Source organism: Podarcis melisellensis, assembly GCF_964234715.1.
Source record: "Podarcis melisellensis genome assembly, chromosome: 17".
Taxonomy (NCBI): Eukaryota; Metazoa; Chordata; class Lepidosauria; order Squamata; family Lacertidae; genus Podarcis; species Podarcis melisellensis.
The window spans coordinates 1,069,699-1,137,555 of NC_138534.1; the positions used below are offsets into that span (position 1 = coordinate 1,069,699).

At 47.7% G+C, this 67,857-nt stretch overlaps 3 protein-coding genes across 7 annotated transcripts; 2 read left to right on the plus strand and 1 right to left on the minus strand.

Annotated features, from left to right (window-relative positions):
* Nucleotides 1–530: 530 nt before the first annotated feature.
* LOC309360621 (ER membrane protein complex subunit 3-like) lies at nucleotides 531–24,155 on the minus strand. 5 transcript variants are annotated; one of them, XM_081895290.1, is made up of 8 exons: nucleotides 23,536–24,155; nucleotides 7,011–7,064; nucleotides 5,599–5,692; nucleotides 4,294–4,398; nucleotides 2,534–2,615; nucleotides 2,317–2,396; nucleotides 1,771–1,856; nucleotides 531–887 (listed from the first exon to the last, which is right to left on the minus strand). In XM_081895290.1, the coding sequence occupies exons 1-8, from the start codon at nucleotides 23,884–23,886 to the stop codon at nucleotides 777–779; spliced, it is 963 nt and encodes a 320-aa protein (XP_081751416.1). In that variant the 5' UTR covers nucleotides 23,887–24,155; the 3' UTR covers nucleotides 531–776. The 5 variants fall into 5 exon arrangements, with proteins under 5 accessions (XP_081751416.1, XP_081751418.1, XP_081751420.1 ...); XM_081895292.1 differs by having other exon boundaries at nucleotides 7,011–7,068; nucleotides 23,536–23,803; XM_081895294.1 differs by lacking the exon at nucleotides 23,536–24,155 and adding an exon at nucleotides 23,202–23,337 and having other exon boundaries at nucleotides 7,011–7,068.
* Nucleotides 24,156–24,300: 145 nt separating this feature from the next.
* UXT (ubiquitously expressed prefoldin like chaperone) lies at nucleotides 24,301–29,746 on the plus strand. Its single transcript, XM_081895316.1, has 6 exons — nucleotides 24,301–24,450; nucleotides 24,571–24,652; nucleotides 24,829–24,896; nucleotides 28,083–28,190; nucleotides 28,747–28,810; nucleotides 29,373–29,746. The coding sequence occupies exons 1-6, from the start codon at nucleotides 24,371–24,373 to the stop codon at nucleotides 29,436–29,438; spliced, it is 468 nt and encodes a 155-aa protein (XP_081751442.1). The 5' UTR covers nucleotides 24,301–24,370; the 3' UTR covers nucleotides 29,439–29,746.
* Nucleotides 29,747–32,512: 2,766 nt separating this feature from the next.
* ELK1 (ETS transcription factor ELK1) lies at nucleotides 32,513–48,095 on the plus strand. Its single transcript, XM_081895094.1, has 6 exons — nucleotides 32,513–32,644; nucleotides 38,223–38,431; nucleotides 40,086–40,511; nucleotides 42,915–43,325; nucleotides 44,496–44,597; nucleotides 47,751–48,095. Exons 1-6 carry the CDS (start codon nucleotides 32,599–32,601, stop codon nucleotides 47,847–47,849), a joined length of 1,293 nt encoding a protein of 430 aa, XP_081751220.1. The 5' UTR covers nucleotides 32,513–32,598; the 3' UTR covers nucleotides 47,850–48,095.
* The last annotated feature ends 19,762 nt before the right edge of the window (nucleotides 48,096–67,857 follow it).

Sequence of the window (67,857 nt, forward strand, 5' to 3'; positions counted from 1 at the left end):
ATGATTCTCTCTCGGAAGGAGGAAAGAACTTGACTGGATGGGCAGAGTACACCCCGCATTGCAGGATGGGATTCAACTTGGGTGCTTGGAGAGGCTGGAGGTGGAGGCCTTTGACCGTGCTACGTAGCCTGTTCAACTTGGCAGAAGCATTACTGGAGTTCTCAGTTAATACATTGTGTGCCCCCCTGCTCAAAACTGGTGCCTTATATTTCAAGTTACACTGGCCCTGAGCTTCCACTCAGTCCTCCCTTTCCCTGCAAAGGTTAAGGAGGTGCTGCTTTTCTCGAAAACTCTTTCAAGGTGCAGCATGGAAGAACCTAGGCAGTGTTTATGCACCAGCCACCAGGGGCAGGCCAGACATGGAGACTGCAACTAAGGAGAGTAAAGCAGGGTTTGTTGCAGCTACCTTGCTTTTAATAGCCAAACTTGTTGTACACACACTTGGGACTGGCATCCCATAAAGCTGTCTGCCACACTGGGCTTCTCTCTCTGCAAGCAGAACAAGGAGCTTTTTGACATTAACTTGCTGGCTTCAGGCACCCAGAGCCAGTTCCACAGAGGCTATTTGCCCACTCCTCTGACTAATGGGGGTGGGTCATGCTACAGACTTCAAGCTCTCTTCTGCAACCTTCCTGCCTCTAAGATGAAAAGCCGTTCCACACTGATTATGCAGGGAGGGTCAGCATCTTCCACCTCCCAAGGAGGTGAAAGGGTCTCTTGCGCACACACATTTGTCCCATAGGACAGAAGTAGCCTGCAGTAGTCACAGGATGGGATCAATCGGGCCCAGGCAGCCCTGCCAGCTTGAGGTCCTGTGACATCAACTGCTCTTCCACATCCTGCAGAGCCCAGTGGTGAGAAACCAACTCCAAAGCTTCCCACTCGGCCTGGATGGAGAAAAAAAGTCTGTCAGCCTTGAGCAGCGTATCGCTGCAGAAACTCACACATACAAGCTCTGCATCAAGCTGCTATCGAAGGGTGGGATCCAGCAGCACCAATACCATCGTTCCGTCAGTGTAAGGACTTCTGGTTGTGCAACAGAATGTTCTCCCACGTGCCCCTTAAATCTGGTCCATATGGTTCCCCCAGCCCTCTGGGATACTTTTGGGGAGCGGGGAGAGAAGGAAGTCCCATTGCACAAACAGAAATTCTTGTGCTGAACAGGATGTGTGGCTGTGTGTGCAAACACCAGTGCCATCAGAGATGCTTGCCAGGTGACAGCGCTGGCAAGCACAAAGCTCCACGCTTCAAAATGAGCAGCGCTGACTGTTCCCGAGGTGTTTGTATGGCCCTTAACTTCCGAAGGGTTCCCATGCTCACTCACAATACAGTTGTACAATGATCCCATAGGAAAGGTCAGCACTGTCTCCTTGTTGGGGGTGGGGGGAAGATAGCTGAGCGGGTTCTCCTAAGACCACCCAAGGAGGCCATGGCAATGATTTAAGGTAGGATGGGAAACTGGCTCGCATCATCTCTGATCAACTGCCATGCTGTCTGGGGCCCGATGGGAGTTGCAAGTTCAACCATATGTTGAGCCCCCTCCTGTCATTTCTTTAAAAAGATATTGTCTAGCGCACATATTGGGCCACAGCACCAGCTCTTGGGATATGTGGGGCTGCCTACGCCCACAAGTCTCACTGTGGCACAGCTGTCGCCCTGCAGATAAGATGCCATCCAGCCAATTAGTCTTGCATCAAATGGACTGCATCTAATCTTATCAGCTCCGTGGTCTCACCTAAGTGAAGCCATTGAAACAAACTAGGGCAGTACCTTGAAAGCCTTGTTGGGATCAGGTGGGGTGGGGACAGCTGGGCTGAGGAAGTGGTCCTGCAGGAGCAGCTGGTTCTGCTCTGCAGCTGTGGAGAGAACGTCAGGGAAGCTTGTGAGGGAGGCATGTAAACATTACAAGTTGACAACAAGGCAAGAGATAACTGTCAGCTACTAATAGTCTGGCTGCCTTTGATTAGGTGTAAACTCTCAGCAGAAATGGGGTTTTTTTACACTTGTTCCTCTGCATTGACCTATAGAGCAATAGTGGAGTTGCAAAGAGTAGTCCAAGTGCAGGAGTGAGGGGCTGTACAGAGCAAGTGCCAACATGTGACCGCTACAACCCTGAGAGGTTGGGCGCTGCCCCCCATGGTTTCAAACTGGTTCTCCAAGGTATCAGACCACTTCATGCAGCCGTCAAAGTAGTCTCTAGTTCATGAAAGCGCGTGCCGCAATAAGCACTCAAATGTCCACCCTCCACGTTGCAATCTGAAGAGGTACATCCCACATAAGACACCAACCCCACCTTATGCCCAAGCTGCCTCTCACCAGTCTCCTCTCCCAGGATGAGGCTGTATACTCGGCGGAGGCCAAAAACGTTGAGGAAGTACCAGGAGGCCGAACTCACCCTGGGAAGTGAAAACATCTCTTGGTGACTATCTCAGGGAGCCTTCCTGGCCCCCAGTGTGGGAACCCAGGCCGGAAGCCATCCCCACCCCAAACCCATGGAAGGGCTGGCTGGGCCTGGGGACAGGCAGGTGCTTACCAAGAGGGGTCCAAGGAAGGCAGGCTAATTCCACGCTGCAGCATGGGCTTGAACCGCAGGGTCAGGGGGAAGGGAACCTTGGCTGGCAGGGAGGGAGGTTGGGAGGGAGAGGTGTTAGAGCTGGACCCGCCTACCCCAAGCTCTAGGGCTGCTGCCCCGCCACCCTCCTCAGTGATGTACAACTCCCAGCTGTCTTGTGCATAGTGCCACCCTCCGGATCAGCTCAGATCCCAAGCTAAAGCCCCCGCTTGCAAGCAAAGAAGCAACTTAATGGGCCTACAATCCCTTCTTACCAAATCTTCTCATGCAGGTCACAGAATCCCAGTAAATTACTGGGCTGGGTGGGTGGCAGGGAGGGAAAGAGGTTGAGAGGGGTGATCACTTTCCTAAGAGTTCGGGGCAGAGGGCAGATTTGGATGGGGGCCTTCCTGATTCATAACTATACCTAATTTAGCTAGAGGCAACCTGCCCTCAGCCCAAGCTCTCTGGTCTGGAATAAAAGGACGACTAGGGGTGGTGGTCTGCTTTACAGGCAAGCTGAGCCAAAGGCTATGAAACACACCAGATGCTGGAAGAGTGCATCTTCGTGGCACAGGCAAACTCCAGCCCTCCAGATGTTTGGGACTACAGTTCCCATCATCCCTGACCACTGGTCCTGTTAGCTAGAGATGGTGGGAATTGTAGTTCCAAACATCTGGAGGGCTGGAGGTTGCCAATGCCTGCCTTAAATGATCTGTTTAAATATTGTTATTTTAAAATATTTCTATACTGCTCTTCCTAGCAAAACAAAAACAAAACAGCAGCAGATTTAGAAACAAAATACAGTGGTACCTAGGTTTACAAACTTAATCCATTCCGGAAGTCCGTTCTTAAACTGAAACTGTTCTTAAAACAAGGTGCACTTTCCCTAATGAGGCCTCCCTCCGCCGGTGCCCTTCCACCGTTCAGATTCCATTCTTACACCAAGGTAAAGTTCTCAAACCAAGACACTATTTCCGGTTTTGCGGAGTTTGTAAACCAAATCATTGTTAAACCGGACTGTTCTTAAACTGAGGTACCACTGTAATCAAATAGCACATACAGCAATACTAAATTTGTCCACCAGGGGGAGGGGGCCCCTGTTGCCCTGCAGGAGCTATTGGGCTCCCTGTTAGAATTCCTGCTCCAAGATTGCAGTCATGGGATTTTTGTCTATCACATGACGGTGTATGTTTTGACTGCACAGAGTGGGAAGTGACGGAGACAGGATGTTTGTGTTACTGTGTTCCGTGAAGTGGGACTATTGTCCTTTGTTCTTTTTCTCTTTGCTGTCTGATGCTAGAGAGAGAGGGAGCCATGTTGTAGTGCTCTGTGTGTGTTTATATGTAAATAAAGTAGATTAGCCAAAGTGCTGAGTTGCAAGCTGTGAAGACTCTGCAGATCCCTAAGTGTGCCAGTGTCTGTTGGCATCAGTCGCTGTGATGTTCGGGCTGAAGAAAGCTTTTGAAGCTCCCAAATGATTGACCAGGAGGGAGGGAACATGCTAGTTGGGCATGTGTCTCTGCCAGGGTCATACTCAAGTGTAGGATGAGCTCCTGACACTCCCAACTCCCATCAATCCTAGCCAGCGTGGCCAGCTGTGAGGGATGATGGGAATTGTAGTCCAGCAACCAGCTAGAGGGCCACCGTTTCCCTTCATCCTCTGCTGCACAAGGAATGGGTCTCCACGAGGGCACCGCCCTGCAGCTTCCAGGCCAGTGTTAAATCCCCGCATCACTCACTGGCCACAAAGCCAGAGAAGGCCCAATTGATCCAGCCTCCAACTAGGATCATGGGCAGGACATGGACCAAGTTGCCCTTCATCATCTCCATAACCAGGCTGGGATCTGCAAGAGAGAGAGAGGGAGAGAGAGAGGTGTGTGTCAAACAGGGTACTGTGCAGCCTGGGATTCCACAAGGACACATGGAAACCACAGAAGAAAGTGCCAGGAACAAAATTTGGTTTTATGTGAATATCAGCATCTTACAAAAACAAAAGCAAGTTCTAGCTCCTTGGGGTTTGTGGGCGTGTGGGGACGTATGATAGCTGCAGAAATCTCAAACACAAGCAGGGGTCTACTCAAACAAAATGTCCAAAATAAGGGAAGGGTGCTTAAATAGCATAATTTATATACAGACCACAGAATCCAACTGCTTGTTTTCTTGCAGATTTTGCACCACGTTGGTCCAGAATAAACTTGAGCACAGAGCGCTCACAGCCCTGCCTTAAAAAACTGGTTTGTTGGTTGGTTTGATATCCTGAGGCAGCCAATGTCTGTTAAATTGAGCTGGTGACTCTGGAGGGCAAATCAGGTTCTGTCCACAGGCACTAGTCCCAGGACACACAGAACCAGGCCCCCTCATGGTTGGCAGCTCATCTCCCCCCCTTATTCCACTGCTGCCGCCAAAGCCTCACCTGCCAATTGTAGGGTCCAAGGTGGTTTATACTGGAGAACAAAGTGCTTGGTTCCTGAGCCATTTAGGGTTTTTTACGCTAGTACTAACACCTTGAATTGGGTCCAATGCAGGAGCATCTTCAGAACCAGTGCCACATGGTGCCCCCACTTACCAGCCTAGCAGCCGCATTCCGCACTAGCTGCAGCCTCTGGGCCGCCTTCGAGGGCTGTCTCACACATAGGCTGTGATGGTAGTCCAGATGGGCAGTCAGCTGAGGTGAGGCTATCAAGGCCCAGGAGAGGCTGTAGCTGGCAGGTTGCCCAAAGCTGGGCTGAAGGCACATAGTCACAGAAGCCACCCGAGACTCCTGTGGCAAGTTGGAATCCCAGAGTATTCCCACAGTACAAAGCTGCTCCTTCAAGGGGAGTCCCGCCACTCCAAGAAGAAGGCGGGACACAGAAGGAACCCACTCACAGGACCTCCACCTTATCAGCTTCATCTTATTGGGCCCCATCAAGTCTATCACTGCTTCCAGGCAGCAGTCCCATGGTTGGACTGCAGCACTGATTGAGCAAGCGGGACGGGGGGGGGGGGGAGACAGCAGAACCCTTCCACTGCCCCTTGTACTCCATGCCCGTTCCCATCCTTACCTGTCAGCAGGTTTCTGGGCTGCACTTTACGCTTCGTTTGGCGGAAGAAGCCACTTTCAGGGTTATTGAAGTGATGCTTACGCATGAGGAAGCCCTGGGGAAAGAGGAAGGGCCTCAGAAATCCAGATGAGCTGAAGGTGTTTTCAAGAAGGAAGATTATCATGGCATTTGAGATGGTTTAAAGGCTTCATATGCATTATTTTTGACCGCCTTACGTCTTCAACCAGGGAAAAGGAACCTGTGGCCTCCAATGCTGGACTAACTCCTCTCATCCCTGACTGCTGGGACCCAAGGGAGCTGGGAGGGCAGTGGCGGCAGCATCTACAAGTTCCCCGATAGGACCTTAGGATGGCCTCATGTCACATACTAAATTCATGGAAGAGGAAAGATTTGAACCAGGGCAGGGACGCGGACTTATAAAAAATATTGGGGGGGCCCGGGAAAGCTCATGAATAATAAATAAGCTCATGAATATGCAAATAAAGTGGCGCCGCCTCCTCGTGAGCGAATAGGGGAGAGCGTGCTGCGCCTATTAATCAGCTCCAAAGGAAATTGGGTGGAGCTTTTGCTCGGGAGGGAGGGCAGGAGGCATGCAGCCCGCCCCTCCCTGTGCATTTTGGGCTGGGGGAGGGGCGGCGATGGCGCTCTGCTGGAGGGGCGCCGGAGATTATTTTTGAGGGGGCTCGGGCCCCCTCAAGCCCCATGGAGTCGGCGCCTATGAACCAGGGCATCCAGTTTCTTATGTTAATGCTATGCATATGTGCTCAGAAGTTAAATAAATAGGTTAAATCTTCAGTGGGGCTTCCTTCCAGGTAAAAGCACACAGGTGTGAAGTCTTGGTCACCTGCCTTTTTGAGGGTGCCATTCCCGGCTTTGGAGCAGGATGGGTGAAGGCAGGAGACGTTCAAAGGCCTGCCCTTCAATATATTTACATTGCAAAGATGTATTTAAAAACCCCATTTGTTATAGTTATGGTCTCAAGCAGTGATACAGGCATTCCTGAGAAATAGCCACATGGCAGGGATGCTCCCAGCTCCTCCCCAAAGAAGCTCCCTTGTGCTCTTCCCCTCCTTGTCAAGAATGACAGGACAGAATTACAAAGGAAATTCAGAGAGGGGGATAAAGTTTCACTTCTGCTATTCAAACCCTCATATCAGTTCTTTTTAGGCCAGAAGCCTAAGTAAAACAAAAACCCCTCTGACTTGCATCAATCAAGTGGTTCCAGTATTAATCCAGAACCACTGTGGAGAATAGATCACATTTGGGCCACAAGCCAAAGGAGGTTGTGTGTGGACCATGAAATTTCCTAGCTTTATGTCTGTACCCTTGCTGAGGCCTGTCCCTTGAGGCCTCTCTCTGTGCAAGGAGGCAAGTGGCTTTTCAGAAGCAAGAGTGCACCCACACTCCCTTACCTGATGAGTTAGGAAGCGTCCATTTTCTCTCAGGAGGCGACTACGAGCCAGAATCTGCCTGACAGACAAAGAACACTCAATTTAGCTGTAGGCCCAACAGAATTTGCAAACAAAAGTAATGGGATCAGATCATCAAACCAAATGCGGCAGTAAAAGACTGGCCCGCTCACATCTACTCATGCAATCCACATGACTACATACAAACAGCTGCTTGCAGCAATATGTTCAGGGGTGTGAACAAAGCAGTTGTGCAATTCTGGAATTCCACACTTAAGAACACAGTATGATTTGGACACATTTCACAGGACCTGTCATCTATGCATCTGATTTCAATATTGTGAACCACGTTGAGAAATTGTACTCATTTATTGCATTCCTATCCCACCTGTTCTCCAAGGAGCTCCATGGTTCCGTTCCCCTCATTTAATCCCTACAACAACCCTGTGAGGTAGGTCAGGCTCAGAGGCAGGGACTGGTCCAAGGTCACCCCATGAGCTTCATGGCTGAGCGAGGTTTTGAGCCCTGGTCTCCCAGGTTCTAGTCCGACACTCGAACCACTGCATCACACCAGCTCTCCTTGTGGTTAAAGTTAAATACTGCAAGGAAGAAAGCTGTTTTCAATGGATGATTTTGGTTTTTAAAGCCTTAAATGTGCTGGTCCAGGGCTCCATGCTCCTGGCATCCATCCTCTGAGGCCTTACTGTTGTTATAAGAATTCTAAGGTCTCAAAAATAAAATGTTCATAAATGTACAAGGCAAACACATACATTAGAAACCACATGTCTGAAATAGTACAGGAGAACAATCCTGAAGCCATTTTGAGACGCCCAGTGACCTCAAATATTCCTCTGCAGTATGGGAGGAAAATGGGGAAAGCCTTTCCATTGTCTTTTTGCTTACAAATCCTGTCTTAAGGGCATATTTGTGTATGAATAGGGTGAGCCTGTGACCTGGATTCAGGAACTAAAGTATTTACCATCACAAAAGAATGGCCAGGCTGCCCAGGTAATGCAATCATCAGGTATCCTGGCAAACAGGATTTCTGCTGTAGACCACCTCCACTGCTGCAGACAGCCTCCTTGGGGGGGGCTACAGGGTGGGTAATTTCAAAAGTCTATATAAGGACTTGTGCACCATTGTTTTGGGTTCTCTCCTCCCTCCTGTGTGTGGGGAGTGAGGACCTGTTGCAACAGTACTTTTCTATTGCAATAAAGATCAGACTTACTAGTCGATTTGCTTCTCAATATACTCTGGTTGGCCGCCATTATTTTCTCCTATTGATAGGGAACCTACTTAAGGACTGTATATGGGCTCTTGGATACCGCATAAGGGGAAAAGAGCAGGGTTTTTTTCTTTCTTATAACACTGTATCATCTGTGATCAAGAAATATTAAAAACCTGCTTCTTTCCCTGTAGGAGGTACGCAAGAAGTCTGTATAGAGGTCGCTAGGCTCTCTATCAGTTGGAGAATGAACAGAGACCAGCCTGAGATATGCTGGAGCAAGGTGGCAAGTAAGCCTGATCTTTATTGTCAAGAAAACAGACTGTTGCAACAGGGTCCTCACTCACACATGCAGGATGGAGGAGAAACCCTGAACAAAAGGGCAAAACACACATATACAAAAATAATAATTTTTAAAAATTGTCCAAACTTAGACCAACTACCGTAAGTTTGTTCTGGTATAAGCAAAAGTCATCAGACCCTTATATATAGTGGGAGGGAGGGGTGGGGTTTTTCTCAGAAGGGTAGTAGAGATGGGTGATTGGCTCAATGTGTATGGTAAACCTGTTGACGACTGTTAACGACTGCAATTAGTCCTACAGGAAAAAGCAAGGAATAGTATGCAGATGACCAAAAATAGCTTTAGCATGTGCAATGAGACAAGAATCCAATATCTCTATTCAGACCAGGGCTCCCCATAGTTTTCAGTTTGGTTTCAAGTCTATTTCTGAAATTCTTTTGGAATAAGACAGCTGCTTTGAGATCTCATATTGAATGTCCTACTGGTTTCTCTGTCTTGTGATTCCTGATGTCAGATTTATGTCCATTTATCCTTTGGTGTAGGGATTGGCCTGTTTGTCCAATATAGAGAGCTGAAGGGCATTGCTGGCATTTGATGGCATACACAATGTTAGAAGATGAGCAATTAAATAGGCCTGAGATGGTATGTTTGATGTTCTTGGGGCCAGTAATGGTGTTGTCTGAGTGTATGTGGCAGCAAAGTTGGCATCTGGGTTTACTGCAGTCTCTGGTACCAGTGTCCATGTTAAGTCTGGTTGTTGTATTATTGTGGATGAGGAGTTGTTTAAGATTGGGTGGCTGTCTGTAGGCGATGAAAGGTCTTCCTCCCAGAGCTTGAGAAAGTGAACTGTCGTTGTTTAGGAGAGGTTGTAAATATCTGATGATGTGCTGAACTTGGGAGCTGTATGTGATTACTAGTGGTGTTCTGTTATTTTTTGGGTCTGTCTTGCAGCAAGTTCTCTCTGGATATCTGTCTGGCTTTGTTGATCTGTTGTTTAACTTCATCGGACAGATATTTTAGTTCCAAAAAGTTTTGCTATAGATCTCTTAAGTAAGAATCCCTGTCTGTAGAGTTGGAACAGATGCGGCTGTAATGTGTTGCTGTTGTTGTTCAGTCGTTTAGTTGTGTCCAACTCTTCGTGACCTGATGGACCAGAGCACGCCAGGCACTCCTGTCTTCCACTGCCTCCCGCCTCCTTCCTACGGCTGTAATGTAGAGCCTGGCTATATATACTTATATACAGTTTCATTTCAAGTGGAGTCGCTGGTTAACACGCCTCGGGATATGCGAGGAGGAAGGAAAAACACATATTGGTAAGTCATAGAATCATAGAGTTGGAAGAGACCACAAGGGCCATCGAGTCCAACCCCCTGCCAAGCAGGAAACACCATCAGAGCACTCCTGACATATAGTTGTCAAGCCTCTGCTTGAAGACCTCCAAAGAAGGAGACTCCACCACACTCCTTGGCAGCAAATTCCACTGTCAAACAGCTCTTACTGTCAGGAAGTTCTTCCTAATGTTTAGGTGGAATCTTCTTTCTTGTAGTTTGGATCCATTGCTCTGTGTCCGCTACTCTGGAGCAGCAGAAAACAACCTTTCTCCCTCCTCTATGTGACATCCTTTTATATATTTGAACATGGCTATCATATCACCCCTTAACCTCCTCTTCTCCAGGCTAAACATGCCCAGCTCCCTTAGCCGTTCCTCATAAGGCGTCGTTTCCAGGCCTTTGACCATTTTGGTTGCCCTCCTCTGGACACGTTCCAGTTTGTCAGTGTCCTTCTTGAACTGTGGTGCCCAGAACTGGACACAGTACTCCAGGTGAGGTCTGACCAGAGCAGAATAAAGTGGCACTATTACTTCCCTTGATCTAGATGCTATACTCCTATTGATGCAGCCCAGAATTGCATTGGCTTTTTTAGCTGCCGCGTCACACTGTTGGCTCATGTCAAGTTTGTGGTCAACCAAGACTCCTAGATCCTTTTCACATGTACTGCTCTCAAGCCAGGTGTCACCCATTTGTGCCTCTCATTTTTTTTGCCCAAGTGCAATACTTTACATTTCTCCCTGTTAAAATTCATCTTGTTTGTTTTGGCCCAGTTCTCTAATCTGTCAAGGTCGTTTTGAAGTGTGATCCTGTCCTCTGGGGTGTTAGCCACCCCTCCCAGTTTGGTGTCATCTGCAAATTTGATCAGGATGCCCTTGAGTCCATCATCCAAGTCGTTGATAAAGATGTTGAATAAGACCGGGCCCAAGACAGAACCCTGTGGCACCCCACTAGTCACTCTTCTCCAGGATGAAGAGGAACCATTGATGAGCACCCTTTGGGTTCGGTCAGTCAGCCAGTTACAAATCCACTGAGTGGTAGCATAGTCAAGTCTGCATTTTACCAGCTTCTTTACAATAATATCATGGGGCACCTTGTCAAATGCCTTGCTGAAATCAAGATAGGCTACATCCACTGCATTCCCTTCATCTACCAGGCTTGTAATTCTGTCAAAAAACGAGATCAGGTTAGTCTGACACGACTTATTTTTCAGAAATCCATGCTGACTATTGGTGATCGCAGCATTCCTTTTTAGGTGCTCACAGACTGTTTGCTTAATGATGCGTTCCAGAATCTTCCCTGGTATTGGTACTTTAAACAACTATATACACAGGAGAAGCAGAAATAGATGGACATTGATCGATTTCTGAAATAAATGGACTACAGAAAATATCTCAGGAAAGTAAGTTAATGTTGAATTATAAAATAACGGATCAGGAAGTGGAAGGGGCCATACAGAACATGCAATTGGGTAAATCTCCAAGACCGGATGGTTTGACTTCAAGATACTACAGATCTTTGAAAGAATGGTTAATACAACCATTGAAGGAAGTCTGTAATGAAATATTGGAAGGGAAAAGGGCACCAGAGTCGTGGAAGGAAGCTTATATTACACTTATACTGAAAACAGAGACTGAAAAGACACAGCTTAAGAATTACCGCCCCATATCGTTACTTAATGTGGATTATAAAATTTTTGCAGATATTTTGGCTAAGAGGTTAAAAAAGGTGCTTGTAGAAGAAATCCATAAAGATCAAGCAGGCTTTCTCCCGGGCAGACATTTGTCTGACAATACGAGGAACATAATTAATATCTTAGAAAAACTATAGGTGAATATTAATACTAAAGCAGTTCTGATATTTGTGGATGCGGAGAAAGCCTTTGATAATATTTCTTGGAGTTTTATGAAGAAGAATTTACAGAGGATGGGGGTAGCTCAAGGTTTTGAAAATGGTATAGGTGCAATTTACTCAGAACGAAAGGCAAAATTAATTGTGAACAATGTAGTGACAGAAGAATTTAAGATTGAGAAAGGAACACGGCAAGGTTGCCCAATCTCTCCATTGCTTTTTATATCGGTCCTGGAGGTTTTGCTAAATATGATTAGAAAGGACCAATTGGTTAAAGGTATACATGTGGGAGCTAAACAGTACAAACTGAAAGCTTTTGCTGATGATTTGGTATTGACTTTACAGGAGCCAGAATCTAGTACCAAAAGGGTATTGGAATTGTTCCAAGAATTTGGTCAGGTAGCAGGTTTTAAGTTGAACAAGACGAAAACTAAGGTTTTAGAGAAAAATTTAACTATGATTGAGAGAGATAAGTTTCAGAAGGAGACAGGATTAACATTGGTTAAGAAAGTGAAATACTTAGGGGTTAACATGACTGCTAAGAATGTGAATTTATTTAAGGACAACAATGAGAAATGCTGGATTGAAGTGAAAAAGGATTTAGAAATATGGTCAAATTTGAAGTTATCATTGTTAGGCCGAATTGCTGTGATAAAAATGAATATATTGCCAAGGATGCTGTTTTTGTTTCAAACATTGCAAATTCTGGACAAAATGGACTGTTTCAAGAAGTGGCAGAGAGATATCTCCAGATTTGTCTGGCAGGGCAAGAAGCCTTGAATAAAATTTCTTTTTTTTTCTTTTTTTTAAATAAAAATTTTATTAAAATTTTAACAAATTTTTTATCGTAACAAAACAAAAACATAGAAAACACAACACAAAACATAGAAAACAAAAAACACATATAAATTCAATTCTTAATTTCTTATACCTTACTTTCCCGACTTCCTCTTGCCTCCCCTTTCTGTATTCCAATTTCAAATTTATTTCCAGCAAATCCTTCCCTTACTTTTTTTTTTTTTTTTTTTGGAAAAGCTTTATTTATTTACAAAAAGAATACACAGCTTACATAGTACGGAATTTACATAGTGTATAGTACAAATAAGTACAGAATAAAAGGGCGAAAAAGAAGAAAAAGCGAAAAAGAAAGAAAAAAGACAAAAAAACAAAAGCCAAGACATAAAAAAGAGAATAGAAAAAAGAGATAAATAAATAAATACAATAATAAAACTTCCATCCAGCTCAGTCTTGGGATTTCCATTTCTTATGTTATTTCTACAGTATTCTTAAAGCGTTCTACATCGATGATATTAGTTATCGTCTACTGATAAATTATTTATTCCTTGAATCGTCTCGAAATAAAGTACAAATTTGTTCCACTCATCTTTGTGTTTGACTGTATTATTTGGTCTTATTTTCCTTGTCAGTCTCGCTAAGTCAATATATTGGTACAACTTTATTTGCCACTCTTCAATCGTGGGGAGATCAGGCGTTTTCCATTTTTGAGCGATTTGAATTCTTGCCGCAACCATGGCATATTGGACAAAGGTTTGATCTACTTTCTTTATTTCTTTACCCATCATACCTAAAAGACACAGCTCAGGAGTTTTTGGGAAATTATACTTCAAAATTTTTTTCAGTTCCTCATAAATTTGTATCCAAAACTTCTTCACTACCTCGCATGTCCACCAAGTATGAAAAAAAGTCCCCACCTTCTCCTTACATCTCCAGCATATATTATCAACAGTTTTATACATCTTTGATAACTTTGCCGGAGTTAAATACCAGCGGTATACCATTTTCTCTAAATTTTCACGAAGGGCTACACAGGCTGTAAATTTTACACCTTTTGTCCAAAGCGACTGCCAATTATTATAGTCTATAGTATGGCCTAGATCTTTTTCCCATTTTAACATCATTCCCTTCACCCGGTCTTCTTTAGTGTCCCATTCCAGTAGTTGCTTATACATTTTGGAGAGAATTTTATCATTACTTTCCAAAATTTCTACCTGGAACCTTGACTTTTTTTCGCTCATCCCCGTTCTCTTATGCTCCCCCCATAAAGCGGTGATCTGGTAGAAGCGCAGCCATTCTTTTATTTTATCTTTCAGTTCCTCATAGGGCTTCACCCTCCATCCTTCTTCTGTTTTTACCAGAAGGTCCTCATATGTGTATTTATCCTCATTCATATTAATTTTTTTTATTCCTATTATATCACTTGGGGAGAGCCACCATGGAATGCCCTTTTCAATCAGTTTCCTATATCTCTTCCACACCTCCAATAATGGCCCTCTAATTATATGATTGGAGAAGCCTCTATGGACCTCTCCTTTTTCCTGCCAAAGGTACGCGTGCCACCCGAATCTAATATTAAATCCCTCTAAATCCAAAAGGTCTGTGTTTCTAAGGGTGGCCCATTCCTTTAGCCAACATAGACAGGCTGCTTCGTAATATAGCTTGATGTTTGGGACAGCGAATCCGCACCTGTCTCTTGAATCTGTTAAGTATTTAAGCTTTATTCTGGCTTTCTTCCCCTGCCAGATAAACCTGGTCAGGGTTTTTTGCCAATTTTTGAAGAGAGCGGTGCCTTTAATAACCGGGATGTTTTGGAACAAAAATAATAATCTCGGAAGGATGCACATCTTAATTGCGGACATCCTCCCTGCCCATGAAAGCTTCAATCTATGCCAGGTGTCTATATCCTTTTTAATGTCCTGCCAGACCTTACTATAATTATCTTGAACCAGGTTTATATTTTTTGGTGAGAGCCATATTCCAAGGTATTTAACTTTATTCACGATTTTAATACCAGTCTTTTCTTCTAGCTCGGTTTTGTCCTGTTCAGTCATGTTTTTTACTAGACTTTTTGTTTTTTCCCTGTTTAATTTAAAGCCTGATAGTCTGCCAAAGTCCTCTAGAAGTTCTATCACCTTGCTTGCGCTTTCTACTGGGTTCTCCACAGACAGGACTAGGTCATCAGCATATGCCTTAAGCTTAAATTCTTTCTTCCCAATTCTTATCCCCTTCACATTAGCTGCCTCTCTTATTCTATTCGCGATTATTTCTAAAACCATTATAAATAGTAAGGGGGATAATGGACAGCCCTGCCTTGTGCCTTTCTCAATCTTAAAGGGTCTGGTCAAATTGTCGTTTATAATCAACCTTGCCTGTTGTTCTGTATATATTGCCCTGATCCCTTTCATATAAGGGCCTTCAATACCTGCCTTTTCCAAGCAATGTGATAAGAATTCCCATGAGACATTGTCAAATGCCTTTTCGGCATCTATAAAGATCAATGCTGCAGGGACATCTATTCTCATATCTAGGTACTCAATGATATTTATAATGTGGCGGACATTTTCTCTCAGGTGTCTGTTTGGTAAAAATCCCACTTGGTCTTTATGTATGTACTCCTTCAAGAGTTTCTTAAGTCTATCGGCCATGATATTAGCAAAGATCTTATAATCGTTGTTCAGTAGAGAAATAGGTCTATAATTTTTTATATCTGTTTTATTTCTCTCTGTCTTCGGAATCAAAGTTATATACGCCATTTTCCAGGAGGCTGGGATCTTCCCTACCTGGAAGATATTATTAAACACCTCTTTAAGCACTGGGGTTAGATGTTCCTCTAATGTTTTATAATATTTTGCGGACAGGCCATCCGGCCCAGGGGCTTTCCCGTTCTTCATCCTATTAATGGCTTCCTTAATTTCATCTACTGAGATCTCTTTGTTCAGTTGTGCTCTATCCTCCTCTGATATATATTTCCTTTCATTTCTATCCAAATAATTTTTAATTTCTATGCCTTTTTCACTACCTCTCTCATACAACTTTTCAAAGAACTGCGTGAATCTATTTTCTATTCCCTCAGGTTCTTCTATGATATTATCCTCCGTTATTATTTTATTTATCACGTTTTGTTTCTTACGTTTTCTTAGCTGCCAAGCAAGTAACTTCCCCATTTTGTTTGCTGACTCAAAGTATCTTTGTTTTGTAAATTTAATTTTCCACTCCATCTCCTGATTTACTATTGCTGAATATTGGGCTTGAAGCACCTTCAATACTCGGCTAGCGTCAGCGTCTGTAGGGTTCATGACCAGCTTTCTCTCATATTTTCTCAGATGTGCTAGAATGTCCTCTTTCTTACGTTCCCTTACCTTTCTTCTATAATTATTTTGTTGTATTAGGAGGCCCCTCATCACCGCCTTACTGGCGTCCCAGACTACATCTATGGGGGTTTCTTTATTCAAATTAATCTCTAGATATTCCTTTAAGGAGCCTTTAATTCTTTCCTTCACCTCTTCGTTGTCCAGTAAGTTCTCACACATCCTCCACCTGTATTGTCCCTTTCGTTCACTTATTATTGCTATATCTAGGGCGCAGTGATCAGATATTGTCCTAGGGAGAATTTCACATTTTTTAACCCTTAACGCGAGAATTCTTGTTAGCCAAACTTGATCAATTCTGCCCCAGCTCTGATGGGGTTCAGAATAGTGCGTAAACTGTTTGGAGGTGGGATTTTTCTGTCTCCATATGTCAATTAGATCTAAATTTCCTTCCATATCTCTGAATGATTTCGGCAGTTTCCCCCTGTCCAATTTCCCCTTCCTCTCACTCCTGTCCAGCTCCGGCACCGGGACGCCATTCATATCCCCTAGCAGAATTAACTTATAAGCTCCTAGCCCTAATAACATATTTTCCAGTTTCTCAAAAAACTCTGCTCTATTTGTGTTCGGAGCATAAACCGTCACGACGTTGATTTTTTCCCCCCGGAAATTTAATTGAATCCCTAAGATTCTTCCTTCCTCATCTTTGCATATCAGAGTTGGTTCCCACTTCTCTTTAACATATATTACTACTCCTCTTTTTTTTTTAGCATCCGAATTGATAAAATCTACTCCTAACTTTTTGTTCACCAGTATATGTTTGTGTTTCTTAGCAATGTGAGTTTCCTGGAAACAAATAACATCATACTTCTTATTTTTCACGACTTTCCCTTACTTTTTAGCTTACTTTTAATATTGCTTATTCTCCTTAAATTAACCATTACCGCTACTAACCACTTAATTTCTGATCCCACGTCATTTTAACACTCATTAATTTTGCTATATTTCTTTAGATAGTCCTTGAATTTTCTCCAATCTTCCTTCACCGTTTCTCTTCCCTGGTTTCGGATTCTGCTCGTCATCTCTGCCAAACCCATATAGTCGATCACCTTCATCTGCCATTCTTCCACGGTGGGTAGGTCTTGTGTCTTCCAGTACTTTGCAATGAGTATTCTTGCCGCTGTTGTAGCATACATAAATAAAGTTCTGTCCTTCTTTGGCACCAATTGGCCGACCATGCCCAGGAGAAAGGCCTCTGGTTTCTTCAGGAAGGTATATTTAAATACCTTTTTCATTTCATTATAAATCATCTCCCAGAAAGTCTTAATCCTTGGGCATGTCCACCAAAGGTGAAAGAATGTGCCTTCAGTTTCTTTACATTTCCAGCATTTGTTATCGGGCAAATGATAGATTTTTGCAAGCTTGACTGGTGTCATGTACCACCTGTATATCATTTTCATAATATTCTCTCTTAAGGCATTACATGCCGTAAATTTCATACCTGTGGCCCATAACTGTTCCCAGTCAGCCATCATAATGTTGTGTCCAACATCTTGTGCCCATTTAATCATAGCAGATTTCACCGTTTCATCCTGAGTTCCATTTCAACAGCAAGTTATACATTATTGACAAATTCTTAGTTTTGGCATCTAACAATTCTGTTTCCAGTTTTGATTTTTCCACCTGGAAGCCCAGTTTTTTGTCCAAATTATATGCCTCCATTATTTGGTAATAATGGAGCCAGTCTCGCACTCTATTTTTTAATTTTTCAAAGCTCTGCAGTTTTATTCTGTCTCCATCTTGTTCCAGAATTTCCCACTATTTCGGCCATTTGGCCTCCATATTGATTTTTTTCTGAGCCTTCGCTTCCATTGGTGACAACCATCTTGGGGTTTTATTTTCTAACAAATCCTTGTATCTCATCCAGACATTAAACAGTGCTTTTCTAACAATATGTTTTTTTAACGCTTTTGGCCCCCGCCGGCCTTCCTGGACCTCTTCTGAAGGCCGGAGGGGGGGGGGAAAGGCTTTGCTCCCCACCGCCAGCATTTAAAAGAGGTCCCCAGAGATTTCCCTATGGGCTTTCTTCTTGCGAAGCAAGCCCGTATGGAAATTCATCTTGCGAAGCAACTCGCAAACAGAAAACCCTTTCGTCTTGCGGGTTTTCCGTCTTGCAAGGCATTCGTCTTGCGGGGCACCACTGTATATGAAGTGTTTTTGTTTCTGTATTGTATTGTATTGTATTGTTATGTTTAATTCTTTTTCTTTTCTTTTTGTAATTCTTAAATTTTTAATAAATATTATTAAAAAACAACAACAGAATCTTCCCTGGTATTGATGTCAGACTGACTGGGCGGTAATTATTTGGGTCCTCTCTTTTCCCCTTTTTGAAAATAGGGATAACATTTGCCCTCCTCCAGTCTGCCGGGACTTCGCCTGTTCTCCAGGAATTCTCAAAGATGACTGCCAGTGGTTCTGAGATCACATCTGCCAGTTCTTTTAATACTCTTGGATGCAGTTCATCTGGCCCCGGAGACTTGAATACATCTAGACTAGCCAAGTATTCTTGTACTATCTCTAGTTATTCTGGGCTGCGTTTCCTCTGCTGAATCATTTGCTCCAAATTCTTCAGGTCGGGCATTGTTTTCTTTATCGGAAAAGACTGAGGCAAAGAAGGCATTGAAGAGTTCAGCCCTTTCTGTGTCCCCTGTTTGCATTTCACCATCTTCTCCTCTGAGTGACCCCACTGTTTCTTTGTTCTTCCTTTTGCTCCGAACATATCCATAAAAGCCTTTTTTGTTGCTTTTAACCTCTCTAGCAAGCCTGAGTTCATTCTGTGCTTTAGCTTTTCTGACTTTGTGTCTACATGTGCTGGCTATTTGTCTGAATTCCTCTTTGGTGGTTTTCCCCCTTTTCCATTTTTTGTACACATCCTTTTTTAATCTTAACTCAGTTAAAAGTTCCTTAGATAGCCACCCTGGCTTCTTTAGGCACCTTCCATGTTTCCATCTCATTGGTATTGCCTGAAGTTGTGCTTTTACTATCTCCCTCTTAACAAACTCCCAGCCATCATGAACTCCCTTTTCTTTTAGTATTACTGTCCATGGGATCTCACCCAGCACTTCCCTAAGTTTTATGAAGTCGGCTTTCTTAAAGTCAAGAAATTGGGTCCTACTATGCTTGGCTGCTGCTTTCCGCTGTATAGTAAACTTCAGAAGAGCATGATCACTCGCGCCTAATGGTCCTTCCACTTCAACCCCACTAACCAGGTCATCAACATTGGTTAGGACCAGATCTAAAATGGCTGTTCCTCTTGTTGCTTCTCCCACTTTCTGGACAATGAAGGTGCCTGCAAGGCCAGTGAGTATTCTGTTTGACCTTATGCTCTTGGCTGAGTTTGACATCCAACAAATATCCGGGTAATTGAAGTCCCCCATTACTACTATCTCCCTTCCTTTTGCATGCTTGGCCATCTGTTCCAGGAAGGCATCATCTATGTCCTCCGTTTGGCTTGGGGATCTATAGTAAACTCCTACAATGAGGTCCCTGTTATTCTTCTCTCCCTTAATTTTGACCCAAATGCTCTCACTTTGGCTTTGAGGTTCTAAATCTTGGATCTCTTCACAGGTATACACATCCCTGACATATAACGCCACTCCTCCTCCTTTCTTGTCTGGTCTGTTTCTCTGAAATAGATTGTATCCCTCCATTATTACATTCCAATCGTGGGACTTACCCCACCAGGTTTCAGTGATGTCATATTTAGTTTGCTGTACCCAGAGCTCAAGCTCATCTTGTTTATTTCCCATGCTTTGCGCATTAGTGTACAGACACTGAAGTCCATTAATCATTCCCCCGTGTCTCTTATTTAAGGATTTTTTCCTCCCACCACTAGGTCTGCGTGCTGTTTGCTCCATTTGGTCTATGACATTTGGATGATCATCTTCATCAATTGATAGACTCCTACCTTCAGGAGCACTGTCTCCCTCCCCCACATTAGTCAGTTTAAAACCCTCCTGATGAGGTTTCTGAGTTTTTTGGCAAAAACATTCCTCCCAACCGTTGTGAGGTGCAGCCCATCGCTTGCCAGAAGTCCATCTTCAAGAAACTGCAGTCCGTGATCTAAGAATCCAAACCGTTCCTGTTTACACCATTTGCGAAGCCAGCTGTTCACTTCCACTATTTTTCCCTCTGTCCCTGGGCCCCGTCGTTCAACTGGGAGGGCAGATGAGATGACAATTTGTGCATTTAATTGCTTCAATTTCCTGCCCAGAGCCTCGTAGTCTCTTTTGATCTTCTGGAGGCTATTGCTTGCAGTGTCATTGGTTCCCACATGAACCCAGAGGAAGGGGTATTTGTCAGTGGGTTTTATGATTCCTTGCAGTCGTTCAGTTACACCTTGGATCTTAGCCCCGGGGAGACAGCACACTTCCCGAGACATCTTGTCAGGCCCACAGATCACTGCTTCTGTTCCCCTCAGTAGGGAATCCCCTATCACCACTACATGCCTCCTCTTAGGTTTGGTCGGGGTTCTTCCGTGAGCTGTCCGTTCCAAGGTCGCCTGCACATTCCCTGAGGACTGACTTTGCTGCTCGTCTTCCTATACCTGATCGACTGTAATGAGGGAGAGATCCTCAAATGGAGTCTGCTCTTCGTCTTCCATGCTAGGGGAGAGGACCTCAAAGCGACTGTATATTTCTAAACAATCAGAGCGAACCCTGGGCTTCCTACTTCTTTGAGTCACGTTTCTCCATATATCTGGCTCCTGTGTTGGTGAACTAGCCTCCTTCTTAGGGGAGTCCCCTGTCTCCTCCTTGGTGGAGACGGTGTGCTCTGTTGCTTCCAAGAAGAGCTCCAGCTCTCTAATTCTTTGGAGCGTAGCTACATATTCCTCCAGTTGCTGGACTTTGTCTTCTAAGAGGGCAATCAACATGCGATTGCTGCAGGTAAAGCTGCCTGCAACCTTTGGCAAGATGGCAAACATTGCGCAGGAACCGCAGGCGACTGCGGCTGTTCCCTCACCCTCCATCTTGAGAACGTCTCGTTGGGGGGCTACAGCGGTTCTCCATCATAAAAAGCGTGAAGACAGGACAAATAACTCCCCCCCAAAAAACCCTAGGTCTCCCCCAACAAACGTTTGAGACTAGCTCCCCTAAATCTAAAAGATGGATCAAACTGCCGCTGCCCTGCAAGCTCTGATAAGCTCCTCCTGCAGCTAATCACGTGCGTCAACAGAAACCCTGCCCCCTCTGACCTTTGCACAGGGAGAGCAGCTAATCAGCCACAAAGAAACACACACACAAGAAAACCCTTTTTGCTCCTTCTTCAGCTGCTGCCCTGCAAGCTCAAACACTTGCCCTGCAAGTGTTTGTTAGACAAAAGCAGCTTGCTAGAATGTTGACGTTTTGGTGATAGTACAAAAGCATGAGAACATATGTAGATGGCTGAGTGTTTGAGAGTCCCATACTGCCCACCCTGGTGCTAAGGATCACTCTTTTGTTTATGATTGCAGGGCCGGTGACGCTGGGGGTAATGCTTGGTGGGCAAAAGGATTCTGAGGTTATCGATAAAGATCGGGGGTTCCCAGATCCTGCCGTTAACAATGGACAGCTATTGTACAAGGGGAAAGGAAGGATTTGTGAAGGGGCTATTGACATTTCTGAATGATGTATCTGCTTTTTATGAATGACCCATTCAATAAAGAGTGTTTTCGTTTATGGATTCATGTGGTTCTTTGTAGACCCAGGAGGTGGTGCTGAGGACCTGTCAAAGTCGTCGAGGCGGTTAGACAGAGCGTGTTCATTTGACAATCCTAGGTACCAACATTATTATTTTACCTAAGTTACGTTTTATCATTCAAGGAAATAGTAAAAGTAAAGGTACCCCTGACCATTAGGTCCAGTTGCAGACGACTCGGGGGTTGCGGCGCTCATCTCGCTTTACTAACCGAGGGAGCTGGCGTTTGTCTGCAGACAGTTTTTCCAGGTCACGTGGCCAGCATGACTAAGCCGCTTCTGGCAAACCAGAGCAGTGCATGGAAACGCAGTTTACCTTCCCGCTGGAGCGGTACCTATTTATCTACTTGCACTTTACGTGCTTTTGAACTGCTAGGTAGGCAGGAGCAGGGACCGAGCAACGGGAGCTCACCCCGTCATGGGGATTCGAACCGCAGACATTCTGATCAGCAAGTCCTAGGCTCTGTGGTTTAGACCACAGCGCCACCCGCATCCCTTAAGGATATAGTATTAGTAGCATATAGTTACATGGAGTGGAGACATGCACAAATGAGAGATATAGTATTAATTTCGCTTTCCCTGTTCCATTCTACATCATCTGCTTCTCCTTGGGGGTTAGTGGCCAGCAGGTATTTGCAGCAGTCCTGGAACACCTCCACAACAAACCTGTCTAGCGGCCTCTTCCCTCTTCATCTGAAAACCTAAGGCCCATGGGCCACAAGGGGGTCATTTAACTGGCCCACAAGCCGCCCCGAACCAAGCCACCCGCTTGGCGAGTCCCTGTGCCGTGCTAAATCGGCGCAGTGCAGGGACTTACGTCCACGGTGCCAGAAATCACTTCTGCACAAATGCAGATGCTGGAAATTGCGGGTGCACGCACTCACACGTGCGCGCAATTTGGCCCGCAGAGGTATCTCCGATGGAGTGAACCGGACCAGGCGAAGTAAACTTTGCCAACCCCTGGGTTAAAGCATCCCTGCTCCAGATTGCTTTTGGAGGGAGGCAGGGTTTCAATATTTTAAGCAGCTGTGCTTTTTCATTATTTGGCACCTTGTTCTCACAACCTTCTGGAAGCCTGTGAGCTGGACATGAACACACAGTACTCTGTCCACCTGTGATTGGGGTGGAGGAAGGGGGGCGCGGTGGGGGCGAACTGTCATGAGTGTCTTCGCTGAGGGAGGGGACATTTGGCAGTTGTCGGTGGGCAGTGTGCCCAATGTCTGCCATCGGCGGCTCACTCTGCCCCAGGCTGCAAGGCACGTGTGCAACTCCATGCACCTGAGTGGCTATCCCATGCCCAGGAGGGCACCCGCCACACCACGCCCCCCCCCCTTGGGAGTGTCCCTGCCCTTGTGGCTATGATACATAGACAGCCCAGCAGCACAATGGGCCAGGGTGTCTGGGTGTTAACTGGAAGGGGCGGTTGTGGGCAGGATTCCTGCACTGTAGGGGGCTGGACTAGATGACCCTTGATGTCCCTTCCAACTCTACAATTTTATGATTCTATTATTGGGGGAAGATGGCATATGGAAGGTTGTCATTTATTATGGTGGTTTGTGCTTTTTTATTCCAAGTGTGCATATTTTTCTGGATTGTCAGCAAGGTGCTGTTACAGTTGATTGTAGCAGAAATACTATTTTAAACTTACCAATACACAAAGAAAACAAACATGCAGGCTGCAAAGTGTCACAGGACTCTTGGTCATGTGTAGCTTAAGGTTACCAGACGTCCCGATCCCGGGCACAGGCCCCGGACTTACAAATCAGTCCATCTATTTAGTTGAAAAGTGTCCAGAAATCTGGTCACCTTAGTGCAGCTCGGACTTCTGTGAAACTTAAAAGCGAAGACGTGCGCGCGCGCCCAGCAACCCCCCACCCCGGGAAAGAGGAAGGGGTCCCTTTCGCGTCCTCTTCCCCGACTCCCCCTTCAGGGGCCGCCATTTGGGCGTGGCCTCACGCAGCCCCGCCCCCACCGCCGCTCACGTGTCCTGCCGTTGCTCGAGCCAGCCCAGCGCGCGCTCGCCGCGCAGCAGGCCCGCTATGCGCAGGCGCAGAACCCCTATGGCGAGCGCGATCCAAGCCACGGGCAGCAGAACCCAGAAGCGGATGGAGCCGTCCAGCCGCAGCTCCGGAGCCGCCATGGCGCCTGAGAGAAGAGGCTCCTGGGGCCGGAAACGCACAAATAGGGCGCCGGAAGTGGCGCCATTGACTCAACGCCGACTTCCGGCCGCCTTTCTCTCGCGCCCGCCACGGTTTCCAGCTTTGTGGCGAGATGCGAGATGTGACGCTCCGGAGAAAGGGGGTCGGAGGTTGGCCCTGCGGAAACGACGTCATTTCCTGCCCCGTATTTGCGGGCTCAGAACACAGTTTTGTTTACCAAAAGAAACGTCTCTTGAATTACGTAGACGGGCGAGCAGTTTCTAACGAGAGGAATCCTTTTTTGGGCCTAAAAGAGGCACGTTTTCTTCCAGTTACAAGATTCCCCCTCTGAAGGGAACCCGGATGTAGCAGCCGGAAGTCGCCTTCCGCACCTGCGCAGTCTGCGCCCCGCCTTCGCGCGCGCCATAGAGTCTGCCGAGCAGAGCGTCCCCGCGCCTGGCCTTCCCTCGGGTCCCGGCCATGAGCTGAGAGACGCGCCGGGCGAGGGGCGGGCGGGCGGGCGAGGCCTGGTGGCGGAGCGCCCCGCGTCTCCTGGTTTCCGCGGGAGGAAGGCGGGCGGGCGGGCGCCGAGTTGCCGCGCTTGGCGGTGGCGCCGATCTCCCCCCTCCCCCCCTGCAGGCTGTGGCGTCGAAGCTCCCGCGCTTGTCGGCTGGCCGGGATGCCGGGCGAGCGGCAGGTGCAGGAGAAGGTGCTTCAGTACGAGGCCTTCGTCAGCGAGGTTCTGCAGAGGGATCTCCGGTGAGTGTCTCCTTCCCGGGCGCCTCTCGCGCCACCTCCGGCTGTGAGATAGAGCGCCTCGGTTTCTTTTGCTCCGCTTTCTGCTCGTGCTTCCAGACCGTTGTTGGTGTTTCTCCCCAGGAAGGTTCTGGAGCAGCGGGATCAGGTCTATGAAAAGATGGCTCAGTACCTGCAGCTCAAGAATATTATTGAGCGGTTGCAGGTAACTAAAAACTTCTTTAAGTTGTTTGCAGCACTTTACACAGAAAGATCTGCAGCAGTGATCTGCGGGGGTTTAGATGTAGGAGACAGCAGGGTATTGCGTGTTACTTACTATAACAGCTGTTTTACTCCAGAGAGCAGAGATCGATCTGTAAACGTTTCTTCCTTTTCTCCCAGGAGACAGGAAACCAGGAGCTGACAACTCAAGTGGATCTAGGCTGCAATTTCTATGTCAATGCAGAAGTGTGAGTAGCACAAAGACAGCTCATCTGTATCCATTTTCACATGTATTCTGGCCCCTTGACTTCCTGTCTGCTCCAGTGACAGGAGAGACCTGTCTTTGATATAAAAAGTAAGGATTATGCCTAGGGCTGGGTGATATATAAATATATTGTCCAAAACTGGTTTGAAATCCATATTGTGATAACTGTTTCATAACTTTTTACCTGGCAATATATCGTGAATCATGGTGTGTCTGCTATGCAAAAATCACACGGGGGGGGGGGATGTGAAGCCAGCCAGTGCTTCTCTTGATTTCTGCAGGCGCCGGCAAAAATCACAATGTGGGAAAGACCCTGAAGTCAGGCAGTTCCTCTACATAACTCCATCCTTGTTTCAGATATCATGATATATTGCTGATATATCATGATGCTGAAAACCAGATACTGCCTGGCCCTATTTATGGCAGGGATGGGGAGCCACAGTGCCAAACGGATTTTCCAGGCGATTTTCCAGGCCTCTTTGTTTATTGCATTTGTATACCACCCTTCATCGTCGCTCTCAGAACAGTTCACAACATAAAAGCACAATATACATAATAAAAACAAGAACAAACCAAACCAATAACTCCCCTTCCCCCATCCCCTCCCACAACGTATTTAAATGGGTATTGGATGTTAAATCAGCCAAGGCCTGGTTGAAGAGGAATGTTTTCACCTGGCTCCTAAAGGTGCATAATGAAGATATCAGCTGAACCTCCCTGGGGAGAGCATTCCACAAATGGGGAGCCACTGCAGAAAAGGCCACTTCTCATGTTGTCACCCCCTGGACCTCACGTGGAGGCAGAAGATGATCTCAGGGTCTATCTGTCCTAAGGATTCTCCCCAGACCACACCCATCACCTCACCTTCTTCACACTGTCCTCAAGTGCTTTTGCCATGTGAAATATTTATTTCAGTTGTGCAACTACAGTATAAACTACTATACAAAAAGAAGAATTGCATCTAATATTTTGCCTATCGAATCACCCACGGTTGGCATGTGCCCCACAAGGGAATGGACCATATTTTTTGCTCTATAAGGCGCACCCGACCATAAGACGCACCTAGTTTTAGAGGAGGAGGACAAGGGAAAAAAATTCTCTCCTTCTCTGCTCAGCGCCCCTTCAGCGAAGCGGGGGGAGAAGTGGAAGGGGTTCCGTTTCTCCTGCCACTTCGCTGAACGGGCGCTGCGCAGCTTTCCCTCTCTGTGCAGCGCCCCTTCAGCGAAGCGTCAGGAGAAACGGAACCCCTTCCACTTCTCCCCCCACTTCGCTGAAGGGGCGCTGACCAGAGAGGAAAGCTGCGCAGCACCTCTCTAGCGATGCAAAGCCAGGAGAGCAAGAGGGATTGACCCATCTTGCTCTCCTGGCTTCAGCGCAAGCAATGCGAAGCCTCCTGAGCACAGCGGGAGGCTCCTGCTGCGCTCAGGAGGCTTCGGGCGGCTATCCCTGAAGCCAGGAGAGCAAGAGGGATCGGTGTGCACCGGTCCGACTTGCTTTCCTGGCTTCAGCAAAAGCTGTGCAGCCTGCATTTGCTCCATAAGACGCACACACATTTCCCCTTACTTTTTAGGAGGGGAAAAGGGTGTCTTATAGAGCGAAAAATACGGTAGTTCTCAATTGAAAAAGGTTCTGCACATCTCCTTCATGGCATCCTTGCGTGTAAGGAAAGTGTGACACTAGGATCCTAAAAGTTGAGAAAGGGCAGAAGGCCAGTTAATCCAACTCCCTCTAACAAAGCAGGCATCTCTGGATAATCCTACTCAATCCAAATTATGTGCCACAATCAGAAAGCAGATGTGTTGTGTATGTGTATTATGTTTTTCAGGCTTCAGATGCCTCAGGCAGGCAGACAAATTGTGCTTCTTGCTGAGGGAAGCTGAGGAATCTACTATGGAGGGGGAAGTAGATAGCTTTCCTCATTATTGGAACATCTGTCAGTCATTGAAGGCATATTTTACCTTTGCCACAAGCTAACCAGATAACCCAGCATCTCTCAGTCTCAGTCTCCCATCGGCAGCATGGGGATAGTAACACAGCCTGCTTTTCAGTGTTATTGTAAGATTTAGTGGAACAAGCTGTGTGAAATACTTTGGACACTTTCGCTGCTCTATAAATGTTATTCATGAGAATATGAGTAGCAGTTTAAGGAGGATTTCAGCTAACTGAATCAGGCTGGGATAACTGGATCGGGCAGTGATCCAGCAGTTGTGATGAACAGATTATGCTAGTAGGTTTGCAAGAAGTTTTGTGAGGGGAATTATTTGAAATATTGCAAGAAAGACAATGAGGAGAAATATTAGTTAAGGATAATTAAAGGTAATATGAAATTAAATGCATAATAAGTGATAAAAACGGGAAATAATCAGAGGTGTTGACGGAAGTCTAAAAATATTGTATATGATGAGAAGTTATGTTGTATGACTGTTGGAATTGATATGTTAAAAATTAATAAAAATGTGTGTGTGTGTATAAAATGGGTATTTGCTGCAAGAATGAGCTCATATGTACCTATCTGCTTGCTTAGAAGTTTTGAGCCTTAATTTTGATTTAGCTAGTCAGGAGACTAGCTGCCTGTCTGTCCGCTACTTCCTTTTCTGAGAGGTGGGTGAGAGTTGGGAAGGGGCCTCTAAATTAGGGGTGAGTTAATTGGGCTGTTGAGGCCAGCTAACATAGCTTGCATTTTGTATATTAGCCTCTTGCGGACAAATTATGAGGAGGGCTTGCCATTTTCACTTTTTTCTAATAAAGCACTAGAATTGATCACTCTAGCATTTTTGGTGGCCCTGCATCAAACCACTCACACAGAGACTCCTTTGGGCTTGTGGATCAGGACAAGTGGAAAAGGGAGATTGGGTCAATCTGTGCAGAAGAAACTAGGAAGTTAAAAGCCAGGTCTTTCAGGGAGGAATGGCAGGGTAGCTGCTGTAGCTCAGGCTCAACCTTTGCAAGGCCAAACACCTCTCTACCCAGCTGGTATAAGTATTTTGCCCTTGGGAAAACAGTTGTTTTCTCTTTCAAGAAAAAAATAACATTCATTAAACATTTTCGTTAATTTCACCATGCACCCAATATCCCATATTTTTAGTAATCCATTCTTCCAAAGTAAGTGTTCCCATTTATACTCAGTGGTATAAATTCATGCCATTTTAAATACCTTTTCTTCCTGCAGGCCTGATGCCTCCACCATATTTGTAGCACTGGGTTATGGGTTCTTTGTGGAGTTGACTCTTCCTGAGGCGCTTGCCTTCATTGAGAAGAAGAACAAGCTACTAACAGAGTGAGTAGAAGGAATTCAGTTGTCCCACTGTGCCCCCATGCTATCCAAGGCCTCACAAGAGCACTCTTCAATAGCTTAGGGTGACGATCTCTTGCAACCAATTATCTGGCTAGTGCAAGCAGACCATGCTTTGGGAATGCAGATGGCAGGAGCCCGCCAAAGCTATGAGAAGAGCCAGAAATGCACAGGTGAGATCACTTAGATGGAAACAAGCAAACTCTGCCCTCTCTCCTTGTGCCACTTAGTCTGGAGCATGTTTGTTTGAAAGTAAAGTTCCACTGTGTTCAGTGGGCTCAGGCAAATTCCTCCTGGTATAGCATGTTGCCCTAATTTGTGAATGGTCCAAGAGTCTTTAGATCAGGCTTCTTCAACCTCGGCCCTCCAGATGTTTTGAGACTACAATTCCCATCATCCTGACCACTGGTCCTGCTAGCTAAGGATCATGGGAGTTGTAGGCCAAAAACATATGGAGGACTGAGGTTGAGGAAGCCTGCTTTAGAGTTCCAGGCTGCATCCACCCTCCTTCCTTACTCACAATTTCTTCTGTCTCCAACAGACTCAGTGAAGCCCTTACCAAAGACTCTGCCAAGATCAAAGCCAATATTCGGATGGTTTTAGAGGTAATGATGGGTGTTCCTTGCTCCAAGCAGACAGATTCCTATTGGGCAGGAATCCAGCAGGGGAAGGAGGAAAGCAGCAGAAAGTTGTGGCCTGCTTTTCCTTGGAGTGCTGCCTATGGTGTGGGAAGCATGTTTACTTCTGGTGCATAGGACTGGCTGGTGGCGCTGGGATCTAAACCACTGATCGGAAGGTCGGCAGTTCGAATTTGTGCAACAGGGTGAGCTCCCTTTGCTCTCCCAACTCCTGCCAATCTAGCAGTTTGAAAGCATACCAGCATGAGTAGATAAATGGTTACCGCTGCTGTGGGTAGGTAAATGGCATTTCCATGTGCTCTGGCACTTGCTGTGGTGTTCTGCTGTGCCAGAAGCAGTTAGTCATGCTAGCTACATGACTTGGAAAGCTGTCTGTGGGCAATTGCCAGCTCCCTCAGCCTGAAAAGCAAGATGTGCTGCACCCCATAGCACTTAACTTACGGTGCAGTATGAAAGAGATGCTCTAGGAAATCAGTAGACCATCCTAGGCTCAGACTGTCTTTCTCCCACTCCCAACTCCTCTCTGCAGGGCTTGCATGAACTCCAAGGTCTCCAAGATTTGCCTGAGGAGACCAGAAGGGACATCTTCCTTTAGGCACCAGCCCTTCCTAGAGGGGACGTTTTCAATGTGATATGCTGGAAGAAGAGTTAGTCTCTTGGGCATTTTGGTGGTGGCAGCAGGAACTGCGTTTGTAACTGAGGAAACCCTTATGAGTTGGGTAGGGTGAATGTACTTACAGGGACAGCAGACTGGAGAGTTTGAGAGAAAATAGTTTCTCTTGGGGTGGTTGATTTCACTGCTCCAAATATTCAACCCTTCTCTGCCTCTGTTTCCCCAGGAACTGTGTCTTAGTATAAGTTCATCTCAATTTGCAAAAGTAATAAATAAAGATGATTATTCCAGTTGGTTGTCTTTTTGCCCCATTCTTCCACCCACCTTCCCACTGGTTTGCGTCTCCGCTCCTCCACATGCAGCTGCTGGGTGACCTTGGGTCAGTTACACTTCTCTGAAGTCTCTCAGCCCCACTCACTTCACAGAGTGTTTGTTGTGGAGGAGGAAGGGAAAGGAGAATGTTAGCTGCTTTGAGACTTCTTTGGGTAGCGATAAAGCGGGATATCAAATCCAAACCCTTCTTCTGTCATTTAGTCTTAGAGAACATTGGCCCATATTTGTTTTTACCTTGCTGAGTATTAAACCACCGAAAGGCAATTGTGAGGAGAAAGTAGGTATACTCAGGGAGATTGTCCACTGACAGGAGGCCCCACCTCAATAAATTAGTTTCCAAACAAGGATAGCTTTCACTTTTCTATTATCCTGTTCAAAAACTGATACCTTTTCATGTTGGCAGAAATTTTCAGCATTGCAGAAATTCTGCTTTGTAAGTGACATTTTCCTTAGAAGCCAAATCAAATGGATTGAAGCTCTGTGGAGTTTTTTCCTCACTAGTGGAGGAAATGTGTCCCCCTCCCTGCATGGATCCAGCTGGTTTACAATTTAATTGACAAGCTATTGTAAACAATTCTATCCCTTGTTTTGAGATTTCAGCAGCATTATAGCCATTACATTTCTGAGCTTTTCCATACTACAGTATAAGTAAATTCAAAAATCATTACTGTTATTTGCCTTGTTTTGAACATTGTAGATGGTACTGTTGTTTTGTGAAAGTTAAAAAAATAAAAAGCAGTGGACAATCTAGGGTACTGAGACTTGCAAATGTCTGACCCCTTGAATTAGCAGTACACTTGATGCCCCCAAGCCACTTGACAACCACAGTGCTGATGGAAAGTCCAAATGGCATTCCAACGCTAAGCATCTGATATGAGAAAATATATGTTAGGTAGATCTTCATTTGGACTGTGTCCCTGAGTTACCCCTAGAGGTTCAGATTTGTGGCTCTACGCTTAAAGAAAACCAAATAAAATATTATTATGTTTTATCCCGAACAGACAGGCAACCTTTTAGTGTGTGCTTATTTTATACTGGACATTTAACTAGCTGCCATCTTCCTTCCTTACTGCATTTTTATGGTTTTGTTTGGTAAGCCACTCTGAAAGCAATGGCTGAAGAGTAGCTAATAAAAGGTTTTGCATACACATTTAATGCCAGCATGGTGCATAATAAGACTGCTATAATTTAGAACCTAATCATTGGGGAGGGGTTGAAGTTGGGATGGATACCAAAACTTGCCACCATTGCCATAAACTAAAACATGGTAAGAAGCAAGTAAATAATATTTCTAAGCTTACTTCCCAGGTTGTTGTGTGATTATTAAGTGGGGTAAAAAAGGGATTCCCTCTAAATGAGGTTTTACAGCCTAATTCCTATGCTTTAAATTTGACTGCCTAGGATTGGATTTTGAAACTTTGTTCATCCCCGCGATGGGGTGAGTGTCCGTTGCTTGGTCCATGCTCTTCCCAACCTAGCAGTTTGAAAGCATGAAGTGCAAGTAGGTAAATAGGCACCGTTCTGGCGGGAAGGTAAACGGTGTTTCTGTGCTCTGCTCTGGTTGGCCACATGACCTGGAAAAACTCCGGCTTCCTCAGCCAGCAAAGCGAGATGAGTGCCGCAACCCCAGAGTCGTCTGCGACTGGAGCTAATGGGTCTTTTTACCTTCATATCCTGTCCTACCCATTAAAACCTGTCCTACACCAACAACATGCTGACAACCTCTGTCCTAAACCCTGATGTGTGTGGACTCTAGCTTTTCAGTGGTTAAAGAAATATCATTTGCAATTGCTGTGGGCCACTCATCTCTCTGTCTTTGATATATTTCATGGGAAACAGATCGATTGTGCATGTCTGTTCAGAAGTAAAGACTTCCACTCGGGTGTAGATACGATTGCAGCCTAAGCCCTAAATCTGAGCACTTGACACACATGAGCTTGGTTATCCTGACAACAATTCTGCCAGGTAGGCGGCTGATCCTTGGACGGAGCAGCTTGCCAGCACCACCGGAGACTGGCCAGGATGCACCTGCCATCTCAGCCTGGTTTCCATAGGGATCGAGGCCCTGGGCGGCCTTGGGCGGCGGAGCCCCCGGCGGAGGCGGAGAGGTTCCCATGGCAGCAACCTCCTTCACTTCCTCTCGACGCCCCGCTCCCCGCGCGCGCCCCCGCCTGCACCCCCTCCCTCCGTTGCCGCGGCAACCGCGGGGGCGCGCAAGGATGGCGAGGGGGCGAGCAGGTGGGGGGCTGGCACTTGTGCCAGGCAGCCCCCTCGCAACGTGGGGGCAGGAGGAGGCCAAGGGGCGGCCCCGCACTGGCAGGACGAGCCCCCGCCCGCCCCCGCGCCCTGCTCAGACCCGGCTGCTGGGCCCGCGCGCGCCTCTCTCTCCTCCCCGGTCCTGGCGCACAGACCCAGGAGCAGTTGGCCCGGATCCCAGGAGTCCCGGCGCCCTCGCTTAACTCCTCCCCCTCCCCAGTTAGTACCGAGCGGACCCGGGAGATCTGGCACCTCCGGGCTCCCGCCAGAGGAGGGCCCAGGAGTCCGGCCGGAACCTCTCTCCGCTCCCCCGCCCCGCGCCGCCGGGAAAGGACCCAGGCGTCCGGGCGCCAGCTCCGCCTCCGTGCTTTGCATGTGACGGCGCCGTCAACGCTGCCTCCCCGACGAGGGACCCGGCCTGCGCGGCTCGGTCGGAGGCAGGAAGAAGAAGAAGAAGAAGAGCGGGGCCGCCGCCTCCCCCAGCCCCCCGGGGCCAGAAGCAACTTGGAGCCCGCCCGGGACGCGGGTGGCGGGGAGAGGCGCCGCGCAGCCCATGGAGCCTCCCGGGTCGGGCGCGGCGGCTGCCGCCTTGCTGACGGGTGAGTAGCTGGGGATGGAGGGCCACCCCGCCCGGACGACGCTGCCTCCTTCCCGCCTTCGCCCCCTTGGCAGGTGGGTGTCCCGGGCAGCAGCCCCTTCGGGCGGGGAGCGCGCTCGGGCTCCGGGATCTGCTGCCCGCTTCGCTCTTCGGGTCTCCTGCGCTGCGAATGCCGAGAGACTCTTCCCAGCCTCTACCTGCCCTCGAGATCACCACCTGGCCGCCCCCGTCTCTCCGCCCCTGCCGCCTCCGCACTCGGCTTCACTGCCGGATTACGGAGTCTTTGATGGGGTTTTGCATTAAATCCAGCACCAGAAAATCCTTTCTTTAGGCCAAATCCAAAGATTGGGGCGGCGGGGTGGGGGTGGGGGGGTGGAGCAGCTGCAGCAGGAGAGGAGCCAAATCAGCCTTCCTTGCCTGTCCATCCCTGCAGCTCCTCGTCCTGATCCGGTGCAGGCCCTTCTTTCCCCAGAGTCAGATGGGGGGGGGGTGTCTCCCAGGAGGAAAGGTAAACCAGAGGCTAACAGAGGACCCTTCCCTGTGGCAATTGGGGGGTTGTCAGCTGAAGCAAGGGGCGGGGGGGGGGGTGAGTCTGGAGCTGATGGGGTTGCAAAGGGGAGCTAAGAGAAGAAGGAGGCCCATCCCAGGATTCAGGCTTGGACTTAGCCAGGCCACAGCAAGACTGCTGTCCAGAGTGTGTGATTCTGAGCATGTGCAGAGTTACCTTTCATTTAACACTGAATAACCACAACTGCTCCTCACATATCTAGTAGTGGGATGTGACCAAAAAATAATAATACCTCACCACCATTTGCTTCCATTTTAGAAATTAATCACTCTTTGAGGGCCACCAACAGGATATGAGGCAGGGACAGCTGGAGATTAAAGTCTAGGGGACACAAGTGACTAGTCCCTTCCATTTTCTGATTCCTGTCTGGTGGTTGCGCACTCTGTATTCTGCCAAAGGAAGTTGTTATTCCAGCTTCTCCCTCCCGTGCATGGATCCTGCCTCTAGTGCATGTCCTGGGCATGTATCAATCCCAGCCATGAAGGAGAGTGTTCTTCCCTTGCACTTGCAACAGATCCACCTGTCTCTTGTTATACTGGGCTCTGGCACAGCCTGCAAATGTCACTTGCACAGCCTCGTAGAGCCCCTCTGCCCACGGCTCCTCATGCATGCACATGTAAAAGCATGTAAAAGGTAAAGGACCCCTGGACAGTTAAATCTAGTCAGACTTGACTATGGGGTGCAGCACCGAGAGAGCCGGCTTTTGTCCACAGACAGCTTTCCAGGTCATGTGGCCAGCATGACTAAGCCGCTTCTGGTGAACCAGAGCAGCGCACGGAAACACCATTTACCTTCCCGCCGCACCAGTATCTATTTATCTACTTGCACTGGCGTGCTTTCGAACTGCTAGGTTGGCAGGAGCTGGGACAGAGCAACGGGAACTCACTCAATTGCGGGGATTCGAACCACCAAACCTGTGGGTGGCGCTGTGGTTTAGAGTTTAGACCACAGCGCCACCCACGGCCCATATATGACAACGGTAATGCCTGAAGTAAGACATTCACCTCAGTACTGATTCCTTTAGGATGTATATAGAGAAATGGGAACTGCCATAGTTAAATGTCTCTGCCCTTTACTCTCTTGCTGCCCTTATTCCTGGAAGTCCATCCAAGGAATGCCTATATAGGCCTATATATATATATATATATATATATATATGCAGGTTTTGGTGTCCTCGGGTGTCTTCCCGTGTAAAAGTTGGGGTGTCTAGGCGACGTTTCGACGAGGTCTCACTCGTCATCTTCAGGCTGGTGCTTTCGGCTTCTTGTTACTGGAACAGAGCAGGATCTCAGTGTTTGAGTTCCTATAAATACTGTTGAGGGGGTGTGGTGTATAGCCTCCAATGTTCTGGGCAGAGAGGAAGTTCCCAGGCTAGTGTGCCTTTTCTTCTTTTGTTCCTTAATTACTTGAGGGATATCTTGAGTGATTTCTTGAGTGATATCCTGAGTACCACTTAGGTGGGTCATTAGGTGTGGATTAGTTGCTAAAGTCTTTGTGTCTTGACCTCTTGAACTTTGTGAAGAGTTTTTCTGAGAAGATGGCTGTACTGCACTTAGTTGTGCTCTGGCTTGGCTTCGTGTATAGGGGCGAGCTGTGGTTTTGTGGCCTGTGTCCCTATACACGAAGCCAAGCCAGAGCACAACTAAGTGCAGTACAGCCATCTTCTCAGAAAAACTCTTCACAAAGTTCAAGAGGTCAAGACACAAAGACTTTAGCAACTAATCCACACCTAATGACCCACCTAAGTGGTACTCAGGATATCACTCAAGAAATCACTCAAGATATCCCTCAAGTAATTAAGGAACAAAAGAAGAAAAGGCACACTAGCCTGGGAACTTCCTCTCTGCCCAGAACATTGGAGGCTATACACCACACCCCCTCAACAGTATTTATAGGAACTCAAACACTGAGATCCTGCTCTGTTCCAGTAACAAGAAGCCGAAAGCACCAGCCTGAAGATGACGAGTGAGACCTCGTCGAAACGTCGCCTAGACACCCCAACTTTTACACGGGAAGACACCCGAGGACACCAAAACCTGCATTCCTGTACCCGTGAAAATCTACGAAAGCAAATATATATATATATATATATATATATATATATATATATATATATACACTGCTGTCCATGGAGGCACAGGTCCATTCTGTGTCCAGGGCAGCTGTCTACCAGCTCCATCTGGTACGCCGGCTGAGACCTTCCCTGCCTCTGCCTTGTCTCGCCAAAGTGGTACATGCTCTGGTTATCTCTTGCTTACTGCAGTGTGCTCTATGTATGGCTACCTTTGAAAATGACTTGGAAACTACAACTAATTCAGAATGCGGCAGCTAGACTGGTGACTGGGAGCAGCTGCTGGGACCATACAGCACCAGTCCTAAAGGATCTCCACTGGCCCCCAGTATATTTCCAAGCACAATTCAAAGTGTTGGTGCTGACCTTTAAAGCCCTGAACAGTGTTGCCCCTGTAGACCTGAAGGAGCGCCTCCACCCCCATCCCTCAGCTGGGACACTGAGGTTCTCCTCTGAGGGTCTTCTGGTGGTTCCCTCACTGCAAGAAGCAAAGTTACAGGGGACCAGCCAGAGGGCCTTCTCAGTAGTGGTGCCCACCCTGTGGAACGCCCTCCCATCAGATGTCAAGGAGATACACAACCTTTAGAAAACACTTGAAGGGGAGCTTTTAATGTTTGATGTTTTAATGTTTTTATATATGCTGGATGCCGCCCAGAGTGGCTGGGGCAACTCAGTAAGATGGACAGGATACAAACAAACAAAAAACAAACAAACAAATATCAGTGCTTTTTTTCAGTGGGGACGCAGGGGCATGCATACCCCTAAACATTTCATGAATCTTTGTACTTTTGTCCATTTACTGTGTTTATTTTTCCTGATTTGAACTATAAAATGGTGATCTTCTTGCGTCAAAATGAGAGTACCCCTAAACATATAATTTTTTTTTAGAAAAAAGCACTGATTACTATTACTACTACTTTGTCATTCCTATTTCTTCTTTCAAATTTACCTTTAAAATACACCTTTCTGTGAAGCGCTTGCCATAGGCTCTCAGGTCTCACCCCCTACAAAAACTCAGCCTTAGTAGGTGCCATTGCATTCTTCCTTGTCAGCTCTCCTTCCTTTCCTGGTGTCAATTGGAAGCTGCTCAGTGCAGAGACCTGCCCTTTTTGTTTATGTTCCACTGTAAAGCATGGTGTACATTGGGGCCCCATTCATCCATCCTGTCTCTTCTGGGATGTTGTGCTGCTTACTCAGGTAGAAATCTGATTTCCTCAGCCTCTTTGTATAAGAACTGTCTATTGTTATTTAAGAAAATCCTGGTTTTAGACTTATGTATATATGACAAGCTTGGAGAATGACAACCTCCTGTATTGTATTTCATAGGTCTGCTGGCACACATGCATCAAGTTTTGCTTCAGGGCAGTTTGAACAACTCCTGGGGCTGATATCAAGAGGGGACATGTACAAGTTGCAGTGAATTTATAGGCACACTTTATTTCCAAGGCTAGTTTGTAAATGCTCTTGTTTTGTGTCTGTGCATGTGTGTGAAAGAGAGAAGTATTTAAAGATCTATTATAGTAGCTGTTTTAGCAGTTGGGGTGCAAGGGCTGGAGCTGAGAGGTAGAACAGATGCTTTGCAAAACATCCAAGGTTAAGTCCCTGGCATCTCCAGGTGGGATCATGGACTCGGAAGAGCTGCTTTTAGTCAGCGTCAACAATACTGATGATCTGCTTTGGTCGCAGGCAGCTTTCTGTGTCCCTGTGCATTGTATCCCAGAATGATGTCTGCTCTGTTGCAATCTATTGTTTTCGTATAACAGGTTTATCCCAGAACAAGGTGTAATCATTATTCTCAAGAAGTGGGCTGGAACTAAATTTGGAGCAAGAACTGATAAGTTTTTACTGCATACTCAGTTGGCAGCAGTGCTTTTTTCTGGGGGAATGTGGGGTTACGCATACCCCTAAACATTTTGTGAATCTAAGTTTGGCCTCATTGAGGGGCAATATTTCAATATGAGTAGGAAAATGAGAAAACCCCTAAACATTTTTTTTTAAGAAAAAAAGCACTGGTTGGTGGCAAATGATTTTTGCAAATTGTTTTGTGCCTGGATAAGGCAGAGCAGTCAGTGGTTATGTTTTCAACTGTTATCTTTGCGTCTTCTACAAGCGCATGTAGAATATTATTAGGAACAGTTATGGGCAAATGATCACTGCACATCTTCCAGTGGCAAGCAAATAGCCTGAGACATATAATCAATTGCCACCATAGAACTTGTGACATAAACTTAACCCTGTAAGGAAGAAGCACATGCACAACTTGGCCACTAGTGGTAACTTGACTGCTGTGTAGTGAGTTTCTTGCAGCCTCCCTAATTTGCTGGTCCCAAAAGGATACAGTCAACAAAATGATGGAAAAGGCACCACTGCACCTGCTTTCTTGCTGCATCTGCTGTGTTTTGTGCTGTGCTTGTACAGTGGGTTGAATTGTCATTAAATGGTCCCCTGGAAGACTGTAGATCAACAGGTGATCTGCAAAGGTGGAGTGTAACTCTGAGTGGCCCAGGCAAGTGACAGGAATGTGTGTAGAATCAGGCCCACACAGCCGCCTGCTCCTCAGCGCAGTAAAGCTGAGGCAACATCAAGCAACACATAAAGGGACTTTTTGGGGCTGGATCACTTCAGGATCCGAATGAGGGAATGGCATCATTGCTCCCCAAGGAGGAAAGGGAGGCAACTCCTTGCATACAGAATTCTAGCATGTAAAGCAGCATTTAGCCTGACCTTTCCCCTGATATGCTGCTTTTCTGTGAAGGGAATTGCTCCCTCCTGGACCCAGGAGCATTTAGATAGGTGCTTTCCTAACCTGTCATTCAGGAAAAGCTGCACTGCTTGATTCTCCTGACGGTATAAACTGCCCCGACCCCCAAGGGAACAGGAACACATCATAAACAGCACCCTTGACCTGGCTGCCTCTCTGTCTCCCTTTGTCCCCTCTAGTCATGGATCCCTCCGTCACCCTGTGGCAATTCCTCCTGCAGCTGCTGGAGCAGCAGAGCAACGGACATCTCATCGCATGGACATCCAACGACGGAGAGTTCAAGTTAGTTGATGCCGAGGAAGTCGCACGGCTCTGGGGGCTGCGGAAGAACAAGACCAACATGAACTACGACAAGCTGAGTCGGGCCCTGCGCTACTACTATGACAAGGTGGGAGTCTGCCGTCTGGCTTCCCAGCATCTCCCTTGCAGAAGACCAAGGACTCCTAGAGTAACCCCATCCCTGCCTTGCTTTCCCCTTCAGATCAGCCTTTTCAGGATCAGTTACCTGTGAAGGAGAATGCACTGGAAAGTTAAAAAGGGTATTTGGGGCGAGGTGTGTGTGCAGTCTTTGCATATTTATCAAAAGAGAAGGATTGGTGGGCAGGCCATCAGAAGTAGTGTTCAGCATTATGAGAATCTCACATTCAACCCCTGCCCCCCACCCCATCACTCCCTCTCTCTTTAAAGCACATGCCTAACCCTTATTTGTGCAACGAGAAGCTTGAGAGTGTGTGAAATCTCGGAAGGCTGAGTGTTGGCTGTGTAAGGGTGAAGACAGAGGCAGAGCAGCAGGGCTGATCTGGAAGCTTCCTGGCTATGGTCCATACAAATGCTCCCCACTTCCCCAAGTGGCAAGAAGTTCCAGGGACAGCACACCACCACACAGGGTATTTTACCTTTGGAAGAGACAGCACTGGAAACCTATGACATTTGTGTAATATTTGTTTTTGTTTACAAATGTATAGATGAATCATTAGTGGAGGCCAAGAGCACCCAGTTAATCCACCACCTGATATCAGATCTCCAGAGAGATCTCCCATAAGGTGTCTTCCGCTTCTCTGCTTCTATCTCTGCCCTTGGATTAAGCCCCACGGAATACAGTGGGACTTTGCTCTTACGTGAACTTGCACAGGATTTCTTTGTGGGTGTCTCAGAACTACTGTTTCTTTATACCCACCTGTAACCAAGTCTGATGACTTTTACTTTCAAGCAATATCAAAACCATATCTCTGTGAGTAACTCCCTTAAAGGGACATCTAGGGACTCTTAGCTTTCATCAGGTGGATTGCTGGTTGTCCGTTGACCATAACTGTATTTCTTACCTACCCAGGGCTGGGGGTTGTGGGTGTTTGTGCGTGTGTGACTCTGTTTCTGCAAAGCAGCCGGGACATCATCTACACAGCTCCACTCACAGGAGTCGTTCTGCAATGTAAAAAAAATAAATCCATTTTTCTCTTTAATAAAATGAAGAAATCTACAAAGGTATGCTGTTGCCAGAGGTGAAGAACCTGCTGTGAATTCTCTTCAAATATCTATCTTCACTTTTAAAACAACAACAGTGAGGGAGGGGGCAGAGCTTGTCTCTCTCCACAAAAATAATAAATCATGCCATACAAGAAAATATTTACAAATGACATAATTAATGCTGGTCAGAGTATTAATCTTTTCTTGGTGCAGAATTTGAGTTTTATTGTGGCACGTAATTTTCATGTACAAAGCATACAGTATGCCTGGTCTTGGCTGTGTGGTTTCAGCAGCAAGCAGAGGCAGCTCAGGTGCCAGCCTGGCATTCAGGTATGCCCCAAGTCAGGGGTGGCCGCTGCTGTGTTTTCCAGATGCGGTTGGACTCCAACTCTCATCAGCTCCCATGAGCATTGGGAAAGTTCAGGGTTGATGGAAATTGTAGCCTAGCAAGTCTAGAACACACCAGACTCCCTTTCTGGAAGATACCATTGACAGGGCCTCTGTGAGATGCATGGCAGATGTAGTTTGATCACTGTACCCTGTGCTGTGCTAATTTTGCCGCCCTCTGTTCCTTCCAGAATATCATCCGTAAAGTCAGTGGGCAGAAATTCGTCTACAAATTTGTCTCTTACCCGGAGCTTTCAAGCATGGAGGGAGTAAAGGATGAGGGAGGAGCCAAAAGGCCCGAGCAGGTGCAGAGTGAAGCAAAAGGGGGCGAGGGGTCTTTGGGGGCCCCCAAAGCCCTGCGTGGAGCTGGGGGTGCCCCACGCAGCAGCCGGAATGAGTATATGCGCTCTGGGCTCTACTCCACTTTCACCATTCAGTCGCTGCAGGCTCCTTCGCCCGCTGGACGGGTCTCCCGCCAGGAGACAGAGCTCTTGCCCACAGTGCCACCCCCTGCTGCTGCCCCTGAACCACCTCCCCCCTCCTTGGCCACAGTGGACAATCCGCCTCAGCTGCACATCAGGATTGAGGAGCCAGAGGAGTCTCAGGAGCCCCTGCAGGTAAGCCACAAAAGGGGTGGAAGCTTTTGCTTTTTCAGAGCCCCAAGAGACTCCAGGTAGTGCATTCCACTTTGCTGGAAGGACAGGACTTCGGTTCCAAAGGGAGAGATGGCTGGAGGTTCTATATATTTCAAAATAAGGCCTGTTCTTTGAGTTTTCCTCCTGATTTGTTTGCAGGAGGAGTAGTTGGCAAAAGAATGAGCATTCTTTTGGGTTTATTTGCTAGAAGTTAGGTGACGCCGTGTCAAAGCACGTATTATCCCACACTTTGCAGTGCCTTTCCGCCATTCACTTTCCTCATAGCAAAAAGGCCAAGCTTTATTGTGTAAGACCTCCCAATCCATTATAACTGTGCATAATTATTTGACGGTACAGTATGTGATTGAATCCCACCAGAAAACAGCAACTGACTGGAAGCAGGCTGACGATAAGTGAACAAGACTGGAGAAGGCTCTTGGTGGCCCTGCAGCAAGATGCCCTGATTGGACGCACCTCCTCCTTCCCGTGGTCACAGCTGTCCATCTCCTTGCTCTCTCCCCCTGGGCCCAATTTGGGACTGGAGGTAGAAGCTCTTGAACTCAGACAGGGATGTTGAACAGGCAGTAGCAGCAGCAGCAGCAGCGGTGGTGGCTCACATAGTTGGCCCTGAGAAGAGGAGGTGCACAGAAGACGCACCCATTCACCATGTCCTTCCTGCTGGAAGTTCTGCCCATCCTCATGTCTCTTTTTCATCCTTGCTAGACATTATTAGAGGTGCCGACACCATTTGCTAGTCTTGCCTCTTAGCAGCAGCCTGACATAAAAGAAGTGAAGCTTTTCACATCAAGCCTGGGAAGCTTCCCCATCCCATCTGAAGCATAAATCCCCCCATTCTCTACAAATTTGCGTGTGGGTTGTTGTTGTTGTTTGCAAAGGCTGTGGTTCCAGAACCCCACACACTTGGCAGTAGATTTTGTGCTGTGCACACTTGGGATGGGAACACCTTGACTTTGTGTCTTTTTATATACAGTATCATGCTGGTCGGAGCTTAGTTTGCAGGTGCATGAAGTTTCTGATATGAAGATGAACTGATATGCAGTCAATTATTATTATTATTTATTGAATTTATATACCACCCTATACCCAGAGGTCTCAGGATGGTTCACAGAAAAGTGAAGGCCCCATTAAGCATTGTGTTATAATTTACTCTTCATTAGCATACCACCCACAATTTCTGTGGCTTTCCTTTCACAGTGCCCAAGTGCATTGAGGTACAGTGAGTGGAATGCATTACAAAAAACAAAAAAACCTGTCAGCAAGTGGAAGTATTTCTTTTGTGAAACGCTGTACTTAAGGCAGCAGCGGAGTAAGCCAATTAGGCGCCTGGGGCGGCATGTGTGCCCTGTGCCCAGGGGTGGGACCAGCTGCCTGCCTCCAAGGAGTCTGCCTGCCCCCTCCCACTCAGCCGCCCTACAGCTGAGGGGGAGGCAGTGGGTGGACTGTTTGGTGGACCGCCCCACCCCCTTCCTCTGCCCCTGACTTTTAGGACTTGCTGGGATGGGAGTGGGAGCTGGGGAGGTTTGTGTCAGCAAGAGCAGGAGAACATAAAGCAGAAACCAGGGATCAGGTGAGCAGGTGTGACTCAGCAGCATGGACTGGGGGCCACAATGCATTCAGGAAACAGCAAATGGATGGAATAGAAGAGGTCTCCAACAGGCATCCGCAGGGATACCAGCAGAGCATGAGGCACAGTAAAGGAAGTATTAGGGGAAAAAAGTGTCTGGTAGGATTCCTTTTTCTAAGACCATCTGTTTCTGAATGTTGGGTGCATTGCTGGGGATTCCCTTCATTTTCCTGCCCTTCTTGTTAGTATCCAACAGGCCTTTGTGAAGGAAAGATAATGTGAGATTGGTCAGACCTTTAGCTCTGACCTCCCCAAGACATCTCCTGTGAGGCCTGAAGTCCAGGGGTTGTGCTCAACGTAGACTTAAGATGAACATTCCATCAGGGCCAGTGTTTCTCCTTGTGTAGCAGAATGCTCTCCCCTCTCCCTAAATATCTTCTGGGGTTTCTCCCAATCCCTCTGGAGCAGATTTGGGGATGGCACAGGTTGAGGCTGGGGGGCGGGGAATCCCGCTAATCCTTTTGTTAGGGCAAGAATTTGGTTGAACGCCAACAAGGAAAGCAGAGTAAATGAATGGGTCCCAGGTGAGCAAAGCTGAAAAGCAGAGCAGGATTGAGGAAGGATTCCTGAAAGCAAGGTTGGGGGTTAAGTGAAGCTGGGGAGGGCAGTAGCAAATTCATAATTTATTTCATAAAATGTACATATTGCTTGATGGGGGGGGGGACCCCAACCCTCTCTTGCATGAGAGACTACCTGACTGATTCTTCCCTTCCTTCTATTTATTTTTCCTGTCCATCCAGGTCATAGTGGAGCCCAGCCCATTGGATCCTCCCCCCCTTGATGAGAAGGTTCTGGTGAAGGTGGAAGAGAACCTTGACCTTGATGGGGAAGCAGCTGCTCTGCTGGTCTTAATGGAGGCTGGAGTCAAGGAGGAGACCTTGCCTTCAGAGAAGGCCTCTTTGGAGAAGGTGTCCTTGGAGGCTGAGCTGCCAGAGGAGGGGGGTGGTCTGCTGAAAGAGGAAGCTCAGTCCCCCAGACCAGCAACCGTGTCTCTTGAGGGACAGCCCCAAAAGGGCAAGAAGCCCAAAGTCCTGGAGCTACCTTCACTGCCAACCCAGGAGAAAGTGAATGCCACTGTGAACAGTCTCTTGGCACCTGGAGGGGCAGGGAGTACGCTGACCCCAACCACGGTCATTTCTTCTCATGCACTGGTGAGACCATGTTTCTCAGTTGGCCCCATTGGGACCGGACTTCATTCGCTTCCCAGAAAACTGGGTGGTAGAACTAGGGTATCTTTTCCAAAATTGTTTTTGTCAGGGAGGATGTGCCTGATTTGAATGGGATGCTTAACATTCCGCCTGGATGGCAAATGTGACTTCTGCTTTGTGCAAACAAACAACCAACCAACAGATGTGCACATGGCTCAGTAAGGCAGGAATTGGCAAGTGGGGCTCCAGAGCCCAAATCTGGCCCATCAAGTGGCACTTTGGTTACCAACCCAGAGAGACTGTTTTGTGCAGCAAAGGGATTTGCTGGCAGTTTGTTTTATGGCATTGGGGAAGGGTGTTCTCACCCACCACCCACAGTCCCAACCTCAAGTTGTGAACTGTGCCAGTTGGCTCATCAGGTGCAAAGGAGGTTGCCTTTTCGCTAACTCTGCCAAAATTGCCTCTTCTGAGTGGCAGCCAAAGGTGCAGGTCAGGAGCCCTTTGCCACTGGTAACGTTAAGTACAAATAGCTCCAAAGAGCAAGACATATGAAGAAGAATGGCCTCATAAAATTGCACCCACTTCCTATAGCCAACTAGCCTCGTTGTCCTCAGCTACTACCTAGAACCCTGTGCTGCAGGAGAAGGCAGAATGTGCTCTCTTGTCTTTAAATGGCAATAATAATAATAAGAAGAATAAGAATAAGAAGAATTTATTTATACCCCACCCATCTAGCTGAGTTTCCCCAGCCACTCTGGGCGGCTCCCAATCATGTGCTAAAAACAATACAGCATTAAATATTAAAAACTTCCCTTCAGATTTCTTTTAAAAATAGGATAGCTGCTTATTTCCTTGACATCTGATGGGAGGGCGTTCCACAGGGCAGGCGCCACCACCGAGAAGGCCCTCTGCCTAGTTCCCTGTAACCTCACTTCTTGCAATGAGGGAACCGCCAGAAGGCCCTCGGTGATGCAGAACGATGGGGGTGGAGACAGCTCCTTCAGACGCTCCTGCCTCTTACCTTTTGCTGTGCCAAAATCTAATCCATTAGTCCTGCCCTCAGCCTTCTCAGAGCCAGACACAGAAAACAGGCCAATGGAGCTGGACTGGGATTCTTAAAGGAGTGCTGTTTTCTCTCATGTTCTGGTTGTGACGTCCTGGTTTTCTTTGCAGACCCCAGTGCTGCTCACTCCGAGTTCCTTGCCCCCCACCATCCATTTCTGGAGCACACTCAGCCCCATCGCACCCCGCAGCCCAGCCAAGCTCTCCTTCCAGGTAGGATGTAAGATCCTATGTCTTACAGAAGGACTGATGTGGGGGTGAGGGTGGAAGATGATTGGTAGAGCCAGAGAGACAATCAGGTTTGTTTGGAGAGTCCGGTGCTTGGTTACAAAGGGAATATAACAAGCTGTGTGTTTTCTTGCACATCTGGAATCCTCCTGTGCAAGTGCAAATTCTGGTATCCAGCATGCATTTGGCTACTTGTGTGTATATGCTCCTTCCTTCCTTCCTTCCTTCCTTCCTTCCTTCCTTCCTTCCTTCCTTCCTTCCTTCCTTCCTTCCTTCCTTGTAATCCTCACAGTTGGGACAAAATTTGAAATGTGCAAGTGGTGTCTGAAGAACAAATGGCTCATCTGAGTGCTAATGTGCAATATGTGGTTCCCAAGCATTGCAGAAGATCATTGGTTTTCCGGAGGGATAGCTTTGCCATGCAGATTTGACCCACTCCACCTCCCTTGACTAGAGCACCTGCTGCTGCTGCTGCTGCTGCTGCTGCTGGAGAACTTGAACTGGCCACCAGTTTCCCTGTAAAGTGTGCCACATCCCACCTGCTCTGCTGCCGCCATTGCTGCTACTCTGGGGGGGAAGAAGGTCCCTCTTTCCTTCCCTCTTCCCAAGGTTCCCTTAGTGTCAAGGAGCTGTCAGTGAGTCAGATCAACCACAGGGCAGGCACACACATGGAAGGCATGAAATGCCATTAGCTCTGTATTAACAGAAAATAACGCCACAGCAGAGTCCTTTGGTTCGCCTGACTCCAGAGCTGAGACATTGCTGAAACTGACCCCACCCTTCCCTCTCTAGCCTCGTACTCTGGTTCCCTCCTAAGCAGACGAAGGCTGCATCAAGGGGGAGAGCTCAGGGCCTCTTCTGGAGCCGGGTGTCAGAGGGGGAGGAGAGGCAGCAGGACTGGGATTGTCCCATTGCTGTGTGGCAAGGGCAGCCTCTGACTCCCCTCTGTCTGAGTCTGTGCTCCCACTGTGACTGACCCCCTTTCATCGCTCAGCCCCCTTGCTTCTGGCACCTCCCAGCTTGTCCCTTCCACAGGCTGCCCTTCAGTGTCCGGGATCTAAGTCATTGTCTTCTGTGCCCTCCCTGGGGGCTCTTGGGTGGGCGGCTCCCACCACTCTTCCTCATCCAGCCAGTCCTGACTGATGGGTATTGACATAAGAACAGGGTGAAACTTTATACCACCTCTGGGGATTTACAACTGGCTGTGCTCTGCTTTGATTCATCCCCACCCCATAAATATTGTGCCTCATTCAGTAGGTAGAAGCTTTTGTGATTGGTCTGGGCAGAAATAATGTGCTGTCCTTGGTCCTGTCCTTCATCTTTCATTAAAAAATAGCCTACTTGTTCATTTATTTTGGTTAGGGTGAAATGCCATTGCAGTCATTCATATGGGTGCCGTGGTGCACATTTAGAATTTAAGGGAGAAAACAAAAAGGCAAAAGTTTGTAAGAGCCCCACAATGTGTGGAGATGACCTTTCTTTGAGGCTTTTATACAGCTTAATTGCTGAAGGGTTGGGCGGGTTCTGAAAAGGAGTGGAAGTCTGAGGCTATGCACACATTGCCAACTTAAAAGGCAGAAAGGGCAGGTTTTCTGCTTTGTTTCAAAACACATTTGCACCCCGTTGCATGTCTCAGGATGGTTGATACATTCCAAAGTCGCCCACTGTCCACACTATAGACATTTTCAAATCTGCTCTGGTCAGACCTCACCTGGAGCACTGTGTCCAGTTCTGGGCATCACAGTTCAAGAAGGACACTGACAAACTGGAACGTGTCCAGAGGAGGGCAACCAAAATGGTCAAAGGCCTGGAAACGATGCCTTATGAGGAATGGCTAAGGGAGCTGGGCATGTTTAGCCTGGAGAAGAGGAGGTTAAGGGGTGATATGATAGCCATGTTCAAATATATAAAAGGATGTCACATAGAGGAGGGAGAAAGGTTGTTTTTTGCTGCTCTAGAGAAGCGGACACGGAGCAATGGATCCAAACTACAAGAAAGAAGATTCCACCTAAACTTCCTGACAGTAAGAGCTGTTTGACAGTGGAATTTGCTGCCAAGGAGTGTGGTGGAGTCTCCTTCTTTGGAGGTCTTTAAGCAGAGGCTTGACAACCATACGTCAGGAGTGCTCTGATGGTGTTTCCTGCTTGGCAGGGGGTTGGACTCGATGGCCCTTGTGGTCTCTTCCAACTCTATGATTTTATGAAGTTCCTTTGGGGGGTAGTGCATCAAAATGCAGTGTTTCTCAAGAAATTACAGGATAGATGTGAATTGTGGCTAACATGGTATCTACGGTACATGGCTTCACAAACAAAAATAACCGAATGTTTAATTTGGGGGATGCATGTGAAATATGCCCTAGCATTGGGCAGGAATTGAGGGACATGGGGGAGACGGATGTGGCATCTGAGGGACAGTGCATGAAACCTGATGTGTCTCTGCTGTGGTGCATAGAATGAAAGCTTCTGGTGGGGGGGCAGGGGGGGATATCTCATCTCGCCAGTTCTTTGCTCCAGGTAAGCTCTGCATACACATGCAGCCACTTTCTTCTGGTGGAGCTTCAATAGGGATTGATGGGTGAAACTGTAAATTTTGGTTGCTCATTTTTCCACATTTCCACATCAGTCTGTGATTTTGTATTAGAATTTATTAAAATTCATCAACATTTCAGTGTGAATTTCTTCTAATACACAGCTGTTTGTAGGAAATTTTGCTAAATGTGCTTATTTTTGCAAAGTAGTGTTCCCTAATGCAAAGCATTTTTGTATGTTATCTTCACTATTATACGCATTTTCATAACACTTTACCCTAGTGTATCTGTTGTTGCACACATTACAAGGCTACAGAATGGCCTTGCAAAATTTGGAGAGGTGTAAATTTCAAAGGATGGTTGTGTTTCATTTTGTGTGCAAAATGTAAAAGTGAACTGAATTGAATTTTTACCCAATTTCCAGGCATGTGCAGCCCTCTGTGTGTGGGGGTGGTGGTGGTGGTGGTGGGGAGATTTGGAGCAGAGGAGAGTTGCACTTCTCTGCTTTTGTGGTCAAAATTGTCCTGCCCACCTCAAAGCCCAGGAAAAGCTGTCTTTGACTTTAGTTTTAAATGTATGCAGATCTTAATTCCCTCCCCCTCTCTCTTCAGTTTCCCAGCAATTCCAACTCCCAAGTTCACATCCCCTCTCTCAGCGTGGATGGACTCTCCACCCCTGTAGTCCTCTCTCCTGGACCCCAGAAGCCATAGCTTTTCTGCTCAGCATCGCTGTGTCCTGTACTCCTGCCAAAGAGCTGGTTTGAGTTTCTTTCCAAGCAGTTGGGATTACTTCTCTGGATGGACAACTGTGTGTCTCTTCACTGGCCGGAGGATCCCTTTGGTGAGCCAAGGACTAATGAGCTGCTTGAAGGATGGAAATGGTGTAGCAAACAGATTTCATCCAATTGCCTCGAACAGGCCAGGATGTTCCTCTGAAACTAAATGGTGTCTCCCTAACACCAAGAAGTTGTTGTGCTGCACCTACATGCTTCTGAAAAGCTTCATGTGACCCTCAAATACCTCTCTGGGGGCAAAGAGGTTATAACCTCAGTTATTTGCCGCCCACCGCCCCAGTTAAGGGGTTGCCCTTATCTACCTTTAGTATAGCAGCTTGGGCTGTCCTTCGTATTCTCTTTCTTGCTATTCAGTCTCATAATGGAGATGAGTTGAGGTGATGGTCCAAGTTCAAAAAGGCGACCTATCTCCTGACATCCTACAAGGTAAATCAACTATCTCATCTCATCAGCTCCCTCTCTCCTTGTTCAGGAGAGCCTTGGTTCAAAGGTAGAAAGGTATAGACCCTGCCAGCAATGTTTGTTTTGGTTGTATGCAGGGGGGCAGAAGCAGCACCAACCATATTTGTGTTGATTGTGTGTTGATTTCAACTATGGATGATCAAGGTGTTGGTGTGCAAGCTATTTTGGGGCCAAAAGAGTTTCAGCCATGTCTGTGGCTGGATGCAAGTAAGGATGTCAAGGTTAACCACATGAAAGGAGAAGAGGAAGCACAGTTGGTCATGTTTCTTCAGACTTCACGAAAGATGGTTTTGGCACAGAGTGTTCTTTAATTGGCTTGGCATGGCAAAGGAAAATGCATTGGATGTGTTTGCTGGTCAGCACCGGAGGAGGAGGCACTGCTAGTCATGTTCAGTTTTGCCAGAAAAGGTAGCAGTGTCAGCCATGATAATTCTGGCTAAACAATGTTGTCCATGAGTCCTTTGGCTCAGTGAGGTGGGAGATGTTTCTGGTGTTTCTTTTGGATATGTTAGACATTCCATTTGACATCACAACTGCAGCTGAGGAAGCCCTGTTTTTGTTTTATTCTACATGCACCTCAGTACTGATGCACCTAAAGGTCAAAGGTCACCAGTTCGTCAATGTGGAGACCAGAGAATGGAAGTCCCACCGACTTTACAGAATGGTTTCCTTAATTTATTTGCTGACGACAAAGGTCACCACAGAAATGACCGAGCGAGAAGTCTTAATCCTTTCAACTTGGGAGTCGGTCTTAATGGCTTCATTTCTTTCTTCAGTGGAGAAATATCAGATGTTGACCATCTTCTGGGGAAGTTTAACTTGTTGACTGGTCACTAAAGAGAAAGTCCTCAAATCCCTCCTCACTTACTTCCAGCTCTCAAGTCACCCTGGAAGCCGCAGTGGCAAATTCCCACGTCAGAGGGTATCCTGGTCATTTCCTGCAACCCAAACAAGGGGGCAGGGGAGGGGGAGGCTTTCTATGGAAACAGTGAAAAGGAAGTTAAGCCTCTTTCTGCAGCTTCCCACTTCCTTCCAGTTACATCAAAAGGGAATTTGTGACTCTTTACAAAAGGGCTGTGTCTTTTCATAAGGTGAGTTTTTAACTTGGGTCCCCAGATCGTGAAAACTCCATCCCTTCTGCTTTGAGGTTTTTGTGGGGATTCCTCAGAACTATTTGTTAATGAAGCAGAAAAGATGCTGTTTCAGAAATATCATATGATTCCTAATCAGAACTCCTGGCGCCTTCTATTTTTTCACAGAGTATATATCAAAGTTTTATCTATTATCAAAAAAGTCATACTGAGAGAATAGTAGATGGTTTAAAGCTATATTTATCTTTTTATCCGTCCATTTTTATATCTATTTTTTAAGGTGGGGGTGGGAGATCAAGATTTATTTTAAAGCAAGTGGGAAAGAGAAGCGCTTGGCTCTCCAGTTGTCTTTGGTTTTTAAGTGGACAGAAGACTATGGGACATGTTTTCAGCGCCATGGTTTTCAGATTGTTCCCAGAACGTTCCCTCAGTTAGAAGTTCAGCAACGATAGATAGGCTGCTCTGTGAGACAACATGTCTACCATTACTGAGATTCCCCCAACTTCAGCAACAGGGAAACATTGAGCATTGATTTAGGGGAGCCCAGGGAGGCTGTCCAGAGCCCTGGATGCATGCATTCAGGGACTTGGTAGCAGATGCTCAGCAGCTCCTCCGCGACAAGGCCTCCCTCCTTGTGGGAAGGGTTGAGTGAATGGAGAGGATAGTTGACTGTGCCAAGCTGTACACCTGGGTCACACAGGATGTGGGGATGAAGAGTGACTTCACTGAAATCTCTCTCTCTCTCTCTGATATCTGAGGGCCAAACTAGAGCAATGGCATGAAATCCATGGCGAAGAATTCTGTGTCACGCTCTTCTGATAGTTCTGTCAGTGCCAGCATTTCTGCTTGCCAGATGGAATAGCTACTCCTCCCCTCCCCCTGGGGGGTGTTCTGGGGGTTCTCCAGAGCACATTTGGGGAAGGCTGGGTGTGGGGGGGGAGGGAGAAGGCCCCTTTGCACTAGCGGGAGCCCTTGCACTGGCTTTTGCTATGGTGACAGGTTAGTTGACTGCAGGCCCATGTATTTAAACATGGAAATGACCCCATGCCACTTTGAAACTGGGGCTGGGGAGGAGCTGACAAAGGGAGAAGGTCTTCTGCATGAGGCACATGAAACGCTCCCTGATTCACAGCTTACCACCCCACAGTTTGTTCTGCATGGTTTTTCCACCAGCAGGGATCCCATATGGAAAGTGAGTTTAGCTGCGAGAAAACTATGGTAAGGGTGGGGTAAGAGGTTATCGCCCCCACCCACCTGCCTCCTCTTGCAGTTTGAAAACACACACCTGCTGCATTTGTGTCCAGTTTGGCCCTGATTCGCTTACACCCAGTTGTAACTTTAGAAGTAATTAAGATGCATAGGCTTCATTCCTTTGGCTCTTTTTGGCCGATGATGCTAAATGCACTCTAGCTACCACAAGTTATGAAGCCAGAGGAAGCCAAGAGGGAGTAGAGATTGGATGATAGAGACAAGAGGTGGCCGAAGAGCATTTTAAGTGGCAGATTTTCTGTGCTTTAAAAGAAATATGTGGTTAATTTTAATCATCCCTTTGTGTAGCATTTAATAGTAATAATGATTATACTTTTTTGCACTTCCATATTGCCTCCCATTGGGAGAAATCTTAAGTGCTTTACAAGGGGTGGTTTACAGATTTATTTAATAAATTAGGCACTTTGTGTAAACAGCAATCTGCAACTCAATCAGGTACAAACCATGAGTGTTAACTATGAACAAATCATGTGTGATTTGTGTATAAAGTAAGGTGTGCTTTAGCGCAAACTGTGAGTACACCATCATAAGCCATGAGTTACACGATAGCAAAACAGGTGGGAACGAGAATACATTGTGGCTGAGCCCAGTGTATCCAAGTGGCAGATGGATGGATAAACCATTGGCAACGCGCAGGCAAGGGAAGAGTGAACTATGGCAAGACATTGTGTAACCCTCTAATACATCATGTGTAAGTATTTGTAAACGATGAACTTGTAACGTAATTTCATCAGTAACCTGTGGTTTAGCTTTAGCCATCCAACATGCAAACCGCAGGTAAGCCATGAGTAAACAATCAGTAAAATGCAAATATTGTTTCATATAAACTAAGTGAAATATGGTTACACTTTGAGTACACCATATGCAAACAGTGAGGAGATCAAGTAAGCCATGACTGACTGATATGGTCAAGCCATGTGAGAACCATTTGAGCCGGGCTTTCTCCAATCGCTGGCTCTCCACATGGAGCCTCTCTCTCATGCAGGTGCCATTGGGCTTGTCCCAGTTTTCTTGAGAGCACCCTGCAAAGTAGCTTTATCAACCTTTTGCCTAGGACAAACGGCCTCTTTGGCGCTCTCCATCCTGAAGCCTGTGTCTTCAGGGTTAATTGCTTGAAAGTCCCCGGGGGACTTAGGAGGGCGCAGCTCCGAAGGAGTCAAAGGAACGGCACGCAGTCCTAGGGTGGTGTTTTGCTGCCCCTCCTCCCTTCACCATGCGCAGCTTTCGATAACTTTTTGTGCTGGAGTAAAACAATTTTTGTAGCCATACATTAGTGCTGACCCATGTGACAAAGGGATCCTCGTGTGGAGGCATGTTCAAGAGTTGACTGCAAAAGGACCATGGAACACGATACTGCAGCAAATAACATACACTGCATATATTTTCCTTCTTAAGTTCAGTTAACTTGTAAACTGAGAGTAATTCTGCAAGATGAGTGGATCTGAATTACTTTATAAGCCAAAACAATCAGAAAATACTTTAGCATTTGGGGGTTACTTAATTTTAATTTTTATATTTTTGAAATCATTTCTATTTGATTTTACAAATATGAAATTATAACAATCCAAATACATATCCATATATTGAAATTACTCTGAATCTTGCGACTTCTCCCCACTCCCTCTATTTTCAACATTTACAACTTCTTCCATACTCTAAATTTTATATCAATCCATATTATCCAAAGTATTTATTACATTACAAGTGGAATTAAAATCCTGTGAATGTTTCCATCTGCTTACAGTGGTCTCCTAGATAACTTATAAAATTTTCCCATTCTTTTTTAAAAACTTGTTCTCTTGGTTCCTGGGTTTTCCAGTCAGCTTTGCCATTTCGGCATCAGCTTAGCTTGCCATTCTTCTCTGGTAAGGACTTTGTCTTCTTTCCATCTCTGGGATAGTAACATCCGAGCGGCTGTTGTTGCATACATAAAAAGGATTTTCTGCTCCTTTGGGATGTCAGTACCTATAATTCCTAATAAGAAAGCTTCTGTTTTTTTAACAAAGGTATTTTAAACATTTTTTTTATTTCATTATATATCATCTCCCAGAAGGCTTTTATTACCTTACAAGTCCACCACATATGATAAAAGTACCTTCTTTTTCTTTACATTGCCAGCAGGTATTTGTACTTGTCCTATGCATTTTGGCTAACTTACTAACTTACTAGGAGTCAAATACCACCGGTACATCGTTTTCATATAATTTTATTTCAAACATGCCGTAAATTTCAAGTTTGTTTTCCATAACCTTTTCCAATATGCCATCTAAACATTATGTCCCAAATCCTTTGCCCAGTGTATCATTACAGACTTGACCTGTTCATCTTTTGTATGCCATTCTAAGAGCAAACTGTACATTTTCGACAATATGTTGGGATTATTTTCTAATAGATCTTTTTGAAATCTTGCTATCTCACAATTAAAACCTTTCTTATTGTCTTTTAAAAATATCATTTAGTTCGTGAAACTCTAACCAATCCATTAATAAATCCCTTATCTCCTCATAGTCTTTTAGTTTCACTTGGTGTTCTACTTTGGTTAACAGCTCTCCATATGTCAGCCAATTACTTAGAATCATAGAATCATAGAGTTGGAAGAGACCACAAGGGCCATTGAGTCCAACCCCCTGCCAAGCAGGAAACACCATCAGAGCACTCCTGACATATGGTTGTCAAGCCTCTGCTTAAAGACCTCCAAAGAAGGAGACTCCACCACACTCCTTGGCAGCAAATTCCACTGTCAAACAGCTCTTACTGTCAGGAAGTTCTTCCTAATGTTTAGGTGGAATCTTCTTTCTTGTAGTTTGGATCCATTGCTCCGTGTCCGCTTCTCTGGAGCAGCAGAAAACAACCTTTCTCCCTCCTCTGACATCCTTTTATATATTTGAACATGGCTATCAAATCACCCCTTAACCTCCTCTTCTCCAGGCTAAACATGCCCAGCTCCCTTAGCCGTTCCTCATAAGGCATCGTTTCCAGGCCTTTGACCATTTTGGTTGCCCTCCTCTGGACACGTTCCAGTTTGTCAGTGTCCTTCTTGAACTGTGGTGCCCAGAACTGGACACAGTACTCCACGTGAGGTCTGACCAGAGCAGAATACAGTGGCACTATTACTTCCCTTGATCTAGATGCTATACTCCTATTGATGCAGCCCAGAATTACATTGGCTTTTTTAGCTGCTGCGTCGCACTATTGGCTCATGTCAAGTTTGTGGTCAACCAAGACTCCTAGATCCTTTTCACATGTACTGCTCTCAAGCCAGGTGTCACCCATTTGTGCCTCTCATTTTTTTTGCCCAAGTGCAATACTTTACATTTCTCCCTGTTAAAATTCATCTTGTTTGTTTTGGCCCAGTTCTCTAATCTGTCAAGGTCGTTTTGAAGTGTGATCCTGTCCTCTGGGGTGTTAGCCACCCCTCCCAGTTTGGTGTCATCTGCAAATTTGATCAGGATGCCCTTGAGCCCATCATCCAAGTCGTTGATAAAGATGTTGAATAAGACCAGGCCCAAGACAGAACCCTGTGGCACCCCACTAGTCACTCTTAATAGGCATGGCGGGCAGAAGGTGGAAATTGCAGACCTTTCTCCAACCTTACCAGCTTCAATTTGCTAAGTGAAGAAGCTGGTTTAACTTCACTGGCAATTACAATATTGTATAAAGCTGCTAATAAACAAATATAATAACTGTCAAATTTCAAAGCTAAGTCTGTTGACCAGTGTGTCTGTTGAGACAGGGCCAAGCAGAAAAGTCAAGTTAAAGCAAAACAGAGTCACAGTGGGTAAAACCTTTTTGGTTGTGACTAATAAACTGAACTGAACTTAACAGTCTTGTGGCTTACAATATTGCCATACAAGCTTTTTAAGACAAGTCATGAAATCAAATGGCATCTAATGAAGTGAGTTTTAGTCAATGAAATTTTGCGCTGCACTAAATCTCTCATGGTGTTAAGGTGCCAAGAGACTTTTTGCAAAGCTTTGTTGAGGATGTAAGATCACAGCTTGACCACGTTTAAATGAATAGCCTCTGGATGTGGCCATACAGTAACGTCTGCCCAAGAGAAGGGAATCTTGTGTCTTCCTCTTTTTAAAAGGCTTGCACCAGTTCTCCCTGAGCCTCACATCACATTCAGACCGGGCTATGGGGAAGGGACTTGTACCACTGATTCCAAAATAATTTCATCTAATATATAGCAAGGGAACTTGCTGCAGTAACTGACAATTGTCCGTGGAAAGAAGTGACTTTTTTTTTTGCCTTCCTCACTTGAACATGCTTCTGTTTGTATTTGAGGACTTGTCAATTTTGTTGGGTCTGTGCTGTTCAGGATTTCTCTTTTTATCTCAGTGGCACTTTGAGTCCTACAGATGCCAATGTGGCAGGGACTGGTTGAGACACATGGGAAAACCCAGGCAAAATCCAGGGATTCAGCACTGTGGTCTGAAGTAGATAATCTGCTGGGATCCTGCAACATGCTGAAGTAGATGCACTGCAGTTTCCCCCTTCCTGATCTTCTTCATTGTCGACCTGGTCTGGTGCCCTGAGCCAGGGGTGATGTGGATCTGTTCCTCTCTGGTTACCTCTGCACTGGGGCTTGGATCCTGTTTTATTTTTTATGATGACTCTCTCTGGGATCCTTCCCTGTAAATAAATTTATTTTTCAACAAAACCCTTTCATTGCTGACTCTTTCTTTTTTTCTGACTGTTTCCAGATCCTTTAGTCTCTTGGAAGCCTCTTTCTCCCTTGGGCTACCTAATGTAAACCACACAAAATGTCACTCTTTGTGGGAGTAGTGGCACCTGCCTCAATAACCCAAAGCCATGTTACTCTGGAAGTGTACCCCAATGCACATGCTCTGTATCAGGGGCCCAGGGAGACTCATTCTGGACTGGGATACTGCCTGCAGCTAATGGCTCCTGGACAGCAGTGTCCCTTAATTTATTGAATAGAATTGATAAATTTCTCTGTGTCTGCCCCCCCCACGTGCAAATCCTCTCAGTTCTCTGCAGCCATTTCCCAGATAGCCTCAGCCAGTGCTAATATTGCTAAAAAGTGTGGGGGGGGGATGTCAATGGGAGAAGGTGATAAAGGGTTCCCTTTCTGCTCCCTTTCTCTGATGCAAACCATGCCTTCTTGATATCTCTCTTATGCCAAGTTGCTGTGTAATGTGTAGTTTGTCCCTGTGGGGAGAGGAGTTATGAGGACTTTCTAGCTGTGCTTTTGCAGCTGATTCTTCAGCCAGGCATGGAGAGCAGAGGCAAACTATAGGCAACAAAGAGACACAAACTGTTTTCCCCATGGGATGCAGAGCTCTCACTACAGCTGCTCCTACCTTAGTCCACGTGAGTGTGACACAGCAATCAGGGCAACGGAGGAACCATGGGGTGGAAGCCTATCAGGGCCGCCCCATGACATTCTGCTATGGGAAGCCAAACAGCAAATGGCTTTCCCTTCTACAAGACATAGGAGTATCCAGGGCTGGCCAAGCTAGTTTGGAGCTGAAGGCAGAAAATTTCCTTTCCCACCCCAGTAGTAAAAATACAAAAATAATTCATTAAATAACTAACCATTTGCTGCCATCGCCTGACACTCAAAATCAGCTGCCTGAGGCAGCTGCCTCAGCTTGCCTACTGATAGGGCTGACCTTGAGTGGCTGTCTTGTACACATGCCTGGAGTGATGTGGCAGTAGCAGTTAGAGATAGGCAGGTTTGTTAATTTCAGTTCTCTCGGTTTCCCATTTTTCTAATCTTAAATCCAGTTTCCTACATTTCTGCTGCAAGTTGAGCATAAGAAAAACAACACAACATCCTCGTGATAATTCATCAGCACACCATACACATTTTTGTCTGCCATTTTGACTAATGTACACCATTTTGGAAGCAATTTCCCCTAATATACATTTTAATTTTTCCCCACTAATATGTTCTTTTAATGCACACTTTACTGTAATATGTGCGTTTTTGTAAATGCATTGCTTGGAGAATTACAAAATCTGGGTAACTGAATTCTGAAGGATACCTATTTTGGGTTACATATTGTTTTGGAGAGTGTGGATTCAATAGGTTTGTCTTCAAAGGCAAACAGAATCATTTCTTCCCCATCCCCAAGAGCAAAAACTCCTCGGAGTAGAACATGTAAAGGAGGGTGGTTGCTTCCTCCTCCTCCTCCTCCTCTGCCTCCGTCTAGTCGGCTGAAGCAAGCAGGGCAGGAATGACGAAGATGGAATCATTGAGTAGCTGGATTACGCACACGCAGTTCCTAAAACAACTGACTTTGGGCCAGTCTAGAAAGTGTTAATTCAATTTATTTCTGTGTTGCTTTTCCACAGTGAGCTATGCCCAAAGCAGTTCTTTCTGCTTCTTCCTTAGCAAAAAGCTAAATATGCAGAATTGAAAAACAAAACACCTATGCTAAATGTGGCTGCATCTCACTGATTAACAGAATGCTGCTTCATTTTTTGTGAATCTCTATAACTTTGACCATTACACATTTCTTTCATGCCTTAATACACCTTGACTCAAGTATATATGCACAATGATCTAGGAGTTTTCTCCCATTCTGTGTATTTCTTTGGCCAGAGTCTCTTCTCCCCCACACCCCCAAAAGGCCGAAGTTGGTGAGTTTGAACCCAGAGAGACGTGGCATAGTTCAGACAAACTGCTGCTCCTAAATTGCACCCAGCTCCCTATCTTGGCCACCTTGTCTGAGAGGCCTTTGCTTCTCCTCATGACCAAGGTGGCCTTGAGGAGCAGAAACCATCTACAGTAACTCTTGAACAACCTTCATCTATTGCAAAGGAAAAAATAGTCGTGCTGTGTTCCCCACCACCACCTCAAAACCTAAAATTTCTTTCTCTCTTGAGAAGGGTTCCCTTTATATAATGGAGATGACACCTGAGGCAAGAAGCAGCCCTTAACCAGCCTTGCTAAAGTTTCTTTCTCGGGGCCTAACTGACTCACGTTATCAGCACCCCAAGAAAAGCTGCTTCAGGAAGGGGTGATTGGAAACGATGAGGTGGAAGAGAATGCCTGGGCAGGTACTTAATGTGTGTCCTCAGTAGTGTTGCCAACCCAACACACACACACACACACACACACACGTAAAGCCAGTCTCACGGGATTTTCTGCTTTTGGACCCGTTTCCAGTAAGACACTGAGTGAGGCCTACCCACCCTCCTGTGCTTTTAGATGTGCATCTAGCATGAGTTTTTGTAGCAGGATTCACTCCAAGATGTCAAAAACTTGGGCACTGCTTCTCCCCCCAAAAAACCCCCTTGGGCTTTGCTGTTGGACTCACTGTATTTTTTTATTTTGAGATTTAGCAGCCCTAACACTCAGCCTGGATCGACCCGCAGTTGCTGCACTCATTTCCCCCACTTTGAAGTTTTAAACTATTGTGTTCTCCTCATATTCACTGGAGGAAAGTAAGTCCTGTTGATTTCAAGTTTGCTCAGGTGGACTTGTGAAATTTATTGGTAGGCAGAAGTGCAGTTCAGTCGGGCTCCAGAATTTCAGAGGGAAACATGGAGCCCTTCAGATTAACACACACTCCAGATGGCGCTCCCCGTGCTCAGGGATGTGTGTGGCACAAAGGAGCCACAGGTCTTGCCACAGAGGATAGAGGCTAGCTGTCCAGAGCTGCACTCGGCATGTGCTTCCTGCTGCAGAGCACCACCCCAGATGCCTACTGAGGTACATACAGTCATAAGACCCTACCCTAAGAACCAGCCATGGGTGGTGCCAGGACTGAGGAATACTATTCCCTCTCCCAGTTGCTACCACCTGCTGTAAAACATGGCACCTGCATGGGCAGCACCCTTAAAGGCGTGAGGCGGGACTCTTGCCATCCCTAGTCTCCTCTCTTCAAAATGCCCTTCTAGTAACTGCTGACTGGGGAGGGTGCCGTGTTGAGAGGGTGGCTCCATCCCACACTGGTTTCAAACACTGTTGGGACTATCCATTGACTAGGGTCGCCATATATACCAGAAATTTCCAGTAATGTCTGGAGTGTGTGGGCTAAATTGGAGCCCAGGGGGAATTTTCAATTAATAGTAAATGTCCGTGATTTAGTTTCCCCCCCCTGATGGAAGCGGAAGTGCTGTGCAGTGGTCGCTTCCTTGTTGCCTCCTAGATGGCGAGTTCAGAAGTGCGCTTGCCATGCCACTGTCTGATTGCCCCAAAGGCCCAACAACAACAACATTTTGGAGCAACTGTGTCTGGATTTGTACCTCTTGAAATATGGCAATCCTGCCATTGACAGCACTTACATCTATCCATTGGTTTGTGTTGTTCATTTTTAAAAAATGTATGAGCTTATGGTATGTATGCCAAAGGCAGGAAACCCATCACTTACAAAATATACCCTTTCATGTGTTAAAGCAACCTTGCTGTTGTTATTCTGGGGTTTGAGATGTCACTGCTACCAATGCTCTTAAAATATCCTACTTTTTATTTACAGTTAATTAGTCCTCTAGGGTTGTCAATACTCATTTGGGGCAAGGCTCCTGTGCCTTTAAGCTGTGCAACCACCAGAAATTCAGTTAACGAATCTCCTTCTGGCCTTGCAGTTTCAAGACTGCAGGAGTCTTCACTTGCTGAACCTCTGTTTCTGAACTTCAACTGGCCATGCAGCTGTTAAAACCTAAGCGGAGAGGCCTGCCAGCAAATAGCAGAAAAGTTGGTAATCTTGGGCCTAATGAGTGGGTGAAACCCTCGCTCCTCCTCTTCCTTTCTACCAAGCACTCATTAGCTGTTTGCTTTAAAAGTAGCACAGATTTGTGGTTGCCATAGCCATTCTCTTTGTTCCTTAATGCACGCTGATCTATTTCTGGCTGACTGCAGTGTTGGCGGGATGTGGGGGTGGAAGCCAAATTTGGTTGCCAAGAGAAAGGCCTCTGCTCTCCTGGGGCTCTCCTTCATTCCAGCACACCACCCCCTGGCCACCCCCAGCTCCACAGTCTACTCTATCTAAAATCTTCAGTGAAGGAGATCTTCAGAAAGGTGGTGTAGCACCGTGGGGAAGAGGCTCATTCAAATCTCATTGCATGCCCTCCAAGTCCCCCTATTTCCCAGGGACAGTCCCAGAATTATGAAAGCCACCCTGGCTTCTGATCTGATCCTGTAACGTTCCTATTTCCCCTGCCAGCACTAGCACTTGTCTTGAGCAGCAGTGGCTGTGAGGGAGCATCCTGGGGGCTCTCCAAGGTCTCTCCATGGCTGCTGACCACTGCTGGCCTCCTCCCTTGGCCTCCTCCCTTGGGCAGCTTGTAGCGGCTGCTGGAGTGATGATAAATAACACGGGGGGCGGGGGGGGGCTTCCTGAGATGACATCTCATTGGCGGATGTCAGGGGCTCAGGAGCAGAGGCACAGGAGAGGGAGGAAATGGAGAGCGAGGGGGAGGAATCCGAGGGGAGCGTAGGCGATGACAGTGGTCCGAGGGATTCCCTGAGTCTCTCCAGCGAATCGGAAGATTCACAGAAGGGGGCGCCCATGGCCAGGGCAAGGGGGGTGCCTAGGGGGACACCCCAGGAAGAAGGGGCCAGAGGGGACTCAGAGAGCAGCAGTTGGAAATCAGGACCAGCTTCCCCACCAGAGCGCAGTGGGGGGGAGGAGTCCCAGGTATCGGGATCAGGCTGCTCACCACCAGCGAGAGGAGATGAGTCAGGATTGACCACGCCTCCATCGGAGAGCGCGGAAACGGTCGAGAGGAAGGTTGGAGGCTGGGTGCGCGCGCCAAGTTCAAATGTACAGGCGAGCGGCACAGCAGGTAGCCCGGATAGGGAACCAGGTCCTAAAGCCTGCCGGAAGGAGGGACAAGAGTCAGGGGGGTCAGCGTCAGAAGAGTCCAGAAAGGAGGAGACCCCGGGGGGCAGAAGGACCCAGAGGAGGAAAGAACGACGGAAGAGGTGGAGTAAGGCTAGAGTCTTAAACTGGTGTACAGGGGGCGGAGACTCAGACGGAGCTTCGCCGGTCTAGGTTCTAGACGTAGAGCTGCACGCTGCGGCTTGTAAATGGAAACTGAACTTCAATAAAGACTTTTGTACATTACCACCGGCTGGCGTTGGTCCTCTGTGAGCTGGGACCTAGAGGCAGCTCTGACAGTAAGCTCCGTCTCCCATACATCTCGCAACGTGAGTGGACGCAGCGAGGGGCGAAGATTGGTGCTTCGCGAGCTCACAAAAGCTGGACAGGATGACTACCGAAGAACGAATGGTAGACCTGCAAAATGCAGTTACGCAACTCAGCGCGGAGATACTAGCATCCAGGAAGAGGGAAGAAGATACTGCTGCTACCTGCAGGGATCTGCAAGCCAGGTTGGAAATGCTGACTAAGCAGGGGCTACCGGGACCCAAACCAGAGGGGATTGGGCTGGGAAAGAGAGGAGGCAGCCTGGTGTCTCATTTCGATGGGAGTCTGCAGCAGTACCCTAACTTCCGAGCAGACGTGGTGTTTGCGCTGCAGTTGCTGGAGAAAGACTTTAGAGATGAGCAGGAGAAGGTGGGCTTTATATTAACTCATCTCCATGGAGAAGCTAAAGCGTGGCTGCGCAATCTGTGGAGAGATAAGGATCCCGCGCTCCAAAGTGCGGATGCCTTCATTAAAGCGATGGATGCGCCAGAAAAGAGGTACATGGACTGAAACAAGGGAGAGCCACTGTAAGGCAGTATCATTCCCGCTTTTTTGCATTGGTCAATGCGCTGGGATGGGAGAAAGATTCAGCTGCAGTCAGAGACCTTTTCTGGGAAGGGTTGAATGGAGCTGTGAAAGACGAAATTGCAAGGGGGGAACGACCCCAAAACACTCAGGAAGTTGTCCAGAGGGCGCTGACGGTTGGGGTACGTCTGGAAGAATGTCCATGGAGCAAAGACGAAGGGCGTTGGGGATGCACGCCGGCGAGAGCACCTCCCTTCTTTCCCAGGGAAGCAGCGCGCGCTTAATCCACGCCTCCGCTGGGAGGGGGAGAGGAACCGATGGAGATAGGAGGTGCCAGGGCTCAGTCAGCAACCAGAGCCCTAACACCGGGAGCAGTCAAAGCGACGCCTCCTAGAGGAAACAGGAAGTGTTACATCTGCGACAGTGCTCAGCACATGGCGAAAGAGTGTCCCCAGAGGCTCCACAAGCACACTGCAGCCTCCGCAACAGTAACAGAAGCAGCTCAGCAGAGAGAACCACAGCAGGGAAACGACGGAGTCTGGCTGGAAGCAGAGGCACTGGGGCCCAGCCAGACAAGTCAGTGAAGCAGTCCCCAGAAATTTTGCAGCCCACAGACCCACTCCCGCCCAAACCAGTGGTGCAACTCACTGCATCGCTCCAGCTACCCAATGGACTTACTATGGAAGTGCCCATTACCATTGACTCTGGTAGTAATGCAGACTTTATAGGACTGGATTTCATCAAGCAACATCGCATAGCGCTCCTGCCAGCCACGATGCCCCTGAAAGTTGTCACGGTCGATGGAAGAGAATTGCTGGAGGGGCAGGTGGTCAAGCAAACACCGCCGATGGTGATGCAAATTGGAAATCACCGGGAAGTCATCAGCTTCAATGTCACCCAACTGTCGGACACGCCTGTAGTATTGGGCATGAGTTGGCTCCACAGGCACAGCCCGGCATTGGCATGGTACCAGCGCCAACTAACTTTCGGCTCCTCCTACTGCGCAGAACACTGCATCCTGACTAGCCCGGAGGGGGAAGAGGATGACCCGCAGCTACGATTAGGCACGCTGCAAGCAGTGCCCCACAAGTACGCAGCGTTTTTGGAGGTTTTCTGCGAGAAGGAAGCGGACAAGCTGCCTCCCCACAGGTCCTATGACTGCAAGATTGACCTCCTGCCGGGGGCGACACTGCCGACCGGGAAACTGTATTCCATGTCTGAAGACGAACTGCAAGAACTCAGGGAGTTCATAGATCACAATTTGAAGCGCGGTTTCATCCGGGAGTCCAAAGCAGTGGGGGGCAGCCCCGTGTTTTTCGTGAAGAAAAAAGACACGCCCCCAAAAAAGCTTGTGGTTGATTACAGAATTTTAAATTCAAAAACCAAGCCCACAGCCTTCCCCATGCCCAAAATCGACGACCTGCTCGCGACGGTGAGAAAAGGACGCATTTTCACCAAGTTGGATCTGCGAGGGGCGTATAACCTTATTCGCATATGGGAGGGCGACGAGTGGAAGACGGCCATGTTCACGCCCCTGGGCACCTATGAATACAGAGTTATGCCGTTTGGATTACAAAATGGCTCCCACTGTTTCCAAGCCTTCATGCATCACGTGTTAGCGGGACTCCTCTACAAGAAGTGCGTCTGCTTCCTGGACGACATCCTGATATTCTCAGACTCGCAAGAGGCTCACGAGAGGGACGTCAAGGAAGTTCTGCAGAGACTACGGGAGCACAGACTTTACGCCAAACTGGAGAAGTGCCAGTTCGACATGACGGAGGTGGATTTCCTGGGCTACAAGTTGTCCGACAAGGGGCTCGCCATGGACAGCGCCAAGGTCCGCTCAGTGTTGGATTGGAAGAGCCCGCGCAATTGGAAGGAGGTCCAGAAGTTCGTCGGCTTTGCCAACTTTTATCGCAAGTTCATCCAGGGGTTCGCTATGCAGACGGCGGCCATTACCAACACTCTCAGCTCCAAGAAGAAGAAGTTCATCTGGACGGAGCAGGCGGAGCAGTCATTCCAGAAACTCAAGCGTCTCTTCGCGTCCGAAGAGCAGCTACTGCATGTGAACCCCAGCAAACCGATGAGGGTTGAAACGGACGCCTCAGACAGAGCCGTGGGAGCGGTCCTGTTGCAGCAAGATCCGCAAGGGGACTGGAGGCCGTGCGCTTTCTACTCCAGGAAACTCAGCAAGTCGGAGCAGAACTACACCATCTGGGACAGGGAGTTGCTGGCCATTCATGCAGCATTCAAGGCGTGGCGGCACTTCCTCGTCGGAGCCAAACACACAGTGCAGGTCCGTACGGACCATAAGAACCTGGAGTACTGGCGCACGGCAAGGTTCCTGAACCAGAGGCACTTACGCTGGGCGGAGTTCTTTGCGGACTTCGACTTCAGGATTGAGTACATCCCGGGAGGCAACAACGTCATGGCGGATGCACTGTCCAGGAAGCCGCAGTATCTCGAGGAAGCGGCACCGGCGGTGGCCAAGCACATTTTCGCACCGAAAGCGTGGCCGTGCGCTTCGGCCACCGTGGACCTGGACACCGTACGTCGCGCGCTGCAGGCGGACTCCTTCGCACGAGCCAAGATGGGGGAGGTGCGCAGTGGCACAGTGAAGGACGACGAGTTCCAGATACGCGACGGACTGCTCATCCGCAAAGGGGCCCTCTATGTACCGGGAGACGACCTCCGCGCCAAGGTACTGCAGCAGTTGCACGACGCACCCAGCGCCGGGCACTTTGGCAAAGAGAAGACTGTAGAATTAGTAGCCAGAGACTTTTGGTGGCCCAAGATGCGGGGGGAAGTCGCGGATTACATCACGAGGTGCGACACATGCCAAAGGGCCAAACCAGTACACAGACCGCCGGCGGGACTGCTGGAACCGCTGCAGACCCCGCTCGAACCGTGGGAGAGGGTGGCCCTGGACTTTGTCACGGATCTACCCAGCTCGCGGGGCAAAACAGCAGTTCTCGTGGTGGTGGACGTGTTCACCAAAATGGCCCACCTCATTCCGTGCGCGAAGGTGGCCACAGCGGAACAGACCGCCAAGCTGTTCATAGACCACGTGTTCAAGGTTCATGGTCTACCACGGTCTATCCTGTCCGACCGGGGGCGCCAGTTCATCTCGAACTTCTGGCAGAAGCTGATGGGCATCCTGAACGTCAAGATCAACCTAGCGTCGGCGAGACACCCGCAGACCAACGGACAAGGGGAGAGGGTCAACGCCATCATGCAGCAGTACCTGAGATGCTACGCGAATCAGCAGCCTGCGACATGGATGGACTACCTGCCGCTCGCCGAGTTCGCCTACAACAACACGAAGCACGTGTCCACGGGGATGACACCGTTCTTCACCAACAATGGGAGGCATCCCAGAACCTTCCCGGGATTAGAGAGAGTGGGGGAGGGGGAGCCACAGGCAGCAGACGCCTTCGCGTCGGAGTTGCAGGAGGTCCACGAACAGCTCCGAAGGCAGTTAGAACTATCGAAACACGCATACAAGCTGCAGGCTGACAGACACAGAAGGGTTGGGGAAGACATACAGGTGGGAGACTGGGTTTGGTTAGCAGCTCAGGCAGTGCCGGCCAGATCGTTAGCGAAGAAGAAGCTCGGACATAAGCAGCTAGGGCCTTACCAAGTCGAGGCACGGATCAATCCAGTGGCCTTCCGGTTGACACTTCCGGAGGGATCCAGAATGCACCCGGTCTTTCATAGATCAGTGCTCACGCCCTACAAGGCACCTCACAGGTTTCAGGCGCCAGGGACGGCACCAGAACCGCTCAGGGAAACGCCCACAGAGGGGGGGGTCACCAAGGGGGGAGCCTATCAACGAGGTCACAGAGATTTTAGACTCGAGATGGGGGGAAGAGGGGGTTGAGTATCTCCTCGCCAGGGAAGGTACCCCGGCCAGCGCCAAGAAGAAGAAGAGGAGTTTGGATTTGATATCCCGCCTTTCACTCCCTTTAAGGAGTCTCAAAGCGGCTAACATTCTCCTTTCCCTTCTTCCCCCACAACAAACACTCTGTGAGGTGAGTGGGGCTGAGAGACTTCAAGAAGTGTGACTGGCCCAAGGTCACCCAGCAGCTGCATGTGGAGGAGCGGAGACTCGAACCCGGTTCTCCAGATTACGAGACTACCGCTCTTAACCACTACACCACACTGGCCAACAGCTGGGTGCCGTACTATGCGGTGGAGGAGCACTACCTCAAGGACGAGTTCCACGCACTCTTCCCACACAGACCTATGCCGGCAGATTATTTCGACGAATATCTTTTCACACCCACACTTTCAGCCAGCACGTTCCAGGGTTTCTCCTCGGACGAGGAACCGGCACTCGACACACGTTCCCCGGAGGGATCACCCTCGGGGTCTGCCACAGACCGCTCTTATTGGTGGGAGAATCGACCGGAGGAGCAGTGGCGCAGGAAGTGGCTGGAGGGTCCTTGGCAGGCAACATCCCCCGAGGCGACCGGGGAGAGACGGACATGGACGTGTTGGGGGAGGACCTTGGGTTCGAGCACGGAGGCAAAGAGATGGAAGCAGAGGAGATCGCCGTCGGCGAGACCATGGAGGACTATCCGGACTTATCCGGCTGGATGTACGCCACGGGGGACGAACTGTATCCGGCACTCACCCCCATAACGATGGAGCACCCAGAACCCACACCTGAAGGGGGGGAAGGGGGGGCTTCGAGGGGGGGATGGATGTCAGGGGCTCAGGAGCAGAGGCACAGGAGAGGGAGGAAATGGAGAGCGAGGGGGAGGAATCCGAGGGGAGCGTAGGCGATGACAGTGGTCCGAGGGATTCCCTGAGTCTCTCCAGCGAATCGGAAGATTCACAGAAGGGGGCGCCCATGGCCAGGGCAAGGGGGGTGCCTAGGGGGACACCCCAGGAAGAAGGGGCCAGAGGGGACTCAGAGAGCAGCAGTTGGAAATCAGGACCAGCTTCCCCACCAGAGCGCAGTGGGGGGGAGGAGTCCCAGGTATCGGGATCAGGCTGCTCACCACCAGCGAGAGGAGATGAGTCAGGATTGACCACGCCTCCATCGGAGAGCACGGAAACGGTCGGGAGGAAAGTTGGAGGCTGGGTGCGCGCGCCAAGTTCAAATGTACAGGCGAGCGGCACAGCAGGTAGCCCGGATAGGGAACCAGGTCCTAAAGCCTGCCGGAAGGAGGGACAAGAGTCAGGGGGGTCAGCGTCAGAAGAGTCCAGAAAGGAGGAGACCCCGGGGGGCAGAAGGACCCAGAGGAGGAAAGAACAACGGAAGAGGTGGAGTAAGGCTAGAGTCTTAAACTGGTGTACAGGGGGCGGAGACTCAGACGGAGCTTCGCCGGTCTAGGTTCTAGACGTAGAGCTGCACGCTGCGGCTTGTAAATGGAAACTGAACTTCAATAAAGACTTTTGTACATTACCACCGGCTGGCGTTGGTCCTCTGTGAGCTGGGACCTAGAGGCAGCTCTGACAGCTGCTTAGGGATTACTTGCAAGGAGACTCCAGCTACCACTGGAGTGGAAAAGGAGATGGTGAAAAAGGCAGAGGAAAAGGGGTGGCCCTTCCCTTTGCAGCTGTGGCCCCCTCCCACCAGCTTCAGCCACTTGGCATGAACCCACAAACAGCGTCTCTGCAAAGAGAAAGGAGCCCTCAACAGAAAAAACCCTCCTTCTCTACCATAGCCTGTGCCACACCAACACCTGTGCCCAGGACTCATTCATGCCCACTGTGAATGAAACACTTCCAGTCACCCGTATTTTTGAATATCAGGTGCCCTGGCCTCTGGATGACCCAGCTGCCATCCACTCAGGAGGTGGCTTTAGGTTGAGGTGGGGAACCTTCAGCCTTGAGCCAAATACGGCCATTCTGCCCATGGGGCTTTCTTTGGCCCTTTGACTCTGGCCAGTGCACACCTGCTCCCTAGGCCATGCTGTCCCTCATTGGCCCCACTCACTGTCCAACAGGAGTGCTTGGGGCTGGCTTGGAATGTGTGCTTGGACTCACATCATGCCTCTCATTTGTCGGGATGGATCCATGGGACTGGGCAGTTGGGGTTGCTGTACAAGCCTCCAACTTCTGCAAGATACATTTGAAGTGCCTGGCTTCCTCTAAAGAATCATGGGAACTGTAGTTTACTCTGCATGGAGCTGCAATACACAGAACCCTTAGCAAACTACAGCTCCCAGGATTCCTTGGGTAAGCCATGTGCTAAACGTATGGGGCGGAACACGGCCGACTATATAAAGGTAAAAGCCGCATCTGTTGACCCGTTCATTTTTGCCTTTGGTTGCACCCACTTTTCTCTCCCCCCCCCCGCTAAGGGTGCCTCCATTTCTGCTACATTTGCTATCAGCAGGCAAGGCACCACAAGCAGAGCATTCCACTTTCTGACGGGCTCAATAGCATTGGCATTTCTCTCTGGAAAGTGAGCACCATGTTCAGCCTCCAGGACCTCTTGCTG

What these genes read in the sequence shown, in the direction of transcription:
- LOC309360621 (XM_081895290.1), bottom strand. Translation starts at nt 23,886, where the DNA reads ATGACGTCGTTTCCGCAGGGCCAACCTCCGACCCCCTTTCTCCGGAGC. An exon ending in GACGCTTCCTAACTCATCAG is followed by an intron (nt 5,693 to 7,010) that starts GTAAGGGAGTGT and finishes CTCTTTCCCCAG; the next exon opens with GGCTTCCTCATGCGTAAGCA. An exon ending in CATCCTGGGAGAGGAGACTG is followed by an intron (nt 1,857 to 2,316) that starts GTGAGAGGCAGC and finishes TTCTCTCCACAG; the next exon opens with CTGCAGAGCAGAACCAGCTG.
- ELK1 (XM_081895094.1), top strand. Translation starts at nt 32,599, where the DNA reads ATGGAGCCTCCCGGGTCGGGCGCGGCGGCTGCCGCCTTGCTGACGG. An exon ending in TGCGCTACTACTATGACAAG is followed by an intron (nt 38,432 to 40,085) that starts GTGGGAGTCTGC and finishes TGTTCCTTCCAG; the next exon opens with AATATCATCCGTAAAGTCAG. An exon ending in TCATTTCTTCTCATGCACTG is followed by an intron (nt 43,326 to 44,495) that starts GTGAGACCATGT and finishes TTTTCTTTGCAG; the next exon opens with ACCCCAGTGCTGCTCACTCC.
- UXT (XM_081895316.1), top strand. Translation starts at nt 24,371, where the DNA reads ATGCCGGGCGAGCGGCAGGTGCAGGAGAAGGTGCTTCAGTACGAGGCC. An exon ending in ATATTATTGAGCGGTTGCAG is followed by an intron (nt 24,653 to 24,828) that starts GTAACTAAAAAC and finishes CTTTTCTCCCAG; the next exon opens with GAGACAGGAAACCAGGAGCT. An exon ending in ATATTCGGATGGTTTTAGAG is followed by an intron (nt 28,811 to 29,372) that starts GTAATGATGGGT and finishes TCCTCTCTGCAG; the next exon opens with GGCTTGCATGAACTCCAAGG.